This window comes from Mobula hypostoma, chromosome 12, assembly GCF_963921235.1.
Source record: "Mobula hypostoma chromosome 12, sMobHyp1.1, whole genome shotgun sequence".
NCBI classification, from domain to species: Eukaryota; Metazoa; Chordata; class Chondrichthyes; order Myliobatiformes; family Myliobatidae; genus Mobula; species Mobula hypostoma.
The window spans coordinates 52,995,611-53,067,699 of record NC_086108.1 but is presented as its reverse complement, the minus strand read 5'-3'; positions in this window follow the sequence as shown (position 1 = coordinate 53,067,699).

Below are 72,089 nucleotides of genomic sequence, written 5' to 3'. Positions count from 1 at the left end.
TGTTGCCAACTCATATCAAGAGCCATCCAGAGCATTCGTGTATAGCAACCATTTAGAGACTTTCGCATAGTCTTGGTGAGTGTCCACGTCTTGCAACCATACATGAGAATGGACTCTGTGACTGCTATGAAGATCCTCCTTTTAAGCCCTCTGGTCAGGTTCAACTTCCAAATTTCCTTCATGTTGTTCATAGCCCTCCACACCAGTGCCTTCCGTATCTTTATGTCCTCCGAACTCATCATTCTTGATCCAAGGTACTTAAAGTCAAAGACTTTCTTAATGGTATCATTCTTTACGGTCTTGAGTGTCATGGTCCGGATCGGGGTCCCTTTAAATTTACCTTGTTTATGTTACGATCCGGACCGTTAATTCCCTGTTTTCCCATGTCCCTCGACTTTGGTGATTAGAGGCAATTAACACTCGGCTGAACCGGTAGTTTATAGTCTCCGGCTTTCAGCCATTCGGGCGGGAACATCTGCAAAGGTACGGCATGCCAACGTCATCTGGCCGGAGCAAGCCTTGTCTCCGCCCAAAGCGAGTGTCGGTAATTCGCTTTTCCTCACCAGAGCAACCTTGTCCAGTTACCTCGCCGAAGCGAGCCTGCAAAGTTTCCTCATCAAGGTGGGTCCATCAGTTAACCCGCCGGAGAGAACCAAGAGCCGCTGTCTACTGTTCCCAGGCCGGGTCAAGAGCTCGGCACTACCCGGAAGTTCCAAGCACCACGTCCTGGCTCCGGTGGCGTCCAAGTACCACGTCCACGTCCTGGCTCTGGCGGCATCCAAGTACCACGTCCATGTCCTGGCTCCAGCGTCATCCAAGTACCATGTCACGTCCTGGTCCTGGCGGCGTTCAAGTACCATGTCAAGTCCTGGCCCTGGCGGCGTTCAAGTACCATGTCAAGTCCTGTCCCTGGTGGCGTTCAAGTACCATGTCAAGTCCTGGCCCTGGCGGTCTGTGATTCCTGTCCTACCCCCTTGTCTGAATCCCTTCTCTGCCCCTCTCGCCTCTCGCCCTCGTCTGCAGCCCCTGCCTGAACTTTGGTCTAGTTCCATCACCAGATCTAGATAGGTACTGTCTGGTGTTCATTCGTGTTGGTCTTGTCTTGTCCTGTCCTCGCCTCTGTGGGGTAAGTCTGGCCATCTTGCCGTTGCCCCGCGGGGAGTCATGTCTTGTCTTGTCCTTGCCTCCATGGGGTAAGTCAGGCCGTCTTACCATTGCCCCGCGGGGAGTCATGTCTTGTCTTGTCCTGTCCTCGCCTCTGTGAGGTAAGTCAGGCTGTCTTGCCGTTGCCCTGCGGAGAGTCATGTCTTGTCTCGTCTTGTCCTCGCCTCTGTGGGGTAAGTCAGGCCGTCTTGCTGTTGCCCCGCGGAGGGTCATGAGTCATGAGTCCTGGCCCTATGTCCTGTACCCAAGGAGGGGTCCCAGCTCTCTGTTCTGTGTGCGGGTCCCGGCCCTATGTCCTGTGCCCTAGGAGGGGGAGTCCCGACTCTGTGTTCTGTGTATGTGTCCATGGTTCCATGTACCTGCTCCCTGAGACCAACGCTCTGTGTTTCCATGTTCCTCCTCTCTCCCTAGCCCATGTCAAGTCCTTGCCTGGTTCTGGGGTCCGAGGCCGAGGCTAGACCCAGGTACTGGGTCCTTGCCCAGTCTCTGGCTCATAGTCCATACCTTAGCCTCTTCATGTCTCCTCTAGTTCTGGGAGCCGATTCCAAGTCCTAGCCCAGACCCTTGGTCCCAGCCTAGTCGTAGTCCTCAGTCCTTGTCCAGTTCGCTACTCCTGCTCCTGCCTATCTCTCCTGGTATCAAACACTAAACTAAATTTAATTAACCTCACAAGATGTGTCTTGCATTTGGGTCCACCCTTGCTCCCAATGCCCCCACCATCGTGACATTGAGAGTACCTTCGTCACAGTTAAACGCCATGTACTCTGTCTTTTTAGCGTTTAGATGAAGTCCAACTTTATTGCACACAATTTCCACTTTTCTCAGTAGCTGCTGTGCTTCCTCCATCTGATCAGAGAGCAGGACTATGTCATCTGCAAAATCGAGATCTGTGAGCATAACTGTTTTGACCCTTTTGGTTCGTCCTGGTTTTATGGTAAAACCAAGCTTGTCATGATCTTTGGTAGCTTGACGTAGAGCATAATCAAGGCTGATTATAAAGATATAGGGTGCCAGAGTGTCTCCTTACAGCACACCAGCTAGGAACTCGAACACTGCTGTTTCTCCATCTGGTGATACAACTTTCACCATGGTTTTGGTATAGGTGGACTCTATTGCTCTCAGTAGATGGTCTGGCACTCCGTAAGCTTTCAGGATCTTCAGCATTTTCCCTCGGTGAATGGTCAAAAGCTTTGTGAAAATCGATGAAAGTAAGCACGGCTGGTAAGTCATTCTTCTTGACTTCCTGGATGACTCTATGGAGAGCAAGAATTTGCATTACTGTTGTGTGTTTCTGCCGAAAACCATTCAATTGAATCTTAGTTTAGGGTCAATGGCGGTGTGGATCCTGTTCAAGATCATCCGATTGTATAGCTTTGCTAAGATGCAGGTCAAGCTGATACCATGGTAGTTATCTGTCTTCATGAGGGATCCAGACTTGGGGACTGGGATAGTGTTTGAGAGTGACCACTGTTCTGGTTTGTCGCCTTTCATCAGTGCCGATTTACATATGTCCAGCAAGATGTCATCCAGGTCACAGTTCTTCAGGACATCTGGTGGTATCCCATCTGGTCCAGTGCTCCTACCCTGTTTGAGTGCATATTTAGCCCTCTTCAGTTCCTCAATGGTGAATGGGCCATCATCGATGTCGACTTGTGTTAGTAACGTGGGTATGTCCTCTTTTTCTTCCGTGATCATTGGAGGGCTTCCCAGCAGGTTCTTAAATTGGGTAAACCATGTCTGGACATGGTCCTCTTCTGCTTTACCACTTATTTGACCTGATGGGGACTTCTTCTGTCTGTTGATCTCGTTGATTAGGCGCCATGTTTCTCCATGCTGCTTGTCTTCATTAGTGGCCTCTACCTCTCTAATCCTCTCAGCTAGTTCCTCTTCCTTCAGTCGGTTGTAGGTGGCAAAGAGATTCTTCTTTGCTGTCTTGAACTTGTCTCTTAGCTCTTCTGTTTTTCGCCTTCTGCATGACAAGCATTGTCATAGTCATAGTCATACTTTATTGATCCCAGGGGAAATTGGTTTTCGTTACAGTTGCACCATAAATTATAAATAGTAATAGAACCATAAATAGTTAAATAGTAATATGCAAATTATGCCAGTAAATTATGAAATAAGTCCAGGACCAGCCTATTGGCTCAGGGTGTCTGACCCTCCAAGGGAGGAGTTGTAAAGTTTGATGGCTACAGGCAGGAATGACTTCCTATGACGCTCAGTGTTGCATCTCGGTGGAATGAGTCTCTGGCTGAATGTACTCCTGTGCCCACCCAGTACATTATGTAGTGGATGGGAGACATTGTCCAAGATGGCATGCAACTTGGACAGAGGTAGACCACACTTCTTGCTGCGACAATGTCAGGTTGTTTCAAAATCCAGCTCTTCTTGATTCGTTTCACAGTAGGCAAACTCTTTGTTGCATCTGTGTGTGCGCCTATGAGCCCTTGATAGCAGTCAGTGGCAGTCTCTTCCTCTTCCCTTTCCAGTGGGCCAAAGCGATTTCTCTCCTCCAATGTGTCTTGGGCTTGAAGAATAGTTTGTGAGGAGAATTCCTTCCAGTCTACCTTCTCCTTGAGACCTGTGGCTTTAGGCTGCCGCAGGCTCAGTCTCACTTGCATTGACAATACTCTGTGGTCAGAACTGACTGAATTGAAGGTGCTGTAGGCTTCTGTGTTGATCATGCAATTACGCCATTTTGTTCTTACGAGGATGTAGTCGAGCTGTTTCCTGTAGATGGAGGCTCTGTTTTCGTATGTACACAGTTTACCAGCTCACTTCTTGAATTGTGTGTTGGCGGCAATGAGACTGTGTTCCTGGATGAAATCAACTAGATATTGTCCATTTCTGTTGGTGAAGTCTTGGTATGAGTATGGAATATCGTCCAGTCCGACCTGGGCATTAAAATTGCCGAGCACAGCGAGGAAGTTATGTGCTGGTATTGAAGTGACAGCTTTGTCAAGTTTACTGTAGAAGGCCTCCACCTCCTTCTCCTCGCTGCAGTTGTGCGGGGAGTAACAGAGGATGACAGGGGTCACCGGGTTTCCGTCGAATTCCGCAGTAAGGATTCTGTCACTGACTGAGACTATGCCCCTCAGTGCCTTCTTCACCTTGCGGTTTAACATCAGCCCTACTCCACCTTGTGCTGACATCGTCGTCGGCTCTCTCCATGCAGACCAGGTGATGAGGTGCATCCCCTCTACCTCTGTGAACCTTATCTCTTCGTCAGGGTGTACATGAGTGTTCTTGGATCCCCAGGATGGAAATCTCGTAGCTGCTTGCCTGTGATACCAACTCTGTGCAAAACTGTGTAACTCTGGCCAAAACTGTTTTCAGTACTCCAAGTGCAGCCTGACTAGTGTCTTATAGAGGCTCAGAATTATCTCCTTGCTTTTGTGTTCTATTCCCCTTGAAATAAATGCCAACATTGCATTTGCCTTCTTTACCACAGACTCAACCTGTAAATTAACCTTCTGGGAGTCTTGCACGAGGATTCCTAGGTCCCTCTGTACCTCTGATGTTTGAATTTTCTCTCCATTTAGAAAATAATCTGTTCTTTGTCCCCCATTACTACCTCACCAGCATTATTTTCCAGTGGTCCAATCTTAATTCTCATCTCCCTTTTATTCTTTATATAACTGAAAAAACTTTTAATACCCTGCTTTATATTATTGACTGGTTTGCCCTCATATTTCATCTTTTCCCTTCATATAGCTTTTTTAGTTGCCTTTTGTTGGATTTTAAAAACTTCTCAATCATTCACATTCTCACTCACTTTTGCTACCTTATATGCCCTTTCCTTGGCTTTTATGTAGTCCTTAACTTCTCTTGTCAGCCACAGTTGCCTACCCCTGTCAGTTTGTCTTTATTTTAGTCATAGTTTCTTCAGAGGTCTTTGCATGGCAGAGAGAGGTGACTAGATATTGAGTGTCAATGGAGGTTTCCCTGAATTAAATTGTCCTTGAGGCTTGTGTTGAATTATAACAGTAGTTCTTAAACTATGGGTCAGATTTAACCAGCAGACGCTGCTCACCTGCCATTGCCTGCCACAATATCAGATGTGCAGCCTGAGCCTGTGGAAAACATTGGGCGTTCCATGGTCTCGGTGACTTGCTGCTGGCATCATGCAGTAGAACAGGGACAACTAATGGCTGCAGAGATGTCTCATCTCACAAGGCAGCAAGTAGATAGCTGAAGACTGCGTAAGCATGGGGTCATGGCGAGGAGGGGAAAAAGAGCAGATAACTTGGAATAGTAGAGTGGGAGAGATGAGATAGTGATAGAGGGGTTGGATGTTGGTAACAGGAGAACATTCAGTGAAGGAAGGATTAGGAGTGAAAGGCAATATCAGTGCAGATTATTAATTGAACAGTGTGGTGTTCTCTTGGAAGTTATAGAGAAGTACAGCTCAAAAACAGGCCTTTTGGCCCATCTAGTCCATGCCAAGACCATTTAAGCTGCCTACTCCCATTGATCTGCACTGGGATCATTGCCCTCCATATCTCAACTATTTATATACTTATCCAAACTTCTTTTAAATGTTGAAATCAAATCTGCAGGTACCACTTGTGCTGCAGCTCATTCCACACTCTCACGACCCTCTGAGTGAAGAAGTTTCCCCTTCATGTTCTCGCCTTTCACCCTTAACACATGACGACTGGTTATAGTCCCACCCAACCTCAGTGGAAAAAGCCTGCTTGCATTTATTCTATCTATACCCCTCATAATCTTGTATCCCTCTATCAAATTTCCTCTCAATCTTCCATGTTCAAAAAAATACAGTCTGAACCTACCTACCTGAGACACCATTTTCATTGAATTATGGATCTGTATTCACAGATCCCCTCATTCTACCACAATCTTTAGTGCCCTATCATTCACTGTGTAAGACCTGCCCTGGGTGGTCCTACCAAAGTGCAAAATCTCGCTCTTATCAGCATTAAATTCCATCTGCCATTTTTCAGCATATTTTTCCAGCCCCTGCAAGCCATGATGTCTTCCTCACTGTCCACTACACCCCTATCTAGATGCCATCTGCAAATTTACTGATCCAGTTAACCACATTATCATCCAGATCATTGATATAGATGATAACCAGCAAACGACCCAGCACTGATCCCTGCAGCAGTTCACCAGCCACAGGCCTCCAGTCAGAGAGTATTTAATGGACTATAGACCAAGGTCTCTCTTTGGGGGCTTTGCTGTTGCTTTATGGTAGAATAATTTGGAGGGGGGGGAGGGTTGATGCTACTTGCTGCTGCTTGTGTGTGGGAGGGGGCAGGGGACTTTGAGGTTCTTGCATCTTTTTTTCTGTTATTCTTTTTTTTTTCTGTTTTGAGGATGTCTGCGGTGAATAGGAATTTCAGGTTGTACATTGTATACGTTCTCTGACATTAAATAGAACTGTTTACTACCACTCTCTGGCATCTCCCACAAAGCCAAAGTCTTATCCAATTTACTACCCCATCCCGAATGCCGAGCGACTGAACCTTCTTGACCAGCCTCTCATGCGGGACCTTGTCAAACTGAAGGCCATGCAGACAACACCCACTGCCTTGCCTTTATCCACTTTCCTGGTAACTTCCTTGAAAACCCGATGACTTATAGCTTGTTAAGCAGCCTATGTGTGGCACCTTGTTATAAGGCCTCCTGAAAATCCAAGTACATGACATTAACTGATTCTCCTTTGTCTATCCTGCTTGATATTTCTTCAATGAATTTCAACAGATTTGGCAGGCAAGATTTTCCCTTGAGGAAACCATGCTGACTACGACCTTTTTTTATCAGGTACCTCCAAGTACCCTGAGATCTCATCCTTAATAATAGACTGCAACATTTTCACAGCCACTGAAGTTAGACTAACTGGCCTATAATTTCCTTTCTACAACCTCTCTCCCTTCTTGTCTTCCTGAACTATTGCAGAATCTAGTGATTCTTGAAAGATTATTACTTATGCCTCCACGATCTCTTCAACCACTTCTTTTTGAATCCTGGACTGTATACCCTCTGGTCCAAGTGACTTATCTACTTTCATACATTTCAGTTTCCCAAGAACCTTCTCTCTAGTTTTGGTAACTTCAGCTGCCAGTCCTATCCCTCCTGCAAACAAGTCTCACTAATGGCTACAACATCATAATTCCAGGTGTTGATCCATACCTTGGGCTCATCCGCCTTTCCTATGATACTTCTTGCATTGAAATATATGCAGCTCCAGACATTAGTTACACCATGCTCAACCTTTTGATTCCTGACTTTGTCTGAGGTCTTACCAACATCTGTCTCCACAATCTCTCTGGCACTCTGGTTCCACAATCACTCCAATATTCTGGCACTCTGGTTCCCAATCTATGACTGGACCTTATAATGGGCAAAGTTGCTAAAAGTGAATGGTTTTGTTGGTGTCAATATGAACCAAGTGAAGTGTAAAGATATTCCAAACTCTTGGAAAGTATTGTAGGCTGTGCATGGTCCTTTTATGATACTTTCACAAACACAAGTACTGTGGTACAGTTAGTCCTGACGAAGGGTCTTGGCCTGAAACGTCGACTGCGCCTCTTCCTATAGATGCTGCTTGGCCTGCTGCGTTCACCAGCAACTTTGATATATGTTACTGTGGTACAGGATTAGTTACAAAACAACCCCCCACTATCTCCTTCTTTCTCCTATCACCAAGCCAATTTTAGATCCAAGTTGCCTTGGATCTCATGGGCTCACATTTTTGGACCACTCTCCCTTACATGAGCTTATCCATTTGGACTGCATCAACTGCACCGCCCCGTTAACACATTTGGTTACCTCCTCAAAAAATATGCTCAGGTTGGTCATTCAAAAACATAGCTATGCTGACTATTTCTGATTAATTCCTGCCTTTCCAAACTTATATTAATCCTATTCTCGAGGAATTTTTCCAGTGATTTCCCTTCCTCCGATGCCAGGCTCACAGCTTTGCAGTTACCAGACTTGAATGCTTGAATGCTTATTCAAACATTATCCTGCGGCCTGCTTGAATAATGGTGACACATTTGCTGTTTTCCAGTCATCTGACCCCTGTAGCCAGTGAACACTTAAGGTTCTCTCTCAGGGCTGCAGCAGTCTCCTCTAGTTCCTGTATAGCAGCTGAAATACTTGTCAACTCCTGGGAATGTATCCACATTTAAGCCTTCTAAGTTACTTAGTATGAGGTCATCTCTCACTCTCCTACATTCCAAGGAATGGAGACCTAGCCTGTCTAATCCTTCCCTCTAATCCTGGCAACATCCTCATAAATCTTCTCTACCCGCTTTTCAGTTTATTCACATTTTTCTTGTAACACGATGAGCAAAGCTGTACCTAGTACTCCAAATGTGGCTTCAGCAGCGACTGGTGTTGGTTTACTATTGTCACATGTACCAAGACTCAGTGAAAAGCTTGTCTTGCATAGTATTCATACAGATCAAATAATTACACAGTGCATTGAGGAAGAACAAGATAAAAATAATAACAATGCAGAATGAAGTGTAAAAGCTACTGAGAAAGTGCAGTAGGTGAACAACGAAGTGAAGATCATAATGAGGTAGATTGTAAGGTCAAGAGTCTATCTTATCATACAAGAAGTCCATTCAAGAGTCCGGTAATAGAAGTACAGAAACTGTCCCTGAGCCTGGTGGTATGTGCTTTCAGATTTCTGTATCTTCTGGCTGATGGGGTAGGGGAGAAGAGGGAATGTCTGAGCTGGGTGGGGTCTTTGACGATGATCGCTGCATTACCAAGGCAGTGAGAATTATAGACAGAGTCCACAGAGGAGAGACTTGTTCCCATGATGTACTGAGCTGTGTCCACAACTCTCTACAGTTTCTTGCACTCACATGCAGAGCAGTTGCTACACCAAGCCATTATGTATCCAGTTAGAAGGCTTTCCATGGTGCATTGATAAAAATTGGTTGGGGTAGATGGGGATATGTCAAATTTCTTTAGTCTCTTGAGGAAGTAGAAGCATTTGTAATTTTTCTTAGCCATGACATCAATGTTGTTGGACCAAGACGGGGTTTTGGAGATGTTCACAACTAGGAACATGAAGATGACAACCCGCTCAACCTCAACATTGTTGATGTAAACAGGAGCATGTGCACCACCCACTTTCTGAACTCAATGACCAGCTCTTTTGTTTTGGACTCTCTCCATAGCTATCCTTATACTCTTAATACATGTAGCTATAGAATCTCTTAGGATCGTCCTTAACTTTACCTACCTGATCTGTCTCATACTTTTGCTTTACCCTCCTGAATTCTCTCAGGAGTATTTTTAATGTTTTTATAGTCATCAATGTCTTTGCTCAATCCTGACTGCCTAAACCCAATGTTTGTTTCCTTCTTGTTTTAGACAAGAGCCTCAATATTTCTTCTTAGCCAACGTTCCTTAAACCTCACCGTAACAGGAACATGATGCTTCTGGACAGTTGATATCACCCTGTTAAAAGCCATTCGTTCTTTTCCTTCAAATAGGCTCTCCCAATTAGCCTCTGCTAGGTCTTGTCTAATTCCAACTAGAATTAGCTTTTCTCCGGTTTAGGACCCTAATTTGTGCATCTGCCCTATCCTTTTCCATCTCTATTTTAAAGCTAATACAACTATAGTCACAAGAGCCAAAGTGCTCCAATGAGCAACACTTTGGATACCTGCCCTGCTCATTTCCTAAGTGAAGGTCCAATACTGCACCCTCCTGAGTAAGATCCCCTATATATTGACTCAGGAAACTTTAGTGGGCACATTTCCAGGCCCTCAACACTCTGGGTAGTCCAGACAACACATGGGAAATTAAAATCTCCCACTAATTTAACCTATTATTCTTACAATTAGGAGCAACTTCTGTGCACACCTGCTCTTCAAGTTCCCATTAAGTATTTGGAGGCCCCATTAGAGTGCTCTATCCTTTCCTGTTTCTAAGTTCCACCTCCATGACCTGACTGGATAATAGGCCAAGAATGTCATCTCTAAGTAGATCAAAAAGGCTACACTTGGTCTTTGTTGACCTGTACCTCTGACACACCAGTAGCATTAGGATCCTGGAAGACTGAGCCGCCAGTCCTGTCCTTCTCTCAGCCATGTTTTCGTTATGTCTATAAGATCCCAGTCTTCAGAGCCAATGCAAACTCTGAGGTCATTTGCCTTACCTGCCAAACTTAGAGCTTTGTTTAACTGAGTATTTCCTTTCCCTGCCTTTACTGTCTATCCTGATTACTAGACTTGTTCTCACTGACTACTGCTTGGTCCCGTTATTTTCTCCCACTCAGAGTTCCACTCCCTCTGCCAGTCTAGTTTAAAACCTCCTATGCACCTCAGGCAAATGTCCCTACAAGGAAATTGATCCCTCTCTGGTTCAAGTGCAACCCCTCCCCCCGCTTGTACAGCTCACCTCTACTCCGAAAAAGATCCCAACTGTCAAAGAGCTTGCATCTCTACCCCCTGCACTGGTTTCTCAGCCATTACTTCATCTAGGCCAACCTCTATTTCCGGCCTTGTTCGCACATGGCACCTGGAGTAATCCAGACATCACTACTCTTGAGGTCCTGCTTCTTAACTTCTTACCCAGCTCCCTATATTCAATCTGCAAGACCTCATCTTTTATTCTACCTACATCATTTGTACTAACATGTAGAATGACCTCTATCTGTTGACATGTGTGCCTATTCCAGCTACTGGTTATTTTAGGAAAAGTTTTGTTGATATGCACGAATTAGATGAGAATAGGGCATGTAAAAGTTATCCAGATATAACAGGTTGAGAATCTGTTGTGTTCAGAATTTTACAGCTTTAGCGTCAGCATTCAAAATACTTCTGTTGAAGTATGATGGCTTCTTTAAACTGTGACTCCCCCTAGTTCTAGATTCTTATGTAAGATAACTCCTCTCCATATTCATTTTGTCAAGACCCAGAAGGATCCGTCAATCAAGTCCCATCTCTCTCTTCTAAAATCTCCTCATAAGGCAATCTGCCTGCTTTATGTATTAGAATAGCAAAGCTTTGAAATGCTTCCAATGCATTTGCATCATTCCGCAAACAAGGAGACCAATACTGTACACAGTTCTCCAGACTTGCTTTACCAATGCCCGTATAGCTGATTACAATCTCTCTCTACATGCATTCAGTTTCTTTGCAATAAGCAACAATATTCTGTTATCTTTCATTTTCTTTGATAAACACACTTTCCAACAGGAGAACAATGACAATCAATAACAGGAGTCCAGCCTGTGTTCTCAAACACCAATGAGCAGTGCTGCCAATTTACAGCATTCCACAAGCTGCCAACTCGTCATTGTCAGGATCGGAATCGGGAACCTGGCTGGCTTACATGGCTCTATTGTACACTGGAAGGCATATTTTACCCAATAAGCATTTTCAAATAAATCACTGCAAATGTAAATATTGATATTCAAACATAACTAGTGCATTAGCAATTGCTGAACGAAGCAGGGTTGGCAGTACAGATGTAATAATGCATAATGGAGAATTTCAAGCTAGTTGATTTTGAACCAAAGGCTATGCATAATTGTACACCCCCTCAAACATTGTTTATACAGAGCTCTTTTGTTTGGTTAACTGGTCACTTTGAACAAACATAGTTTATGCAAAGAACAGTTTGCAGTATTATTTTGAAAAACAAATTTCCACAGATATTTTAAGTAGTACATAAATTCTCTGTTCGACTGTCCATGAACAAAATGCAAATCAAAAACTACAACATAACCGTATTGTGTCTACATTGCGAAATCATGCATTAATACAAAGACGATTCTAACCATTACTTAACCATTACATTTTGCAGTAAATGTCAAAAAATTATGTTAAGGCTTTATATAGATCTCCTTTTTGGCATCTAGAAAATATATGAAAGTAGTTATGTTGCCCACTTCTGAAATAGCTGACATTAGCTAATTCAACAGAAATTTGATTTTATTCTAGAACATTCTTTATTAATGCACAATATAATATATATTTACCAACTGATCGGGAGATTTGATAGCTTTTCTTTCCACAAATATATTAACTGGACATTTTCACAAAAAATTGTAAGCATTACAGACCATAGAAACAAAGAGATTCAGAACTGCTTAATGATTGTTATTGTTTGTTTTGGAACCAACAGTAAATATCATAAAGATTATTTTTAAAACATTACAAGAATACGGATGCACTCTTATGGGAATTTTATCCAGACCCCCAGACAGTAGTAAGAATGTGGCCTACAAATTACAATGGAAGATAGAAAATGCATGCCAAAAGGCAATGTTACAACAAAAATGTGGGACTTCAATATGCAGGGAAATCAGGTTAGTGCTGGATTCCAACGGGGCTGGGGGGGTGATTTCTAGAGTGCCTATGAGATGGCTTTTTAGAACAGCTCATGGTTGAGCCCACTACAGCCCACCAGAACTGATTAGAGAGTTTAAGGTAAAAGAACCCTTCGGGGAAAGTGATCAAATTCACCCTGAAATTTGAGAAGTAAAAACTAAGATCAGATGTATCAGTATTAAAGTGGAGAAGAGAATTACAGAGGCATGATAGAGGAGTTGGCCAGAAGTGCTTGGAAAAGAACACTGGCAGGGATGACGGCAGAGCAGCAATAGCAGAAACTTCTGGAAGCAGTTCAGAAGGCACAGGATATACAGACATCCCAAAGAGGAAGAAGTATTCTAAAGGAAAGATGACACAACCATGGCTAACAACAGAAGTCAAAACCAACGTAAAAGCCAAAGAGAGGGCATAGGAATATAACAGAACAAAAATTAGTGGGAAGTAAGGGGATCGGGAAGCATTTAAAAACCAACAGAAGGCAACTGAAAAAGTCATTATGAAGGTGACAATGGAATATGAAAGTAAGTTAGTCAATGATATTAAAGAGGGTATCCAAAGTTTCTTCAGATACATAAAGTGTAAAAGAGAGGTGAGAGTGGATATCGGACCGCTAGAGAACGATGCTGGAGAGGTAGTAATGGGGGACAAGTAAATAGCGGATGTACCGAATAAGTATTTTGCGTCAGTCTTCACTGTAGAAGACATTAGCAGTAAGGTGGAAGTTCCAGGTGTTGGGAGTCATAAAGTGTGTGAAGTTACCATAACTAGGGAGAGGGTTCTTGGGAAACTGAAAGGTCTAAAATTAGATAATTCACCTGGACCAGATGGTGTACACCCCAGGGTTCTGAAAGAGGTGGCTGAAGAGATCATGGAGGCATTAGTAATGATCTTTCAAGAATCACTAGGATCTGGATTAGTTTCAGAAGACTGGAAAATTACAAATGCCACTCCATTCTTCAAGAAGGGAGAGAGGCAGAAGAAAGAAAACTATAGGCCAGTTAGTGTGACCTCAGTGATTGGGAAGGTGTTGGAGTCAATAAGGGTCTCAGGGTACTTGGAGGCATGTGATAAAATAGACCGTATTCAGCATGGTTTCCTCAAGGAAAATCTTGCCTGACAAGTCTGTTACCATTATTTGAAAAAATAACAAGCAGGATAGACAAAGGAGAGTCGGTTGATGTTGTGTACTTGGATTTTCAGAAAGCCTTTGACAAGCTGTCACACATGTGCCAAACAATCTATGAGCCCATGGTATTACAGGAAGGATTGTAGCATAGATAAAGCAGAGGCTGATTGACAGGAGGCAAAGAGAGGGAATAAATGGAGCTGTTTCTGGCTGGCTGCCAGTGACTAGTGATGTTCCATAGGGGTCTGTGTTGGGACTGATTCTTTTTACGTTATATGTCAATGATTTGGACAATGGAATTGATGGCTTTTTTGTGAAGTTTGCAGATGATATGAAGATAGGTGGAGGGCCAGTTGCTTTGAGGAGGTAGAGAGGCTACAGAAGGACTTGGACAGATTAGGAGAAGGGGCAAAGAAATGGTAGATGGAATACAGTGCTGGGAAGTGTCTAGTTATGTACTTTGGTAGAAGAAATGAAAGGCTTGTCTATTTTCTAACTGGAGAGAAAATACAAAAAAAAAAGGAAAGGCAAAGAGACTTGGGAGTCCTTGTGCAGGATTCCCTAAAGGTTAATTTCTAGGTTGAGTCTGTGGTGAGGAAGGTAAATGCAATGTTAGCATTCACTTCAAGAGAACTAGAATATAAAAGTAATGTTGTAATGTTGAGATTTTATAAAGCACTAGTGAGGCCTCACTTGAAGTATTGTGAGCAGTTTGGGTCCCTTATCTTAGAAAGGGTGGGCTGAAACTGGAGGGGGTTCTAAAGAGGTTCATGAAAATGATTCCCTAATTGCATGGCTTGTCATATGAAGGATATTTGATAGTTCTGGGCCAGTATTCATTAGAATTCAGAAGAATGAGGGGTGACCTCATTGAAACCTATCAAATGGTGAAAGGCCTTGATAGAGTGAATGTGGAGAGGATGTTTCCTATGGTGGGAGAGTCGAAGATCAGAGGACACTGCTTTAAAATAAAGGGGCATCCTTTCAGAATGGAGATGAGGAGGAATTTCTTTAGCCAGAGAGTGGTGAATCTGTGGAATTCTGCGCCACAGGCAACAGTGGAGGCCAAGTCTTTGTGTATATTCAATGCAGAGGTTGATAGATTCTTGTTTGGTCAGCGCATGAAGGACGCGGGGAGAAGGCAGGAGATTGAGGCTGAAAGAAAAATTTGATCAGCCATAACGAAATGGCGGAGCAGACCTGATGGGCCAAATAGCCTAATTCTGCTCCAATGCTTAAGGTCTTATGGTCTTATGTATTGCAGGTGCCAGCATGGAATCTTGGACACAATGATGTTAGTCAACATGTCATAGAAATTATGCCTTTAGTCATTGTGTCATCAAGAAAAATATCTTTGACCATGCAAACATACATGTTTAGATATTTACTCACTGCAATCATATTACAGCTACTTTTTAAATTTCTTTAAGAAAAGCCTATCTCTGAAAATGGGTTCAGTAAACTATTTAAAATGTTTTATTTAACCAGGATAACATGTTGCTAAGCAACATTAAAAGAACTATGTGCATGTCTGGTCAGCACATTACAGGAAGAACGAGGACGTTTTGGAGAGTGTACAGAAGGAGCTCACCAGCATGGTACCTGGATTAGAGAGTATTAGCCATAATAAACTTGTTCTGTTTTCTCTAGCGTGTTCAACATTATAGAATTAAACATATGGCCACACAAAACAAAATACAACATTGCCCAAGTTCCTGAATCTATGAATGTTGTCGGCAAGAGGAAGCCTGTAACAATCTGCAGATGAATGCAATCCAGCTTGTCTTCCACCAAGCAAGCACTGGAGAGGAGCAGTGATGCCAGTGTGGGCGCTGTGCCACGCTGCAGCTGCAAACAGGCAACACTGTGGCTTGAGGTCTAGTCCGCGGTACAACCGAGTCCACCCAGCTACTCTGCCGTTGGTCCCGTTAATAAACCACGAAACATATTCCATACTACAATTGGCCAACTGAGTCTTCCAATCACAAGAAAAGTGACTAAGACAATCACTCACTGTTAGGCCGCACACCGCCTCTGCATACCAACTCCGAAGTTTTTCTATAGCAGGCAACACCATGTCTAGCTCCTCCGGTTCCTAAACCAATGAGCAATTCGGTGATGGGGTAAACCTGCAGTATTTGAAGTTCTTAATGTCCAAAAGTGTCTTAAAAATGACATTAGCAACTTTGGTCAGCCCCTTAGAGATCGCTGTGTCCGAGCATGCTGCCATCTTACCAGAAGAGGCAAAGATGTGGCTGTAGAAGTAAATTTTGGCCATGGCTGTATACAAATGTCATAAAACATCATTCATCTTGTACTGAAATTCTCTTGCAGTTAGGGACAACATATTACTGTACTTTGTTTCCCTAATTGCCTTCTGTTTCTGCCTGTTAGTTTACAGTAACCTTTGTCACCGGACAACTATGTCCCAGTTCCTCACCAGTTGAAAGAAATCATCAATACTATCTTTCTATACCAAAGTGAAAACCCACACATCGTACAATATTACAGTCCATCTGTCACGCTGTTGCTCAGTTTGCCAATGTCCCCTTTGCACCTTCATCTCTATTCACACTTGCATTTAGTTTCATTTCATCAGCAAACAAGAAAATACTACATTTTCTCATCTTGGTCAGTTCAAAATAGGTTATAAATAATTGTGGCCCAAGCACTGATTTCTAAGCTACCCACATCATAGCATTCCTGCATGAAAAAGATCTGTTTATTCCTACTGTTTTCTATCTGTTAACCTACTCTCAACCACAGTGATATATTTCCTCCAAATCCAGGTGCTCTAAATTTGGAGCTGATTGATGAAGGCGGCTGTAGGGTGAGTTTAAACTAGATTGGCAGGGGAATGTGATCCTAAGCATCAGGGAGGCAAATGAGAGGCAGGGAAGTGATGCAGACATCTATGACAGCAAGTTGAATGGATCTTAGAGGCAGGGAGTGAGGAAAGTCTACTGGATTACATTGCATTTATTTCAATGCAAGACATCTGAAAGGTAAAGCAGATAAACTTGGATAGCTACACAGGACTGGGATAGTATGGCCATGACAGAAACATGGCTAAGGGAGGGACAGGACAGGAAGCTTAACGCCCTGGGGTACAGATGCTTGAGGCAGATAGAGACGGAAGAGAGAGAGGAGGGGGAGCTGCATTTTTCTTTTAGGTAAATGGTACAGAGGTCTGTTCTGCCTTTCAATGATATCAAGCCAGATGCTTTATCTAAGTTCCAATTCTTTTGTCCTAAGCCCCCCATGCCTCTTGCTTCTATTAATATCTAAAAATCTGGCGATCAATCTCTTGAATATACTGAGCCACCAGGTCTCCATAGTCTTCTTGGACTCCAAAGATTCATCATGCTCTGGGTGAAGAAATTTCTTCTCATCTCAGTCCTGCATTACTGAGCCCTTATTTTGAGACTGTGATCTCTGGCTTCCTGGGACCTAAGCCAGGGAAGTGTCCATTCAACATATAACCCACCAAGCCCCTTAAGAATTTTGTATGCTTCAATGTGATCACTTTTTATTCAAGTAAAATCAAGTGACTATAGACTCAATGGGATCAATATTTCTTTATTCAATAAACCTGACATCCTAGTAATCAATCTGATGAATCTTCATTTCACCTTCTATTGCAATGCCATCCTTCCTTAGGTAGGGAGACCAGGCCTGTTCATTATTTTTCATATGCAGTGTTACCATCAGTCCATATAATTGGTGCAAGACATACTCAAGTCCTTCTTTAAAAAATGGCTAATATACCATTTGACTTCCTACTGCCACACCTGCACGTAAATATTCAATGCTTCATATACATTGGTACCTAGATTCCCCTGAACACCAGCACCCTTTAATTACACATAATTTGAAGAACACTACTGTTTTCTATCTTTTTGAATAAAAAGGATGACCTCACTTTTTCACATTGTATTTTCTCTGTCATGATTGCACTATTTATATCCCCCTGAAACCACTCTGAATGCTCCTCACAGCCTACGCTGCCACCTAGCTTAGTATCGTCAGCTTGCTTGCATATATTGTACTCAATCCTTTCATCTCCATCATTGACATAGATTGCAAACAGCTGGAAATCTAGTGCCAATCTCTGTGGTGCCTCACTAGTCACAGCCTCCCAACCTGAGAAATGATCCATTTACCCTTTTACTCTATTTTCTGCCTATCAACATATCCTCATATCACCCCAGTATATCACTCTTAATATTGTTGTCTCACATTTTGTTTATGGTTTTCTGAAAGTCCAATACAACACATAAACTGTTTCAAAGTTATCTATTCTGATAACTACAACTTCAAAAAATTCTAAAAGATTTGTCAAACATTATCTGTTCAATCTTATTATCATTTTTCTAGAACCCTGTACCATTTCCTTAATTCAGATGAGTTTAGATTCAAGTTAGTTTATTGTCATTAACTCAAGTGTGCAAAGAAATTTCTTGCTTACCCAAAGTGTAAAAGTGTACATGATAATAATTAATAGAACAATAAATAGTGACCTGCGTAAAGGCATAGAATGGTGCAAAGTATAGACATCCAAACTGAGGTGGTGTAACCGGTAATGCTAAAGTGACATAACACAAGTAGAATTAAGGGTTTGAGAGCGTATGTGGCAACACCACCAGGATGGGGACATGAAAGGTGATTGGTTCAAAAGTCTGATAGCTGTGGGGGAAGAACCTGTACTTGAGTCTGAGTGTCTGAGATTTCAAGCTCCTGTATCTTCTCTTATCTGGTCAGAATGACTGACATCCTTGACGATACATTAGTCTTCCTGACTGTGAAGATGGACTAGATCGAAGGATGTGATGAGCTTCTGACTGGGCAGTGCTTACCCCTCTCTGAAGCTTCCAACAGCCCAGAGCAGGGTAATTTCCGTGCAGGGGTGAAATGCAACCTGTCAGGGTATGCATAAACTCTTCGCGAGCTTCCAGCCAGGTCAGAGTGTCGATTTAAAATGACAAACTCCACCATCTTTATCAGGGATGATGCCTAGGCATGTATAGTCCAGTGGTACATATACCCAACTCCTGTGTCCATCCTTCCTAATTGATTAGTCCTCAACCAATCTGGTTTCCACTGTCCCAGTGGAAATAAAATTGTATTCAAGTTCTTACTTAGAGCAAGAACTTTGTCTTTGTTGAAATTCTTATCCCCTAGTGTATTTCAATGGCTTCCTTCACCAGGTGGTCCCAAAAGCCATTGGCATAGCACAGTAGTTCTGTGTCATCAAAGTCAATCCCGTGGTCATGGTGTAAGCAATGTTCTGTTGCCACCAATTTCTCCAAGTAACCCAAATGGATACACTTCCTATGCTCCTTGATGCGTGTTTCCACCATGTGCCCTGTCCGGCCAATATATGTTGTTCTGCATTCCCAGGGAATTCTGTAAATGACAGCCATCCTGAATCCCAGGTCATCTTTCACCTGCATAAACTAGATTTTGAGCTTTCCGAAGGGTTTGTGGATGGCTCTAATCCAGTATTTCTTCAAGATCCTGGCAATCCTTTTAGAAACTGTGGCATGGTGTCTATCGGAAACCCTCCCACACGGATTTATACCTCGACAATAACAGCCACCATCGCACCTCCCAGTGTGGTGCAGTTCTTTCTACTTCGATAAACTGCGTGAAAACCATTTCAGACCTGGAGAGTCTCCACAAGGAAATAAGATGATTACGTGTGACGTTCCTACAGAATGGCTACAGGGTGCAGGAAATCAATTGGGTTCTTAAAAGGGCCAATGGAAAAATCAGGAAACCTAACAACGAGGAGGAACCCGTCTCTACCACCTGTGTTTCCTATACTTCCACGATTTCTGGAAGGATCGCCAGAATCCTGAAGAAATACTGGATAAATACCAACCACAGACCCATAAGGAAGTTCAAGTCACAGCTTATGCAGGTCAAAGATGACCTGGGACTCAGGACGACTGGTGTTTACAGGACTCCCTGAGAATACAGAGCAGCGTATATCGGCCAGATGGGACACACGTTGGAAACCATCATCAAGGAGTGTAGGAGGTTAATCTGTTTGGGTTATCCAGAGAAATCAGTGACAGCAGACCATTGCATACGCAATGACCACAGGATTAACTTTGAAGGCTCAGAACTACTGTGTTACACCAATGGCTTTTGGGACCACCTGGTGAAAGAAGCCATTGAAATAAGACTAGAATAAAAGAATTTTTGCAAAGATGAAGGTCTTGCTCCAAGTAAGAATTAGAATACGATTTTAAACAAGGTGGGACAGTGGAAACCTGATTGGTTGAGGACTAATCAATCAGGAGGAATGGAGAATGGAAGTTGAGTATACCACCAGACTAGACATGCCTATGCATCATTCCTGTTGAAGGTGGCTGAGTTTGTCATCAAAATGTCAGTTAAAATCGACCCTTGGACCCAGCCGAATACAGTATATCACATCAGCAGACTCACAGGTGAACTGTCACCTCACCTGGAAGGACTGTCTGGGGCCCTGAATGGTACTGAGGGAGGAGGTGTAGGGGCAGGTATCCAGTGCTCCCAGTGTGGCCTTCTATATATTGGTGAGACCCGATGCAGTTTGGGAGACCGCTTTGCTGAACACCTATGCTCTGCCTGCCAGAGGAAGCAGGATCTCCCAGTAGCCACACATTTTAATTCCACATCCCATTCCCACTCCGATATGTCTATCCACAGCCTCCTCTACTGTCAAGATGAAGCCACACTCAGGTTGGAGGAACAACACCTTATATTTCATCTGGGTAGCCTCCAACCTGATGGCATGAACATTGATTTCTCTAACTTCCGTTAACGCCCCTCATCCCCTTCTTACCCCATCCCTAATTTATTACTTATTATTATTATAATTTTTTTTCTCTCTTTCCCTCTCACATTAACTCCTTGCCTGTTCTCCATCTTCCTCTGATGCTCCCCTCCCCCTTTCTTTCTTCCAAGGCCTTCTGTCCCATGATACTCCCCCTTCTCCAGCCTTGTATCCCTTTTGCCAATCAACTTCCCAGCTCTTGGTTTCATCCCTTCCCCTCCTGTCTTCTCCTATCCTTTTGGGTCTCCCTCTCTCCCTCCCACTTTCAAATCTCTTACTACCTCTTTTTTCCATTAGTCCTGACGAAGGGTCTCGACCCGAAACATTGACTGTACTTCTTACTATAGATGCTGCCTGGCCTGCTGCATTCCACCAGCATTTTCTGTGTGTTGAAAGAATTCAAGAATAAGAAAGCTAGAAAAGAACTTAAGAAGGAAATCAGGAGAGCCAGGAAGGGCCGTGAAAAGTCTTTGGCAAATAGGATTAAAGAGAATTCCAAGGCATTCTATACATACAGTTGAAGTCAGAAGTTTACATACACTTTAGCCAAATACATTTAAACTCAGTTTTTCACAATTCCTGACATTTAAAATACATTCCCTGTCTTGGGTCAGTTAGGATCACTACTTTATTTTAAAAATGTGAAATGTCAGAATAATAGTAGAGAGAATAACTTATTTCAGCTTTTATTTCTTTCATCACTTTCCCAGTGGGTCAGAAGTTTACATACACTTTGTTAGTATTTGGTAGCATTGCCTTTACAAGTCAAGTCAAGACAAGTCACTTTTTATTGTCATTTCAACCATAACTGCTGGTACAGTACACAGTAAAAATGAGACAACGTTTTTCAGGACCATGGTGCTACATGAAACAATACAAAAACTACACTGAACTACGTAAAAACAACACATAAACTACACTAGACTACAGACCTACCCAGGACTGCATAAAGTGCACAAAACAGTGCAGGTATTACAATAAATAATAAACAAGACAATAGGCACAGTAGAGGGCAGTAGGTTGGTATCAGTCCAGGCTCTGGGTATTGAGGAGTCTGATGGCTTGGGGGAAGAAACTGTTAGATAAATTGTTTAACTTGGGTCAAATGTTTTGGGTAGCCTTCCACAAGCTTCTCACAGTAAGTTGCTGGAATTTTGTTCCATTCCTCCTGACAGAACTGGTGTAACTGAGTCAGGTTTGTAGGCCTCCTTGCTCGCACATGCTTTTTCAGTTCTGCCCACAAACTTTCTATCAGATTGAGATCAGAAAATGATGTCAAGACTGGTTCATCCTTGGGAGCAATTTCCAAACGCCTGAAGGTACCACATTCATCTGTACAAGCAATAGTATGCAAGTATAAACACCATGGGACCATGCAGCCATCATACCGCTCAGGAAGGAGACACATTCTGTCTCCTAGAAATGAACATACTTTGGCGCGAAAAGTGCAAATCAATCCTGGAACAACAGCAAAGGACTTCGTGAAGATGCTGGAGGAAACAGGTAGACAAGTATCTATATCCACAGTAAAACAAGTCCTGTATTGACATAACCTGAAAGGCTGCTCAGCAAGGAAGAAGCCACTGTTCTAAAACCGCCATAAAAAGGTCAGACTACAGTTTGCAAGTGAACATGGAGACAAATATCTTACTTTTTGGAGAAATGTCCTCTGGTCTGATGAAACAAAAATTGGACTATTTGGCCATAATGACCATTGTTATGTTTGGAGGAAAAAGGGTGAGGCTTGCAAGCCGAAGAACACCATCCCAACCGTGAAGCATGGGGGTGGCAGCATCGTGTTGTGGGGGTGCTTTGCTGCGGGAGGGACTGGTGCACTTCACAATATAGATGGCATCATGATGAAGGAAAATTATGTGGATATATTGAAGCAACATCTCAAGACATCAGCCAGGAAGTTAAAGCTCGGTCACAAATGGGTCTTTCAAATGAACAATGACCCCAAGCATACCTCCAAAGTTGTGGCAAAATTGCTTAAGGACAACAAAGTCAAGATATTGGAATGGCCATCACAAAGCCCTGACCTCAACCAGATAGAAAATTCATGGGCAGAACTGAAAAAGCGTGTGCGAGCAAGGAGGTCTACAAACCTGACTCAGTTACACCAGTTCTGTCTGGAGGAATGGAACAAAATTCCAGCAACCTACTGTGAGAAGTTTGTGTAAGGCTACCCAAAACGTTTGACCCAAGTTGAACAATTTAAAGGCAATGCTACCAAATACTAACAAAGTGTATGTAAACTTCTGACCCACTGGGAAAGTGATGAAAGAAATAAAAGCTGAAATAAATCATTCTCTCTAATATTATTCTGAAATTTCACATTCTTAAAATAAAGTAGTGATCCTAACTGACCTAAAACAGGGAATGTTTTTTAAATGTCAGGAATTGTGAAAAACTGAGTTTAAGTGTATTTGGCTGAGATGTATGTAAACTTCTGACTTCAACTGTACATCAGGCAAGAGGATTACCAGGAAAGGGTTGGACAACAAAGAGATAAAGGGGGGAAAATGTGCTTGGAGACAGAGGATGTCGGTGAGCCCCAGAATGAGTACTTTGCATTGGTATTTATCAAGGAGAAGGACATGGAGAATAATGAGATCAGTGTGAAGTGTGCTAATACACTAGGACATGTCGAGATAAAGAACAAAGTAGTATTGCAACCCTTTAAGAATGTTGAGGTAAATGTGTCCCCCAGGGTCTGACAGGATGTCCCCCAGATTATTGAGAGAGGCAGGAAATGAGATTGCTGGGGCCTTGAGCAAGATCTTTGTGTCTGCTCTAGCTTCAGGTGGACCTGGAGGTCTGGCGAGTAGCTATTGTTATTCTATTATTCAAGAAAGGACCTGAGGATAATCCTGGAAACTACAGACTGGTTAGTCTCACATCAGTGGTAGGGAAGCTATTGAGAAGATCCTTAAGGATAGGACCTAAGAGCATTTGGAAAACCATTCCCTAATTAGGAACAGTTATCATGGCTTCGTGGAGGGCACCTGATGCCTTAATAACCTGATTGAATTTTGAGGACGTAACAAAGGTAACTATGGTACGTTGACTGTACCTCTTCCTAGAGATGCTGCCTGGCCTGCTGCGTTCACCAGCAACTTTTATGTGTAGAGCTATGGATGTTGTCCACATGGATCTTAGTAAGGTCCTTCATGAGAAACTCATCCAGAAGATTAAGATACATGGGATCGATGGTGACTCAGCAATTTGGATTCAGAGTTCGCTTGCCCATAGAAGACAAAGGGTAGCTGTATTGTTTTGTAACTTCAAAATATTAACTTAATTCAAAGGAAGATATGGGAGTCCGGGAATACAAGTTTAACTTTGCGTTTACTTTAACCGCAGTGCGTACATGTCCCGTGGTAGCGTGATGATATACTGTATGCAGTTCATGTATTCATGCATATAGCCTGTAATTAATTATTTAAATGAATAAGAATGCTTAATCAACCAATCTACAGTTTATAAATACAAGATTACTCAAGTATTACTGAAATATGAAATGCACAACACTCCTCCCTTCTTAGCTATAAACTCCAACTCAAGAGAATGCATCTTAACTATATACACAGTGTGTTATATAATACAACCGTTATATACAGACATCCACAGCACAGTAAACTTTAATTTGACACATTGATTTAATTGCTGAAGAGGATTTCTTACTCTTGTGGGATAATGCCTTTCCTGACAAGAGGAATCATTCTGCTTGGCAGGTGAGACTTATGGCTGTGAAACAATCTCCATTTCTGGGGCCTCCTCCATGGTGATTACAGGAGTTGACTCTGATACTGCAGGAAGTGGTTCTGACAGCGATAGCCACCTTTCTTCTTCTGGTTTGTGCATCCTGATCTTGGAAAGGTACATTTAGTTCATTGGAGTATTCTCTTAATAATCATTCTATTGCTCCCGTATGATCTGATCTCTCCTCTTGGTTTCCTCATCCACAGCATTGTCAGATGAATCCTTTGTTTTCTTAGCTTCATTGACTCCTTTCATTTTGGCCTTCCATTCATTCAGCTGGGCTTTGGTCTTTGCATCTACTTTTACAAGCAGTTTTTTTGTCTTCCAGTTGAAGTTCATGCAATAACCTTAATGCAAGCAGAGTAGATTCTGGTTCTTTATACACTCACAAAAGCCAAATGCTTGCAAACTTCCTGAGTCTCTTTGAACTCTCTGCCAGCTTAAAACCACCCCACATTTTGCAAGTAACTGCCTGATTAACATATCAGTAGCTTTCTCAGATATATTGCCTACAAAACTGTTGTAGTCAGACCACTGATTTCGACACTTTCATGATCCTCTGAGCAGCATGGTCCTTCTTTAGCCCAATATGCATTCTAACCAGAGACACAGAGGTTGGCACCAATACCTGCTTGTCCTCTATTGGGCAATGGTTCATGGTGTCTGTTATAAAGACAGTTGTGGCATCATCTAGTATCTTCCTTACTTCACTTTCAAATGGCTTCATTGCAGGGGATGTGGCATGAAATTGTTGGATGGATCTCCAATCTAGTTTTAGTTCTCTCAACCGATCACGTCCCCACAATGTTGGCCCTCCTATTTTTACCACATACAAGCTCAATGTGGCTTGTTGACTATTGTATTTCAATGTTACAAATGTCATTCCCACTGAATTTATCTTTTCTCCACCATAAGTTCTGAGCTGAGTATCTGCAGGTTTCAGTTCAGTATCCTTGAAATGCCATTCAAATTCATTTTGTGGAGTGACTGACACAGCTGAACCGGTGTCCAATTCCATTTTAATTAATTTGCCGTTCACTTCTGGCATAAGCCATATTGCTTGTCTATTGTTATATTTTCTCGCTATAAATATCAAGGTTATACCATCTTGTGTCACGCTCATCATTATTAGATTTTTCATCAACAACATGCAGATTAATGATATTTTTGAAACTGCAACTTGACTTTTTAGCTTTCTCTCTTCCTTGAGCAGTCCAGTTATATTTCTCTGCCCAATATGCTGTTTGTATGTTTCCTACCTGTTGTATTTTTTGCAAATTTCGCCTTTAAACCTGCCTTGGTCTGGTGTATGTGAGCCCGTCACAACAGTGACACGATTTGTTCAGCCAGGCTGGTTTCTGTTTAGATGATGCAGTTTTGTTCATGCTCACTTTCATTCCTGACTTCAACTCAATTGTATCTCTTTCTGCGGTTTCCATTGAAACAGCGATTTTGACTGCTCTTTTAAATATAAGCTGTGTTTCAGTTAGGAGCCATTCTTGAATGCTTTCGTTTAAGATTCCACAAACTAAACAATCTCTTGGTCTATCATTAAGCAATTACCAAACTGACAATGGTCAGACAATCTCTTGAATTCAGCCACCTACGCTGAAATGAACTCCCTTTCTTTTTGATTCCACTTATGAAACCTAAAGTGTTCTGAAATCAACAATGATTTCAGTTCTAAATGATTGTGTATTACATTCATGATGTCAGCAATATCTAGGTCCTGATTCCCCAACCCTGAAAAAAAAACTATGTGCACTGACCCCCATCTATGTCCCTTATAATTATGTGAACCTCTACTGTAAATAATCATCCCTTATTTTCCTACATGACACTGAATAAAGTCCCAACTTGCTCAATCTCTCTACATAATGTAGTCCTTCAAGTTCTGTGAAACATGCTCATAAATCTCCTCTGCAATTCTTCCATCTAAATGGTGTGTTTCTTATAGCAGGACAACCAAACTCAACACAATATTCCAAATGAGGTCTTTTCAATGTCTTGTCCAAATGGATCACGTGGAACTGTTTTCTGTGGAGCAAGAGAGGCCGAAAGGTGATATTGCAGAAGTTTATCAAATCATGAGGGGCTTAGATAAGATGGATTGCCACAGTCAGTAGTAAGGAAGGGCAAACGTAATGTTAGCATTCATTTCAGGAGGACTCAAATATAAGAGCAAGGATGTAATGCTGAGGCTTTATAAGGCATTGGTCAGACCGCACGGAGAATTGTAGACAAGGGAATATCTGCAGATGCTGGAAATCAAAGCAACACACACAAAATACTGGAGGAACTCGTCATTTTCAGGCTGAGTCCCTTCATCAGGATTGTCGAATTATTGTGAGGAACTTTGGGCCCCTTATTCAAGGGGAGATGTGCTGGTATTGGAGAGGCTCCAGAGGAGGTTCACAAGAATTATTCTGGGAACGAAAGGGTTAATGTATGAGGACTATTTAATGGCTCTGGTCTTGTATTCATTGGAGTTCACAATAATGAGGGGTGATCTCATTGAAATCTGTTGAATGTTGAAAAACTTGGATAGATATAGAGAGGATATACCCTACAGAGGGAGTATACGATCAGAGTTCGGAGCCTCAGAATAGCGGGATGTTCGTTTAGAACAGAGGTGAGGAGGAATTTCTTTACCGGGAGTAGAAAACTTGTGGAATTCCTTGCCCCAGACGGCCGTGGAGGCAAAGTCATTGAGGATATTTTGTTACAAGGGGGCGCTGGGAGTGGACCCACGTGCAAGACACAGACACTGAAGTACTAGGAACAGGACTAGGTTTATTGAGATAGCAAGGTGAGTCAGGAAGAAACAACAGTGACACAGGCCCTGGATGAGACTAGGATTCCGGGGCCTGGGCTAGGACTTGGACTAGAGACACGGGACCCAGATGGGGAACTAGGAACGAGGAGCCTGGACTAGGAACAGGGAACTCCGGAACAGAGCCTGGACAAGGACGTAGAACCTGGGTCTTGACTCGGAACCGGAACCCGGGTCTAGGCTGGGACTGGGGATTGAGATCTTGGCAAGGACAGGACGTGGCTACAGGACAGGATGAGGTACCCCAGCACAGGACGAGGTTCCCCAGCACCGGGCTGGGCGAGGCACCAGAACTAGATGAGGACACAAAGCTCAGATTTGGACAGGGCTGGAACACGGCGCTTAGACTTGGTCTTGGAACACGGGAACACAGAGCCTTGGACATGGACTGGATGCTCAGAGCCTTGGATGAGGTACTCCAGAGCAGGACGAGGCTCTTGGACTAGGTTTGCCTCGGCTCTTGGACTCAGCTTGGTTAGGCTGTTGGGTACAGAGCCAGGACTCCTCCTTGGAGCGTAGGGCTGGGACCCTTTCTAGGACGTAGGGCCGGGATGACTGCCGAGGACACTTGCCGAAGTAAACTGCCAAGGGACTCCTGGACTGGACAAGAACATGAAGCCTTGACTTGGACAGGACTGGAACACGGCACCTGGGACTTGGAACAGAGGAACACAGAACACAGAGCCAGGTCCCCTCCTTTGGAACAGGACTTAGGGCTGGGGCTTTACACAAAGTCAGGACCCCTCCTTGGGAACAGGACCTAGGACCAGGACAGTTCTTTGACATGGACACTAAACACAGGGACACAAAGAGATAGTTCCAAACTCAACAATAGATAGTTCCTTATCTTGGCGTGCAAGGCTCCGATCTCACTCTGGCGGAAGAACTTCACAGGGATGCAGGCAAGGCTTCAGAAGGAAGGGGACGGAAAAAGTCCAGCATAGGATCTTTGGTTTGAGTGGTATTTATGTGCCAGCCTGAAATGAGAATCAGGTGCCTCAATTAAGGCACCCAACAGAACAAGGGAGAAAACAGGAAAACCCGGAACAAGGATTGATGGACCGGACCGTGAACCAGAATGCGGACTTCACGGACCAGACCATGATATATTTAATGGAGGTTAATACATTTTTGATTTGTCAGGGTGTCAAAAGTTATGAGGAGAACATAGGAGAATGGGTTTGAGAGGGATAATAAATCAGCCAAGATGGAATGGTGGAGTAGACTTGATGGAACGAATGGCCTAATTCTGCTTCTGTGCCTTATGGTCTTAAACCCTGGAAAGTGGAATCTAAAACTACAGGGCATAGCTTTAAAGTGAAAGGAAACAAGATTTCAAGGGGACATGAGAAGCAAGTTCTTCCTGCAGCTTACAGAGGGTACATGGAACGGGCTGCCAGAGGAAATGGTAGAAGCAGATCCACTTATAGCAGTTAAAAGGCATTTGGACAAGTCTATGGATAGGAAGGTTTCAAGGCAAATGGGACTAGAGCAGATCCAATTACAGCAGTTAAAAGACATTTGGACAAGTATATGGATAGGAAGGTTTTGAGGAAAATGGGACTAGAGCAGATCCACTTACAGCAGCTAAACGTCATTTGGACAAGTCTATGGATAGGAAGTTTTCGAGGCAAATGGGACTAGCTCTGGAAGACAGCTTGACCAACATGGACTAGTTGCACCAAAGGACCTGATTTTGTGCAGTATAATTCTATGACACTATGATACTTCTAAAGAAGCACTTACAATCTATTTTCTTCTTTTCCACCAGCCCATTTCTCTGTTCTTGCCTTCATCATCCATTTCTGAATTCTGAAATCATCACAGTTCTCGGTTTTTCTGCTTTTCTTTCCTTCAATGGCTGATTCTGGGGTAAAAGGTCACTTCCCAAGTTCCATTTAACACATTTCACTTTATATCATCTGAGCTAAATAAAGGTGCGAATTGGCCTTAAAATACAAATCATAATTAGGAAGTAGTTACTAAACAAAATCAAATGAAAAATTCGGGACAAATTTCCTAACTAAGAGGATGGCTAGAGTGTCGAATGTGCTACAACCTAATACAGATAAGGGAAATACATTGATGTATTTACTGGGAAGCCAGGGAGGTTAAAAAAGAACTATGTAATTATTTTGATAATTGTACATTAAACAGCGTACAGTGGTTTGTGTGGTGTTTCTATGTATCTAATTTCTGTAGACGTACGGCGGAGAGCGTTCTTGCTGGTTGCATCACTTCCTGGTATGGAGGCTCCAATGCACAAGATCAGACGAGATTGCAAAGGGCTGTAGACTCCGCCAGTTCCTTCATGGGTACAAGCCTCCCATCACTGAGGACCTCTTCAAAAGGAGATGCCTTAAGAAAGCAGATTGCATCACTAAAGACCCCCTTCAGGAAGGGTAAGTCGAAGGAACATATACCAATCCTCATAGAGGGATCAGAAGTGGAGAGAGTGAGCAGCTTTCTGTTCCTCAGTGTCAGGAGCTAAGAGGATCTAACCTGGTCCCAACATATCAATGTAGTTATAAAGAACGCAAGACAGCGGCTATACTTTATTAGGAGTTTGAAGAGATTTGGCATGTCAACAAATACACTCAAAAACTTCTATAGTTGTACTGTGGAGAGTATTCTGACAGGCTGCATCACTGTCTGGTATGGAGGGGCTACTATACAGGACCGAAAGAAGCTGCAGAGGGTTGTAAATCTAGTCAGCTCCATCTTGGATATTAGCCTACAAAATACCCAGGACATCTTTAGGGAGTGGTGTCTCAGAAGGGCAGCGTCCATTATTTAGGACCTCCAGCATCCAGGGCATGCCCTATTCTCACTGTTACCATCGGGTAGGAGATACAGAAGCCTGAAGGCACCCACTCAGCGATTCAGGAACAGCTTCTTCCCCTCTGCCATCCAATTCCTAAATGGACATTGAACCTATGAACACTACCTCACTTTTTTTTAATATACAGTACTTCTGGTTTTGCACATTTAAAAAAATCTATTCAATATACGTATTTGATTTACTTGTTTATTTATTATTGTTTTATTTTATTTATTATTTTTTCTCTCTCTCTGCTAGTTTATATATTGCATTGAACTGCTGCTGCTAAGCTAACAAATTTCACATCACATGCTGGTGATAATAAACCTGATTCTGATTCTTGTTACTATTATCAGGAAGAGGTACATGACACTCAATGATTCAGAAACAGTTCTTCCCTCTGCGCTCAGATTTCTGAATGGTAGATGAGCCCATGAACACGACCTTGCACTCTTTAATTTGTAATTTATAGTTCTGTAATTTAATGTTTTTCCACTGGACCTCTACTGAAAAGCAACAAATTTCATGTCATACAAGATAGTGATAATAAACTGATTTGCTACAAAACAACCATGATCTGTTCCGCTGAATGATCATTCCTAAATAAAATGCTCCAGTATAGTTTTGAAAAAAAAATGTAGTTTATATTGTAGATTTTTCAATAACGTAAGTGAAAACTTGTGAAGTTGAGAAATTTTAAAATAAATTGATTCTAAAGGAAAATGTACAATATCTCAGGGTTGTACACTACATACATACTTTGATAGTAAATGTATTCTGAACTTTGAACTTTGAAGAGACGAAGTGTGTGCACTTATGTTTTTGTTTATCATTGCCGCGTTCTTGACGAGAAAGAAGTTACGTCAGCAAGACACTCCCAAGCATCTCACTACTATCAAAGACTTTGTTAACAAAGGATCCTGTGACTTCCTACCTCCCCTTAAACATAGTGCCAGAAGCAAAGGCGTCTGTTGAGAGGTAACTTACAGAAGAATATACTGTAGAGTTTCTTTGGATAGCTATGTTTCATTTCTTTTCCTCGAAGTAGCATAGAGGAGACTAAAGTATTTTCAATTAATGTAGTGGAGTAATTGGAAAAAGTATTGTAAAGACAATGCGGAGTTAATTATACTTCTGTTCTTTCTTTGTTCTGCTATAGCTGCCAAGTAAATATTTGTCATTTGATTTTGAGCTTTTTGAAACAATGAGGAACGGAGCAGTGCTGTTCTCTGTTCTGGTACTAACTGGCTACTAAGTGGGTGGGACATGGATGCCATGACCCTATTGCCCTTCCCAGCAGTCTTTCTAACAGCTTTGGCCTATAGGTCATCTCAATTTCCCCTCTGGTGAGTGGTCATTACTATGCTGTGCTTTGATAAATGCTCAATGCAAAAGGTCTGCATTGTCGACAGCAAGCACCAGGGAAGCGAGGCACCATGGGCCATGACAGCCTGAGGTATAAGACGTATGGACCTGAATGTCTTCACACTGAATGCCTGTCGCCTGGCAACAGTAACTGCATCACAAAATCCCTCACGGTGCCTGAAAAAGAGGGAATGTGAAGCGTGGAGATTAAGCAAAAAGGGAATGAAAGGTAGAACAGGAGAAAATAAGCGATGTGAAATAATTTTGGAGAAGCTGAGATTTTAAATACTAATATAACAACAGGGAACTAGACATGTAAGCACAAGTAATTATTTTAGCATTTGAAATGTCTGAGGAAAAAAGTACCTTTGGGATCATCACTGTAGTAATCTTCCAAAGTAAATATTTTTGAGGGAATAATCTTTCTAATAATACACATCATTATCTCCATCTTTCACAAGTCCTTTGGGTCAGTAGTATTTTTTTTCAAACACACTTTAAAGATTCCTGCATCTCAAGGAGCAATTGTTCCTCCAATACTTGCTAATATTTGAGTCAATTGATCTGATCTAGGATTGACCTTAAATCACAGGCTAGCAATATGTAATGGTTAAATTTATCATTTCCATATGCTGGGGTATCAAGACTAATTGCAAAGCCCAAAATCAATGTTTTCTGCAATCACTTAATCTGACATAGTGTACTTGTATGTTGCCTTCAACATCCAAGTTCCTCTACAAAAATCTGACAAAAAATTAGTCCAGACCAGGTCTGAAGTGCCTCAGACAAGATTTCCCATGCCAGGGAAAGTGGTGAATCAAGAGGAGTACCTGAACTCTTCGTACATTAGCAGTTATAATAGGGGTTAGAAGTAAATTGTTTAAGGAGTCTGGCATCACTTTTACTCCCCAGAATAAGCAATGGGCCATTTTGGTAGAGCTTTACATGGTCAACCCTTATCTGATGACGGACAGTTAGGCAACCAGTTCACCAGGTATGCTCAATGTTATATCCCTTGGATGTCAAGAAAAAAAGTGGAGGCCATTCTGGGAAATGATTAGGAAACATGATTATAATGATTGGTAAGAAAATAGTTGAAAAATATGAAGAACAGCAGAGATACTGTGGTGAATGGAGTTTCAGCATTCAATATGAACCAATGACTGAATATTGAATCATTGTGATCAATATAAGGCACCTTATTAGAAAAAGTAAAAGCTTTTGTATCTCTTTACTCTGGAATAGCTGTTTCAAGAGAATCTTTGGAAAGATTTTCACCTTTGCACCCCAAAAATAATATATAGAACTCTACTTTGTTACCTCTACATGTTACCCAGTGCAAAATGGAGCCACGCTCACCAGCAAAATGACGTTGTAGGGCAAGTTAATTGATGTCAGGCAAGGCTGCAGTAAGAGTGATACAATTCATTTCCATATCCATAAAGTAAAAGAGGAGAAAAAAAGCTACAGTTTGCATTTTTTTATCCAGTCATTTCTGTAAGACAGGTTGCATTTGTGCACAACAGCTTAGGCAGTAATAGGCTCAGCTATAATGTGGTCAGATAATAGACAGACATTCCCTGTCTGGACTTACACATGATGAATCGTCACTGCAGTAAGTAACTAGGGGATAACAGGAGCAACTTCTGAGGAAAAGGTATTGTGCATAATATGTTCAAGTATCTTTTTTTGCATAAAGAATCTAACTTATAAAGCACCTTTCACACCCTCAAGGCATTAATTATTTATGAAGTACAGTTGTTGTGCAGGTAAAGGCAGCCAATTTGTGCATGGCAATATCTCACAAGTGGCAAAGAAATGAATGATCTGTCTTTGGTATTTTGAAGCATTAATGTTTACCAGGACTTTGGCAGTTTTCCTTGCTCTGCTTCGATAAATGTTTATCTCACTCTTCCTCCTTCAATTAAGTCTTTCGTTACATCTACATGAATAGAAGAAGAAGAAGAAAGCCCTTAACTCCAAGTGGAGTCATCTGGACGCCGTCATGACGGCGTTTTTTTTAGCAGACTTTCTTATTTTTACAAGGCCGAGTTGCTAGCTCGATGCTCAACCCAGCACAGATGAAAAGCGTGCAAGAGAGCCAACTGGATTCGAACTCGGCGCTGATGTCACTACGCCACCAGCCGGCTGACATCTACATGAATGGTCAGATAAAATCTCAATTCTCATCAAAGATCCAATGCTGTTAATAACGCAATACCCATGCAGCGTCTTAATGAAATGGAAGAATTTTTGTTCAAAGCACAATAAGCCTCCTTGTCTGCTCTTTGGTATAATAAGATGCTGGAGAGTTTCCAGACCCATAGAAGCTTGAACTCAGATCATACTAATTTAGAGATGAGTACACTAATAGATATTCTTTATTACAGAACTATATACTTCATTTCATAAAAATAATATACATACACACAGTTCATGCAAGATTAGAAATACACGCAAAACAGTTCCAAAGATCAATGGAGAATGCAGATTATTAAATTAGTCAAGCTGTAGTGAGCTATTGACTGAAGGCAGCTACTCACTGTCGGCACTCTAAGCAGAACAGCATCGTGGTCATTGCAGGATGCATCTCATTGCAGTAAATGTAATCCACAGTACATTATTTGCTACTTTGCTCACTCTCTCTGCTTACCTGAAGCCATGGTTCTATATCCCTTGAAACTCTTCAGAATCTTAATATCTCAAAGAGCTAAGGGGATGTTAATTGTGTGCTTCTACATTGGACAAAATTATAAGTCATGCGAGACTAGTTGGAAGCAGGTTAGTGAGGGTGGGGTTAAAAGCAACTTAGTCCTTCTGTAGGCTCAACCTTGAATGCTGTAGAACATTGTATACAATTCAGCATACAACTACTCTGGAGACCCTGAATGTTCTAATTTGAAGGCACCTTTAAATCTGTCAAGACACCTTAAGCGCTTCTTCAGGATGGAAAATCTAATTCCATGTTTGGTTTCAAATGGAATAAGACTTCCCCTATTAGAGCATTAATTCTTGTTTAAGAAAAGTTCAGTGCAGAATTTCTAACAATTGTCTTAACAATCAGTTTCAGGTAGAAGAAATTACCACTGCTTGTTAATTCCTCAGGGCCAGTTTGGGTCTTGCAATTCATAAGGTAAAAAAGCCAGGCACTAACCAAGAATGTGCATGATGAAGGAATAGCCGAGAAAAAAAAAATTGTGAGTGTCAGTATCATGAGAGAAACAGTACATTATTCTTGTGGGATAGTCAGTGTTACCACAGAGGTGGTGCTGGATATCTTAAAATATACAAGGCAGACAAATGTCCAGGATCTGACCAGGCATATCCAAGAATGCTGTGGGAAGCTAGAGAAGAATTTTCGGGAGCCTTGGCTGAGATATTTGCATCACTGACAGTCCAAGGGGAGGAGTCGATAGACTGTAGGGTAGTGAGTGCTCTCTGTTTATTTAAGAAACGCTATAAAGAAAAGCCTGCAATCGATGGTCCAGTAAGTCTAATACCTGTGGAGGGTAAGTGACTGGAGAGGACTCTAAGGGATGAGATACAAATACTGTGCATCTGGAAAGACAGGGCTTACTTAGGAGTAGTCAGCATGGTATTGTTCATCAGACATCATATCTTACAAACTTTATTGAGTCTCTGGATGAAGTAATAAAGAAAGTTAATGAGGGCAGGCCCATAGACTTGGTTAATAATAGACTTGAGTAAAGCCTTTCATAGGCTACACTAGGAGGTTTGATTGCACAGAATCCAGGGAGAGCTGCCTCATTGAATACCCAATTGACTTGATGGTAGAGAGCAACTAGTGATGGTGGAAAATTGTTTCGTACATAAAAACGTAGGGTTTATGGGACAAGGGGGAAAACGAAGAAGGGAAGGATGTCGTGGTCTGCTCCGTGAAGTCCGCATTCCGGTCCACGGTCTGGTCTGTGGACTCTGGACTCCAGGTCTTCCGGTTGTTCCTTGTTTCAGTTGGGCTTAATCATAGGCACCTGATGCTTGTCTTGGGGCTGGGAATATAAGTGGCCCTGGGATCGAGTGTGGGTGCTGGTTTGTCTCGTCAGTATCCTGTCCTGCCTCTGTAGGGTAAGCCAGGCTGCCTTTGCTGTTACCCTGAGGCTGGACTGTTCCCTTCCCTTCCCCTTCCTTCTGAAGCCTTGCCTGCAACCTGTGTCTGGAGCCTTTGACTGCAACATTGTCAAGTTCTACCACTGGAGTGAGACCGGAGCCTTGTTGTGTCAAGATAAGGAACTGTCTATCGTTGAGTTGGAACTGTCGCTGTGTCCACGCCTTCGCTAGGTAGGTCTGGCCGTTTACCGCTACTTAGAGTTGGGAACCGTCTCTGTGTCCACGCCTTTGCTAGGTAGGTCTGGCCGTTTGCCGCTACCTAGTGTTGGGAACTGTCTCGTTATGTTCAGCATTCTGTGTAGAGCCCCAGCCCTAAGTCCTGTTCCCAAGGAGGGGTCCTAGCTCTGTGTTCCGTGTACGAGTCCCGGCCCTAAATCCTGTTCCCAAGGAGGGGTCCTGGCTCTGCGTTCCATGTCCCTGTGTTCCTGTCTCTCAAGTCCAAGGCTCCATGTTCTCGTGCTCTAGACCAAGGCTCTGTGTTCCTGTCCTCCCCAAGACCAGGGCTCTGTGTTCTGCATTCCTGTCGTCCCAAGTCCAGGGTTCCGAGGTTCCTGTCGTCCCAAGTCCAAGGCTCGGTGGTTCCTGAGTACCAAGTCAAGGCTTCGTGTTCTCATCCTGTGCTGGAGTTCCCTCGTCCTGTGCTGGAGTTCCCTCATCTTGCCCAGGAGTCTCTCGTTCTGTCCTGTAGCCTCGCCTAGTCCTGTCTCCCAAGACCACGTCATGGCTTCGCCTAGTTCTGGAGTCCGAGCCCAAGTCAAGACCCAGGTTCTGGATCCTTGTCCAGTCTCTGGCTTGGAGTCAGAACCCAAGCCTCGTCATGTCCTCACCTCAAAGAACCCAAGCCTCGTCATGTCCTCACCTCGAAGTACCCGAGCCATGAAGAACCAAAGCCATGTCCAGTCCTGTAGCCATGTCATGTCCTCACCTAGGTCCGATCTCCTTGTCCGGTCTCCGGCTCGGAGTCCAAGCCCAGGTTCCTAGTTCCCAGTTCCTTGTCCTGGTCCCACTTGCCTAGCCAATGTTCTAGCCCAAGTCTGTGTTCTTGCCCCAGCTCCTAGTCTGCATCCAGTCACGTCCCTAAAGTCCTGTCCTGTTCCTAGTACTTCAGTGTCTGTGTCTTGCACTTGGGTCTGCTCCCAGCGCCCCACTTTATGACAAAGGAATTATATTGACTCAACAGAATTGGGAATACTATGCTTAATTATTCTTCATATCTTGTTGGAAAACATTACTCTAGGTTGTGTAGATTTGTCATTATTATGAAACAGTTGAACACATACTATTGCAGGGTGAAGCATTTAAGGTTGAAAGAAATCAAACACAGATTTGATTACAATCTTTGGGGGTAGATAGTTTCATTTAAAACTTTATTAAGTTATGGGAATGACTTTGATTTAATTCACATTATTGTCTTTCACTTACAACCCATAGGGCTTTTTGGGGTAATATAGAAGTAGTTAATGTTTTATTTTCCAGTTCTCTGCACCACACTTCAGTCCAGTTGGTGGTGGTAACACACCTTTAAGTCGGATTGCCAACCACCATTAAAAGTCAAAAGAAGAAGAAGATTGTTTCTTGAACTGGAAGCCAATGATTAGTGCTGTGCCTCAGAGGTTGCTGCTGGACTCGTTGTTGTTTGTCAACTGTATTAAATGATTTGGATGAGAATGTACAAGGCATGGTTAGTAAGTTTGCAGATCATAATAAGATAGGTGGTATAGTGGAAGGTGAAAAAATTATCAAGAATTACAGAGGAATCTTGATCAGCTGAGTAAATAGAATGACATATAGAGTTTAATTCATAGTCATAGTCATAGTCATACTTTATTGATCCCGAGGGAAATTGGTTTCCAATAAGCTGAATTGGCATTTTAGAAAGTCATATCAAGGCAAGGCTTTCACAGCGAATGGCAGGGCTCTAGTGAGTGTTGTAGAACAGAAGGGACCTTGGAATTGATGTACATGGTTCCCTCAATATGAAATCACAGGTAGAAGGCTTTTGGCACACTAGCCTCCATCAGTGAGTATAACAGCTGGGAGTCATGGTGTGGTTGACACCAGTGAGGCTGAACTTGGAGTATGATGCTCAGTTTTGGTCATACTGCAGTTGAAAAAAATGTTATTAAACTGGAAAGAGTGTAGAAAATATTAACAGTTCTGTGCAAAAGTCTTAGACACGCTAGATTTTTAAAATATGGTTTCAGATGATTTGGCCTCCACACAGCCCTGATCTCAACATCATCAAGGCTGTTTGGGATTACTTGGAGAGACAGAAGCAAGCAAGACAGCCAAAGTCTGCAGAAGAACTGTGGCAAGTTCTCCAAGATGCCTGGAACAACTTACCAGCCTATTTTCTCATAAAACTGCATCAGTGTACCTAAGGGAATTGATGCAGTTTTAAAGGGAAAGTGTGGTCACACCAAGTACTGCTCTGATTTAGTTTATTGTGTACTGCTCTTTATAGTAATTCTTTTAATATTTAGAAACTTTTAAATTCATTATTTTTGAAAGCATCTTCGCTTTTTTTTACATATGCCCAAGTCTCTTACACAGTACTCTACGTGAATGTTGCCAGGGCTCCAGGCACTGAGTCATAGGAAGAGGTCGTTCAGGTTAGGACTGTTTTCCTTGGAGCCTAGGGGATCATACAGAGGTGTATAAAATTCTGAGGGGCACAGATGGGGTGAGTGCACACAGGATTTTCCCCAGGGTTTGGCAATCAAGATGAATCATTGACCAAAATTAAATGGGGAATAAGTATAGTGAGAGGGGTAAGATTTAATAGGAAATTTGAGAGGGTTCACTCACCTTGGTGGCGTGTGGCTGTGAACTTACTTTTGGGGACTCTGCAGTTTGATATTTCATGTTGTGTGTGGGTTTTTTCTTTAAACAGGTTCTGTGGTGTTTCTTTGTTTTGTGGCTGCCTGCAAGAAGACAAATCTCTGTAAACGTACTTTGATAATAAATGTACTTTGAACTTTTACAAAGGCAATGGTATATATGTGGAAGGAGCTGCCAGAGGAGGTGGTTGAGGCATACAATGACAACTTTTAAAAGAAAATTGGACAGGTAGGTGTATTGAAAAAATTTAGAAGATTATGAACCCAAGACTTGCAAATGAGGCTAGATTATATGGGGCATCTTGGTTGACATGGACTAGTTGGGCCACAGAGCCCATTCCCAAGCAGTATGACTATAATTTTAACCACAAGCCTTTCCTCTTGCTTTTCTCATCCTTGCTTTTATGCCCCACTGTATATGGAGGCTTGGCTTAGGCCTACTCTAGCTGCTCTGGGACTCTGTCTGGTTCTTGATGCTGTTGGCTTTCTTCTGTTGTTTGCACGATGTGTTTCATTCCCTCTCTCTCTCGTTCTCTGCTCAGTGGTTTTTGGTCTTTTTAAAATTGGGTTATTTGAGTTTCTTGCTTTGTAGCTGCCTAAGCAGACAGATTTCATGGTGTATAACTTGTACATTCTTTGATAATAAATGTGCTTTGAATCTTTGAATCTCTTCTGCATAAGAACATAAGACACAGGAGCAGAATTAGACCATTTGGCCCATCGAGTCTGCTCCATCGTTCCATCATGGCTGATTTATCATCCCTCTCAAACGCATTCTTCATAACCTTTGACGACCTGACTAATCAAGAGCACATCAACCTCTGATTTAAATAGACCCAATGACTAGGCCTCCATAGCCATCTGTGACAATGCGTTCCACAGATTTACTGTCCTCTACCTAAAGAAATTCCTCCTCATCACTGTTCTAAATGGACGTCCTCTGGTATATGCCCTCTGGTCCTAGATTCATCCACTACAGGAAACATCCTCTCCACATCTACTCTATCTAGGCCTTTCAATACTCAATAGGTTTCAATCAGATCTCCCCCTGTTCTTCTAAGCTCTAATGAGCCATCGAAACTACTTATATGTTAACCCTTTCATTCCCAGAATCATTTTCATGAGCCTCTTCTGGACCCTCTCCAACACCAACACATCTTTTCTTGGATAAGAAGCCCAAAACTCCAAGTGTGGTTTGACTAATGCCTTATAAAGCCTCAACATTACATTCTTACACTTGTATTCCAGTGCTCTCAAAATCAATGCAAACATTGCATTTGTCTTCCTTACCACCAACTCATGGCACTACATGGTGCAATGTTTCAGCAGAGGTACAGGTAGTCTATTCATATTCCTGCTCTATACAGCTGAGGTGCTTTTAGTTTATACACCCAAGTCTCAGAGACTATTGGGTGTCACCACGTAGGCTTCTCCATGTACCCAAGCAGCGTTAGTCAGCTATCAGGATGTTACTCAACAAGTACCTTATTGACCAATAGTGGTGGATGGAGATTGAGAATTGGTAAGCGTAAGCACAAACAGTCATCTCCACTTCCAACAATTTTTCACTGTTATCATTCTTGTGCATTCCCACCCACAGCAGTCTCACCACCCGCTGTTGGCAAGCCGCAAAGGCCAGGGTTTCATGCACCCTGTTCAAGATGGCTTTTAAAGTATGCAATCCCCAGTGAAGAATTGAAGAAATCCATGTCTTCAATATCCAAATTTGAAATTTTGTAGCTGGCCATTCTTTTCATTGGGAACAAGTCTATAGTGCACTGTGTTCCTTTCTCCATCTTTCTTTTATTTATTAGTTATTAATGCATTCATAATAATTTTCCGTGCTGCTGAATTCAAGACAACATGAGATTGTGCTGTGTTGTGGATTGGTGTCATTGACTTCAGGCATCAAATAGACATAGGGTCCTATTCCTCCCCACCAGAGACACAGAAAACCTCCTGGAAATAGTGGAGAACTATGCAGAAGAAAATGAGGAGCTCAGTAAAGAATATGGCTTGTTATTACTAATGCATGTTTGTATGTAGGCAGGTAGCAAGATTTTGGGATGGGTACCTGTTTTTCAACATCTCTCCTTATGCTTACTCCACTTTTGTCCTATGGAAGAGTAGATGAGAAAGCATAATGACAGGTGTTGAATGCATGAAGGAAGTGAATTTGCTAATGATAGATGTGGATGTTTATCATGCAATTTTGCCTGAAAATGAGTTTGAATCAGAAATGAATTTCTTAAATCTGAATAAAGGCAACTACAAAGGCATGTGAGAATGGCAATAGGTAAACTCCATTAAAAAGATATGACACTAAAAAAATTCAATGCCTAACATTTAGAGATCTAGTGGATACTTTACAATTATTATATATACCTTTAAGATAATACAGTCACAGTCACAGCTGTCAGGAGGAATTATGCACAGAATTACACAAAGGTTTGTTATTTTACCTAAAAAGCATTAAACCTGGCGATTGGTAAACATTTCAGAATTCAGCTTTGGAGGATCAAGGCATTGACAAGGAAAGGAAATGCAGAATGCAAGAAAATACTGTCAACAAAGATAAAAACAGATTGTTACAATATCTGTGAGTAAGAGATAGAATAACCAATGCTAATATGGATTCCTCACAGACTGAAACAACGGTAAGTAAATTAGCGATATTAGATGGATAAGATAAAAACACAGTCCAAAACAAGAAAAACATGTGCATTTCTAAGGCCAGATTACATATGAGGTTGTTGCTGTTAACCTGCACCACAGGAGAGCTTACGAGGCGAGTTGCCATCAGAGTAACCTGGTAATTACTACAAGTGACACCAGTAATTCATATACACTGCATAGTAGGCAGCCATTGATCCAAGGGGATCACGGGTTTGTGCCTCTGGTGGACTGTGTCCTCTCCCGGGCACAAGCCTGGGCAGGAAGATTTGAAGAACCGGCTGTTGCCTGTGCAGCGGTCTCCCCCTCTCCACATCACTGATGTAGTCAAAGGGAAGGGCAAGCGCCAATACAGCTTGGCACCAGTGTCGTCGTAGAGATTGCCAGAGTGAAATTGCAAACAACATCAAACTGCCTTAGAGACCCCGGCTCCGGATTTCATCCTCAAGGTTTACTCCCATGGGTGGGCATGGCCGCGAGGCTGTGCAGGTTTAAAATCAGAGTTTTCCTTTTCCTAGGCTGGCTGCCATCCAAGGCCAACAAGCCCCACCTGCACTAAGCAACTGGTTTTGAGAAGCCAGTGGTCCACCTTCTCCTCTTCTCTTGTCAGTAGAAACAGTTCTGCTGGGCCAAGTAGCTAAGCCACATGTAAAGGCCAAGAGATGGACCTGGTTTTCAGAGGCTGTTAGAGTCGCACACCATTTGGAGCACTTTAAAGGTAGTGGGAGCTTATCCCCACTACCACCCCCGGCTATGACAACCTTAGGAGCCACTGCAGCCACAATGCATTACAGTTGGAACTGGTAGATACAGTACACGACAACTGTATACAGATCTGCAAAAGTAATTTGCTCACATGAAGATTAGCAGCTGTAGCATCTAAACTTGTATTAAGCTTCATCATGCCTTTATGTGGAGTCCGGTTGATAGAAAATACAACATAGAACATAGAAATCTACAGCACGTTACAGGCCCTTTAGCCCACAATGTTGTGTTGACTACTCTAGAAACTGCCTAGAAATACCCTACTGCATAGTCCTCTGTTTTTCTAGGCTCCATGTACCCATCTGAGAGTCTCTTAAAAGACCCTATTGTATCCGCTTCCACAACCGCTGCTGGCAGTGCATTCCATGCACCCACCACTCTCTGTGTGGAAAAACTTACCCCTAACATCCCCTTGGTACCTATTTTCCAGCATGTTAAAACTATGCCCCCTTGTGTTAGCCATTTCAGCACTGGGGAAAAGCCTCTGGCTATCCACACAATCGCTGCCTCTCATCATTCTTATACACCTCTATCAGGTCACCTCTCATCCTCTGTTGCTCCAAGGAGAAAAGGCCAAGTTCACTCAACCTATTCTGATAAGGCATGTTCTCCAATCTAGGCAACATCCTTGTAAATCTCCTCTGCACTCTTTCTATAGTATCCCATAGTGAGGTGACTAGAACTGATCACAGTACTCCAAGTGGGGTCTGACCAATATCTTATATAGCTGTCACATTACCTCACATCTCTTGAACTCAATCCCATGGTTGATGAATGCCAGCACACCATACGCCTTCTTAACAACACTGTCAACCTGCGTAGCAGCTTTGAGTGTCCTATGGACTTGGACCTCAAGTCCTCTCTGATCCTCCATGCTGCCGAGTCTTACCATTAATACTATATTGTGTCTTCAAATTTGACTTGCCAAAATGAACCAGTTCACACTTATCTGGGTTGATGTCCATCTACCACTTCTCATTCCAGTTCTGTATCCTATCGATGTCCCTCTGTAACCTCTGACAACCGTCCAGACTATCCACAACACCCCCAACCTTTGTGTCATCAGCAAACTTACTAACCCACCCTTCTACTTCTTCAACCAGGTCATTTATAAAAATCACAAAGAGGAGAGGTTCTTGAACAGATTCCCGTGGAACACCACTGATCACCGACTCCATGCAGAATACGAACCATCTACAACCACCCTTTGCCTTCTGTGGGCAAGCCAGTTCTGGATCCACAAAGCAAGGTTTCCATGCCTCCTTATTTTCTGAATGAGCCTTGCATGGGGAACCTTATCAAGTGCCTTACTGAAATCTATATGCACTACATCCACTGCTCTACCTTCATCAATGTGTTTTGTTACATACTCAAAGAATTCAATCAGGCTCGTAAGGCACGACCTGCCCTTGACAAAGCCATGCTGACTATCCCTAATCAGATTATGTCTCTCCAAATGCTCATAAATCCTGCCTCTCAGGATCTTCTCCAACAGCTTGCCCACCATTGAAGTAAAATGATGAAGAACTATTGCGGGATCCAGAAGTAGGCCTCTCATGCAATCTCTACCTTTCATCCTGTTTGTATGGCTTAGACATTCTGCTTCTGGTTAATGGTGTTCTTGAAGGCACTGAGTGAGGACAAAGGTAATGGAGGCTTTGCTCTTAAAAGGTTTCAGAGATCATCTTGCCTTCACTTGTTTCAGTTGGTCATTATTCGATGATAGTATGGTAGAAATGATACCTCCCGCTGTGCAGCCTAAATCTTGATATTTGTGCTATAACTTGACCTAGACTGCATTATTGTAAAAGGAGATATACCTGGAACTGGAACTGAACACTGGGAAATTATCACTCTTGACTATTCTGTGAAGGAAAATCTTTGGTAAAGTGTCTGAGGATGTTTATAGCCAGGATATTTCCAGAAGGAACGTCTGCTGATACCCTAGTGCTGCTATGATTAGCTTTCAGCTATCATAAAATCATATTGCTTTATGTCAGGCATAACGGTAACTGTCATTGAGCCCACCTGAGCAGGGCCACCTTGATGCTAAACTCAGCCACTGCTGAAACCAGCCACTCCGACAATCAGCTTTCATGGCCACATCCAAATCAATGTCTGGTATTCAATGTTTCTGACAGAACTTGAACTAAGTGTTGATTACTGGGTTATTGGTGAGCAGATGTTAATAAATGTTAATTGGAAATGCTGTTGAATATCTCTTGCACAATTTTGTTTTCAAGAAAACCTATAATAACTACTTTGTTAGGATAGGATTCTGCACTATTTTATGAAAAGGAAAAAAATAATGAATTTTCATCACTGTCAGGTAAATATCAAAATTATTGTAACATTTGGGCATTAAAAGAAACATTAGAGGCAAGTTTTTTAGAGAATGGTTGGTACCTGGTGTGGTGGTAGAGGTGGATATATTCGGGCCTTTTAGAGACGTTTAGATAGGCACATGGATGTGAGGAAAATAGAGGGATTTGGAGATTGTGGAGGAATAAGGATTAGTTGATTATTTGATCATTGATTTATTTGGTTTGGCACAACATTGTGGGTCAAAAAGTTCTGTTCCTGTGATGTACTGTTAAATTTGACCATGTCACCCAAGAAACAAAACCTGAAAGTGGGACCAAAGATGCAATGATTCTATACATGAAATTTGAAAATTCCTCAGGATATTAAAGACTATTATTAAATGTAAACTTATAATGCTTGTTTTTTTAGATTATGAGAACACTCGGTCCTCATTTATTGTCATTTAGAAATGCATGCATGCGTTAAGAAATGATACAATGTTCCTCCAGAGTGATATCACAGAAAAACAGGACAAACCAAAGACTAACACTGACAGAACCACATAATTATAACATATAGTTACAGCAGTGCCAAGCAATACCATAATTTGATAAAGAACAGACCATGGGCACGGTAAAAAAAAAGTCTCAAAGTCCCGAGTCGATCGACTCCCAAGTCCCCGATAGCAGGCGGCAAAGGGAGAAACTCCCTGCCATAAACCTCCAGGCACCGACAACTGTCGATGCATTGGAAGCACCTGACAACAGCTGACACTGCGTCTGTCCATCCGAAAACTTGGAGCGTCTGACCAGCCCCTCCGATACAGCCTCCCGAGCACCATCCTCTGCCCAGCGCCTTCGACCTCATCCCGGCTACCAAGACAAGCAAAGCCGAGGATTCGGGACCTTCTCCAGAGATTCCGGACCACACAGTAACAGTCGCAGCAAAGCGGGCTTTTCAGAAGTTTCTCCAGATGTTCCTCCGCACGCTCACGTCTTTCACCATCAAATCAGAATTGTGCACGGTCCCCTACTTGACAAATAACTGATATCACCACCGAAGTGGCCGCACGCGCTGCGTCGCGCCGCCATCTTCTCCTCCTCCTCCTTGTTGAGGAATCGGGTGAGTTGAGTAATGGGCTGGAGCAAAAGTATCTTAAAGTTCTTCCTGATACAGAAATATGCAATTCCACCCTTCTGGCCATATTATTGTATCCTACCTGACCTAAATTGCTGAGCACTTTTACACTTTACACCATACCATCTTTACCAAAGACAGCTTTCAGCTCTTGTGGTGGAAGACAAATAACTTGGCCCCCCTTTCATGTCAAGGATGTGTGTAGTGTTTTTATTCCTTATGTATGCATAAAAATTGGCTGACCTTGTTCAAACACGATTCCTTTTCAGGCGTTTGATAAGTATGGCTCATGAACCATCAACTGTGTCAGGCAGAAGGTGGAATTTATGTGTCAAAGTTAGCTCACAACAGCTGGTTTTCTGTAGGGTATTAAAGTTTCAAGTTTACAACTTGATGGGACAAGCAGATGGCTGTGCCTCAGAGGCAGAGGTAGTAATGGTAGTAAGTGGTGGGAGCAGGGATGCCAAAAGTTGACAAGGTATAAAAACCAATATGAAAATGATTGAGCGAACTCGAATCATGGAGGGAAGCTGCTACAATATAGTGAATGTTGTTTCCATTAGTCAAGTATAAGTTCAATAATGTACTGTGCTTATATGCTAAAACTGGAACAGGAAGAGGCCATGCACCATTCAAATACATGAAAGGGGCTAGCACCCATTTAATGAGCAAGAGTAGGACTTTCTTAAATGAGACCTGGTGAAGGGTCCCGGCCTGAAACATCTACAGTTTATTCCTCTGCTTGATTGGCTTCTCCAGTTCCTCCAACACTTTGTTTGTGTTCCTTAAGATTTTCAGCATCTGCAAAATCTCATGTGTTCTTGAATTAAATGCCATACATCAGAAACTACAGGGACGTTGATACAGCATGAATTGAGGGGATTCTGTGGATCTTCTGACTCATTTGGGCTGATTGTTGGGACATCCTTGGTGCTAAGGATCACAGTGTAGAGAGGAACACTTGATCTCTCCATAAAAATCATTTCCCATGTTTCCCATTTCTCATGGGAGTCCCATATCTTGTGTGGCCAATACTTGAGACCTAAAGCTATGGGTGCTGAATAGGAATGACCACATGATAACTACCTCTTCAACATGTTCTTATTCCTCCTGCTGCTCTTCAACCTTGTGGATCTCCAGCCAGGGTCTCCTTGCTGCTCTTTCCTAGGACTATTTGCTGTCTATTGCTTGCTAGATTGTGCACCATGCAGCACAGGATGATGAAGACTGTGCACTTACCGGGAGTGTACTGCAGAGCATCCTTGGACAGATGCAGGTAATGAAGCATCTTCCACCGAATCCTGGTACCACTGTGATTCTCAAGTCTTGTTGGCATGGATGGAGATCATGCTGGTGCCACAGCAATAGTATAGGGTCTCTTTTAGGCAACATCAGGCACTGAAAATGTCCAAAAATGTCTGAGGAAATGGAGTTCCTGAAAACATGGCACTCACTATGAAGAAATCACTCTTGCAATCCACTACCACCTGAAACGGAGGAAAATGAAAATTTTGATGCTCAAGAAAGACCTGGATTCTTCAAGGGAGCTCTTTTCACCATGGCTCTCTGCACTTGCGGGAAGCCAATGATGTTGGCAGATTCCAGTACCAGTGTGCCACCTGTCCTTCACTGATGTTAAAATATTTGAAATAATTTCTTTACAATAAAATCCTGGACAATTTCTCGGATGCAACTTTGAGCAGCAAATTGGGAGACATGGAGGAGACCAGTTTTAAAAATATTATGGCAAAGACATTGAGAGTGAACATTACCTTGAGCTCCATGGAGAGAGCAGACCAGGCTTAAGGGCATGGCTGAAGATCATGTGCTTCAGAGATAACAGCCTTGGAAAACCGGGGCTGCTTATCCATTGTTCATCAGAGTGACGTAGCTAGGATGTGGTATCCCTGAAGAATCTGTGGGACTACACTAGTTACAGTTAGGCAAGTCTTACTTCCTACCTTGAAGTTCCCAACCTACTCCAAGTGGGCATGACTGGTCATAGCAGCACTTCCAGTAATGAAGTGAGTCAAGGGAGTTACATTCCAGGCATTCGTCAAATGAATAGCTCAGCAAATACATGCTAGGGAAATTTACCCACTTTTAACTATTACCCTCTTCATAGACTTTGGAAGGAGTTTTGAACTATATTCAGGTACTTTTGAACTCGCCCTATCAGATTTCTTGATGTCAGCAAAGTGCCTTTTGAAATAGTGAAGAAAAGCAGAAGGATTACACAAAGTGTTCTTTGTCCTAATAGGTTGTTCCACAATGGTCTTGTGTTGCAGCTTCCTGCTCTGATTTATATTGCTGAGGGCAAACATGGGAATATTGTGAATAATGATGTAATATGGCGTGCACATTTTAGGCATGTTAACATGAATAGAGTCCAATTTTTGTATCTGGCACAATATCACTCCGATCACTTCCAGTGCTACAAATCCGAGCAAAGTCAAAATTGAACTGCAAATCATCAAGCAAACAAGTGCCATGCAATTCAATTTCTAGGCCTCATTTTCTCATCTTTGGACTAATCCTTCAGGCTAGTTAGTTTTGTGCTCTTTTCCTCTAACTCCATTGTTTGCATCCATATCTACAGTGCTTTTCAGTACGCAAGGAACTTCTCAAAATGCTTTGCATCAATGAGAACAGTTTCAGTTGTTAATGTTTCTTTTCATAATCTGAGGATCTAAATTTTGTCTTAATCTTTGACAACATTCCATACATTTTCTCCAACCATAACAAGCAAAATTTCCACAGCCACATAGAATATCTAAATATCCATACCAGGTTAGAATAATTTGCTCTAACATAATTAAATGCCTTTGGGATGCATTTCTGTGCTCAATTAGGTTTGCTGATAACAGCTTCATTCAGCTAATGGTCAATAGTGAGGCCAAAAATGTATATTATGGACCCTGAAGATTCATAGATCTATCAGTTTTTTTAAGGAAAATGCTAAAGATTCTTCATCGTGCCAAATCATTTTAACAATCTGAACTGTGAACCCTGAAATGAAACTTAGGCAAGCTGGGTCTAGACCCAAACTTCCCTAAAAGTTAGTGATTTCCTTGTATTTTATTTACATGTGCTTTGCATCTGATCCCGTGATGTGTGGTTACAGTCTGATCAATTAATTACAGAAACTTGTTATTGCTCTGCACTGAGGCAGTTAAGCAAGATTAAGTTTATTAATCCATACAGTCCTGAGCACAAGCCTAGCATTTAAAACTCTTTCCTGTGAACTCCATTAATGGAAAGGGATCCAATATCTCCTTTCTAATTTTCCAGTGATCTTCTTGCCACTTATGAAATAGAACATATATACAGTGTGTGTGTATGTGTATATTATATTTCACACTCACACACACACATCCTTTAAGTGCAAATAATTGCGGTGACAATATATTCACTTAACTGTTACTGGACTCCACAAACCTGAAAGGTCCCAAAATCTGTCCAGGTAAATCCTAATTTCCTGTTTTCTTAGTGGGTTTACTTGAAAAAACTGCGAGAAATGAGGAGGATGAAATGGAAACTTTTCTTTGTCCACAAGGCAGTGAGAGCCCGTATTAACCCAGACCTTTTATCAACAACTGAACAGGACATTCTGCCAAGAATTATTTTTACCACTCCCTTTCTCCTGTATAATGGTACATTCAACTGACATTAGGAAAACTGCAGAGATAGAAAACAAGATAAGGAATGTAGAGTTGAATGGTGTTAGATAAAGGATACCAAAACAAGGAAAAGAGAGAATAATAGAATGCAGAATAAATTAAGAGAGAAGTGCTAATCATTTTTTAATTGTATTGAAAATTGGGTGCTTCAGCAATTGTATAGAATTATCATTGGAGACCTTTTGTCAATTAGAGATCTCTTAATGAGTTAACATTGGAAATTTACACCACAGCTTTCTATTCCATGTACAAGCTTTGAAGAGCCAGATCAGTGTGACATAATGTCATTCACAGTTTGTCTTTGCCATAGTTCACACCTTGGCAGAAAATGGTGACATGTTAGTTACAGTTGTTAATTAAAATTTTAACTACTGTACTGCAAGAGAAAAAACACAGATGGAAGAACCATTGAAAATGCTGTCTGTTAAATGTCCCTCTCAACCAGAGGGGGAACCTAAGTGTTAAAGTCTAAGTGAACTTTTCACAGTCAAATGATTCATTCCTAGAGAAATCAAACCCAACAACATTATCCCCCCTTGTTCAATCCCTTCCGACCTATGTTCGTGACACTCCTCACGCTCTTAAACTTTTCAATGATTTTAAGTTCCCTGGCCCCCACCGCTTTATTTTCACCATGGATGTCCAGTCCCTATATACTTCCATCCCCCATCAGGAAGGTCTCAAAGCTCTACGCTTCTTTTTGGATTCCAGACCTAATCAGTTCCCCTCTACCACCACTCTGCTCTATCTAGCGGAATTAGTCCGTACTCTTAATAATTTCTCCTTTGGCTCCTCCCACTTCCTCCAAACTAAAGGTGTAGCTATGGGCACCCGTATGGGTCCTAGCTATGCCTGCCTTTTTGTTGGCTTTGTGGAACAATCTATGATCCGTGCCTATTCTGGTATCTGTCCCCCACTTTTCCTTGGCTACATCGACGACTGCATTGGTGCTGCTTCCTGCACACGTGCTGAGCTCGTTGACTTTATTAACTTTGCCTCCAACTTTCACCCTGCCCTCAAGTTTACCTGGTCCATTTCCAACACCTCCCTCCCCTTTCTAGATCTTTCTATCTCTGTCTCTGGAAACAGCTTATCCACTGATGTCTACTATAAGCCTACTGACTCTCACAGCTATCTGGACTATTCCTCTTCTCACCCTGTCTCTTGCAAAAATGCCATCCCCTTCTCGCAATTCCTCCGTCTCTGCCGCATCTGCTCTAGGATGAGGCTTTTCATTCTAGGACGAGGGCGATGTCTTCCTTTTTTAAAGAAAGGGGCTTCCCTTCCTCCACTATCAACTCTGCTCTTAAACGCATCTCCCCCATTTCACGTACATCTGCTCTCACTCCATCCTCCCGCCACCCCACTAGGAATAGGGTTCCCCTGGTCCTCACCTACCACCCCACCAGCCTCTAGGTCCAACATATTATTCTCCGTAACTTCCGCCACCTCCAATGGGATCCCACCACTAAACACATCTTTCCCTCCCCCCCCGCCTGCATTCCGCAGGGATCGCTCCCTACGCGACTCCCTTGTCCATTTGTCCCCCCCATCCCTCCCCACTGATCTCCCTCCTGGCACTTATCCGTGTAAGCGGAACAAGTGCTACACATGCCCTTACACTTCCTCCTTTACCACCATTCAGGGCCCCAAACAGTCCTTCCAGGTGAGGCAACACTTCACCTGTGAGTCGGCTGGGGTGATACACTGCGTCCGGTGCTCCTGATGTGGCCTTTTATATATTGGTGAGACCCGACGCAGACTGGGAGACCGCTTTGCTGAACACCTATGCTCTGTCCGCCAGAGAAAGCAGGATCTCCCAGTTGCCACACTTTTTAATTCCACATCCCATTCCCATTCTGACATGTCTATCCACGGCCTCCTCTACTGTAAAGGTGAAGCCACACTCAGGTTGGAGGAACAACACCTTATATTCTGTCTGGGTAGCCTCCAACCTGATGGCATGAACATCGACTTCTCTAACTTCTGCTAATGCCCCACCTCCCCCTCGTACCCCATCTGTTACTTATTTTTATACACACATTCTTTCTCTCACTCTCCTTTTTCTCCCTCTGTCCCTCTGAATATACCCCTTTCCCATCCTCTGGGTCCCCCCCCCCCTTGTCTTTCATCCCGGACCTCCTGTCCCATGATCCTCTCGTATCCCTTTTGCCAATCACCTGTCCAGCTCTTGGCTCCATCCCTCCCCCTCCTGTCTTCTCCTATCATTTTGGATCTCCCCCTCCCCCTCCAACTTTCAAATCCCTTACTCACTCTTCCTTCAGTTAGTCCTGACGAAGGGTCTCAGCCTGAAACGTCGACTGTACCGCTTCCTAGAGATGCTGCCTGGCCTGCTGTGTTCACCAGCAACTTTTATGTGTGTTGCTCCAACAACATTAAATTGCTTGGGAGATAGATAACACTTTGGCTTAAATAGTCAAATCCTCAGTCTGCATTAGACCTTTACAGACAACTAGGCTTCTGTAGTATCTTTTATAAACCTTTATTGCTGTATGAGTGTATTATCTCTGGGCCTGATAAAGGGGTTTGGAGAGGATACGTAGCTCCGCAGAAAAGACAAAGAAAAATGTTTTCTAATAAATTATTCACAATCACACAATCCCTTCTGAGGTACAATATTGCACACTTTGCTTCAGTGCGTTTGGTTCTCGCCTTTTCAAGTTGTGTCATTCACATACAACCTACCTCCAGAGAGCAGCAGAGATCTCAAACCATGCTGCTTCAGATAATGACACTAATTAATAACTTGTCATAATTCTGAGTCTGAAGCCTTAAAATGCTCACCATTCGCAGTCAGGGCAGAGAATGACACACAGCAAATGACGTCCAGGTGTTGTGCAGGTTTAGGAGTCCAACAGCAGGCTATTAATGCAAGAAAACTACCAAGCCTATCACCCCATTGGGGGGCTTATTTTAATGAAACATTTATGCAAAAAGTACATCCCTTATTGACAGTGGTGTTTTTCAGTAATTCACTGGCTTTCCATTGTCTTTTCTTTACCTACATAAATCATATACTTTTTTCTCTGACAATCTTTTTATATATTGTATTCACAGATTTAGTGGCATTTCAAATAGCTAAACACAAGCAACATCTATCAAGACTACAAAAAATAGACAGGATTGGTGGTAGTAATGGAGAGGAAGTGGGGGGAGGGGGCTTAATCACAACTACAGAATCCAAATCCTCAGCATCTCCATTTACCTTGAGATAAATATATTCCTGTGACCACCAGAGCACAGGGTGACAAATCACCCCAGTCAGCTGGGTTGTGCAAGTGCTTATTGGCCTTTCTTTAAGTGGTCTTACCCTTCAATGAAAAGAATGGAGCTTGTCAAGCAGAACCAGATTAAAGTTAAAAAAGAAATGATCTGTTATTAGAAAATACCTACAGAGAAAACCTCGAAAGGAAATTAATATGAATTCAATTTCTCCTTCCAGGAATAAATGAACACTAGATTTTTTTATTTAAAAAAAAGTTATTTTTAAAATGGCTTTTAAAAAGTTGTTCTGGTTCTTTTGGTGAGCTGATGTAAAAACACCATTTAATTGAACGGGTCTGCAATTAAATGTGTGAATGTAACGCATTGATTAAAACAGCTCTATTTCCTAACAACCATTATGTTTTCAATGCTCATTTCTTACAAAAGCAAAATTTATAAATTTTCGATTTTCACAATCTGGATTTTTGACTTTGACCTTGCCACTAATAAAATTATAGAATATTCATTGAAGATGTGCTTGGACAACTTAAACGCTGACATTTTTTTTTGCTCCGATGTAAAAGTATGTTACACAGGAATAATCTTTTGATCTTAAATTTAAGATTTGTTTAAAGACAATACATTAGAATGACCTATCTTTGAAGCATTACGAAACACTAAACTATTTTCATTTTTTTTCTAGTCTTCAAGAAAATCAGGTTTAGGTTTCCTTATAAGTGAAACAATTTGAGCAAAGATTTACCCCACAAAAATCCCAGACCAAATACCTGGACAAACATTACTCCATCACATTAATCTGCGTACTGAAAAAAAATTTGCATTGGAGATCTAGTTGGATGTGGTAGTTTAAGGAAGGGAACTATCATATTTGTAAGTTGTTGGACTACTCAGAGGGTCTAAAGTTAGAAATGACTTTTATCAATGTCTTTGGCTGGGAATGGTCCACACATTGAAATTAGTGGTGATACAGTTGCTGTTCACAAAGTATAAAAATGATAAAGGAATTTAAATAAAACAGAATTGTAAAAAGAATCAAGAAAGCATCTGACACAGAAATCCAGCAATCAGAAACTATAAAGTACCAAAACTAGGCAATGGACAATATTTTAAATCAATCTTCTTTAGAGGACTAACAATGATAACAAGTTAAAATCTTTCTGTATTTGCTTATTTGTGTGAGATTATTTTGAGGGTTTCTGTAACCAAATGTTAAAACTTGCAAGAAAAAAGAAACTGGCAAGCATTGGAGGTAAAGGGAAGGAAAGCAAAGGAAACCGTTTCTCAGCCAGTTTCACAGGAATTGCCACTGCTCTGAGGGCACATACCTTTCTTGTTTCCTTGCGTGGATGTGAAGGTACGAAATCTCCAACATCAACAAGAGAGACAGATGTGCACACAATCCAGTTTTCATCTGCTGGCCTGATTTCCATTCCAGCAACTCTTTCTCTGTCTCTCAGATGAATGTGTGGATTATATACTTAGTTTGTCTGAACTTCTTCCAGGTTGAGAGAGCAGCTGCGACTACATTGTACTAATATTACCGTACTCTAAGCACCCTGGGTGCCAAAGGTCACATTCATGTGACATTCTTCATCATTGGCTACTAGTTGTCAAAACCTTTTTCTGCTCTGTACTTTAACTTAAAAAGACTTTGCCTATTAAGCAGTAAACTGAAGAGAATTATTGCAAGCTATTACACTCTAGTATGAAAATTGCTCAGCACGGATGTTAATAACACCGGCTATTTTAAAGTTAAAATAATAATTCCTAGGCCATTTTCTTCTGAGTTTGTGACTATTACTGAAGATGCCCATCTTTGCTAACACACTATCTCATTGATACTGGAATCATTTCAGTACACAACCAAAATGTCTATTCCTCCATTTTTAGTCATTGCTTTAGTAATGGACAACAAATGAAAGAAAGCCCTTCTACCACAGCATCATCTCAGTAAGATGATTCTATCACTGGGACATATCTTCATCTGATATCCAAGTAAGTTTGTAACAACGTTTAAAACAGAAAAAGGAGTAGGCCATATGGTCTATTCTAGAGGTTCTTCTCCACCCAGTGAGATCATGGTTTTCCGATCTCTGGGCTGAGCTCCACTCTTCTGCCCCATTCCCATGATTCCTGATTCTGCTACAATCTAAAATTCTTGAATATACTTTAAATATAGTTTGACTCTACATCTATGGCTCCCTTGGACAGAGAATTCCAAACATTCATGTCCAACTGCAAGAAGGAATACATCGTTATCTAAGTTTTAATTAGTTAATCCTTTACCTGAAACTGTAGTCTTGGTTCTAGAATGTCCCAATAGGCAAATATTTTTGTAGCATCTGTCCTGCCAAGTCCACTCAGACAAAAAATGATTCAATGGGGCTTCCTCTCAATCTTCTAAATATTCTCATAGTATTGGGGCAGTCAGCTTAACGTTAACAGGACAACCCAGTTACTTCAGGAAAGAATCAAGGGAAACTTTATTTCTAGAAGGTGTTGAAAATATGGTTTGTAGGAGGAGGGGATGCAACAGGAAATGGAGGGAGCTCACAGCCAAGGTGAAGCAGAAAATGGATTCCATCTCCACTGTGGGAGAGAACCTTGCCAACAGTTTTGAGATGTTTCCCAATATTGTTCAATGTGCCACAGTTGCGTTGTGGAAGTCATCTGAGATGTGTTCCCATTTCATTGGCACCTTCAAGTAATCAGATTTGACAGTAAGGGAACAAAGGACCAAGCTAACCAGTTATTAAGTAAGACTCAAGAGAGACTGCAGGTCATGACCTGATGAAAGGTCTCAGCCCAAAGTGACGACATTCATGCTGTTTGACCTACTGAGCACCTCAAATAATTTTTGTGTGTTGAACCAGTTGTTAAGTAACATGGCCTTGCTTTTGCTGGAATTCACTCTAGCATTCAAGACCACTTCAAATTGATCACAGATGTTTATGAATCTGAGTGGTAGACAAATGGTCCATGGATAGGAATCTTCAACCATAGCACTTTCCTGGGATCTTCCACCATCTTTTCCCATAGATTGATCAAAAGGCTCTATGTAACACATGAACAAGATAGAGGAGACAGTGTCAGATTGATTTAGACTGTACTACTGGATTGCCTGAAATTTGACAACAATTATTCTTTCCCCACTGCTTGTTTTCTCATTCAAACACTTCTTTCCTGAATTTGCACAAAAGCTATTATGTGGTACATGCAGAATACCTTTTGGAAATGCATTGTATTTGTTGGTTCCCCTTTGTCCCATCCTCAAAACATTGAATAAGCCTGATTTCTATGACATAAAAGGGAATATTTTTTGTAATTAAATTCATTTTGGCAAATTCCATTTCCACTCACCAGCCTGTCAAACCTCTACAGCACAAGTAGCTAGAGACATCTCAATTTGGAAATCTGCCTCAGAAGATCAAAGCTTATGGTAGTCTTTAGGGTGGTCAGTGACTGTATGGAGTAGATCTAGATTTGAAGCTAATGGCCAATCAACTATATGATAATTGAATTATTGTCACGCATATTGAGACAGAGCTAAGAATTTTGTTTTGCATGTCAGCCATACAGATCAGCCTAAATATACAGTATGTATATCAAGGTAGCACAAAAGGAAAAGCAATAATAGAATATTAGATTATGAGGACACTCAGTCCTCATTTATTGTCATTTAGAAATGTATGCATTAAGAAATGATACAATGTTTCTCCAGAGTGATATCACAAAAAAAACCCAGGACAAACCAAAGACTAACACTGACAAGACCACATAATTATAACATATAGTTACAGCAGTGCAAAGCAATACCATAATTTGATAACGAGCAGACCATGGGCACTGTAAAAAAAAAGTCTTAAAGTTCCGATCGACTCCCGATAGTCCCTGATAGCAGGCGGCAGAAGGGAAAAACTCTCCCTGCCATAAACCTCCAGGCGCCGACAACTGCCAAAGCGTTGGAAGCACCCGACCACAGCCGACTCTGAGTCCGTCCGAAAACTTCGAGCGTCTGACCAGCCCTCCGACACCGAGCACCATCTCTGCCAAGTGCTTTGACCCACCCCGGCTGCCGAGCAACAAGCAAAGCCAAGGACTTGGGGCCTTCTCCTCCGGAGATTCTGGATCACATAGTAGCAGCGGCAGCAAAAAGGCATTTCAGAAGTTTCTCCAGATATTCCTCAATTCCCTCACACCTGTCTCCATCAAATCAGTATTGTGCACGGCACCCTACTTGACAGATTACAGATATCATTCACCGGAGTGGCCGCTGCGCGCTGTGTCACACCACCATCTTCTCCTCCTCGAATATAGAACATTATGTTAGACTTACATTTACAGAGAACATGCAGTGCAGGTAAACAAATAAGGTGCAGGGCAACAACGAGGAAGATAAGAGATCAAAAGTTCATCTTTATCATACAAGAGGTTTAAAAGAGTCCTATAAGAGTGGGATAGAAGCTGTCCTTGAGCCTGCTGGTGTAAACTTTCAAGTTTTTGTATCTTCTGCCCGATGAGAGTTGGGGGAAGAGAATAACTGGTGTAGGAGCAGTTTTTGATTGTGTTGGCTGCTTTTCCAAGGTAATGGGAAGTACGTACAATGAAGGGGAGGATTTTTGTGATAGACTGGGTTGTGTCCACAACTCTCAGCAATCTCTTGCAGTAACAAGCAGAGCAGTTGCCATACTAATCTGTGAAGCCTCCGGATAGGATGCTTTCTATAACAACTAGTGAGGCTCAACAGAGACATGATGAACTTCTTAGCCTTCTGTGAAGTATAAATGCTGATGTGGTTTCTTGGCTATAGTTGTCTATGTTCTTGGACCAGGACAATCTCTTGGTGATATTTATTCCCAGCGGCTGGAAGTTCCCAGCTATCTCCAGCTCAACACCACTGATACCTACAAGCCAGTATATTCTGCACTGCTGTATGCAGTCAATGACCAGCTCTTTTGGTTTGTTGACATTGATCTTCTGTACTGGCACCATGCCGCTAGACTCTCTATCCCTTTCTTGTACTCTGTCTCGTCATTGTTTATGATCCAACCCACTACTGTGGTGTTATCTGCAAACTTGTAAATGGGATTGGAGCTGAATCCTGTCACACAGTCATTCACGAAAAGGGAGATAAGAAAGGGCTAAGGATGCATCCTCGCGGGATATCAGTGCAGAAGATAATCACGGTGAAGGTCTTGTTGCCTATCCTTACAGATTGTAATCTGTTGGTCAGGAAATCAAGGATAGAGCTACGGAAGCTAATGCTGAGTCCTCAGTTTGAGAATTTGGAGATGAGTCTGTTTCAAATTATGGCATTGAAGGTGGAGCTATATTCAATACATTGGAGAATGATGCAGGTGCTTTTGTTAACCAGTTTTGCCAGGGATGAGAGTAGGCCCAGGGAGATAGTGTTGTGTCATAGACCTGTTTTAGCAGTAGGTGAATTGTAGTGGATTGAGGTTGTCTGGAAGGGCGAAGTTAATGCATGCCATTACCAACGTCTCAAAGTACTTCATGATGGTATATGTCAGAACACCAGGAGGGAGTCACTAATGACACCAAGATGACAACAGTCTTCTTAAAGTAGATGGAAACCTCCTTCTGGAATCAGGAGAGGTTAAAATATCTGCAAATACTTCTGCCACCAATCCATGTGGGAACTGAACACATGACTGGGCATGTGCACAGCACAACTGGCAGGTGTGTTTACAGACATTTTTAATCTCTTCCCTCTCCCAGTGAAGTGTGCCTTCCTGCTTCAAAACATCCACCATTGTCCCTGTACCTAAAAAGACCAAGGTAACATGTCTGAACGACTGGCTTCCTGTTGCACTCACCTCAATAATAAGCAAATGCTTTTAGAGGCTGGTCAAGGACTACATCTGCGGCATGCTGCCACCCACACTACAATTTGCCTACCAACACAACCGATCGACAGATGACACAATAACCACAGCTCTACACAACGTCCTTACACATCTGGAGAAGAGGGATGCTTATGTGAGAATGCTGTTCTTGGACTACAGTTCAACACCATAATACCCTCCAGGCTTGACAAGAAGCTCAGAGACAACTGCCTTCACCCTGCCTTGTGTAGCTGGATCCCGGACTTACTGTCAGGTCGCCAGCAGGTGGTAAGAGTGGGCTCCCTCACCTCTGCCCCTCTGACCCTCAACACAGGTGCCCCTCAGGGCTGTGTCCTAAGCCCCCTCCTTTACTCTCTGTATATCCATGACTGTGTCACCACCCACAGCTCCAATCTGCTAATTTAATTTGCTACATCACTACATTGATTGGCCTAATCTCAAATAATAATGAGGCAACCTACAGAGAGGAAGTCATCACCCTGACACAATAGTGTCAAGAAAACAACCTCTCCCTCAATGTCACATAAACAATGGAGCTGGTTGTGAACTACTGGAGGAGTGGAGACAGTCTAACCCCTATAGACATCAATGGATCTGGGGTTGAGAGGGTGAACAGCTTTAAGTTCCTCGGCAGAAACATCACCGAGGATCTCATATGGTCTGTACATACCGACTGTGTGGTGAAAAAGGCACAACAGCACCTCTTTCACCTCAGACGGTTGAAGTAGTTTGGTATGGCCACCCCCACCCCCACCCCCAAATTCTAAGAACTTTCTATAGGGGCATGATTGAGAACATCCTGACTGGCTGCATCACTGCCTGGTATGGGAACTGTACCTCTCTCAATAGCAGGATTCTGCAGAGAGTGGTGCGGACAGCCCAGCACATCTGTAGATGTGAATTTCCCACTATTGAGGTCATGTACAAAGACAGATATGTAAAAAGGGTCCAAAGGATCATTTGGAGACCTGAGTCACCCCAACCACAAACTGTTCCAGCTGCTACCATCCGGGAAACAGTACCACAGCATAATAGCCGGGACCAACAGGCTCCAGGACAGCTTCTTCCACCAGGCCATCAGACTAATTGATTCATGCTGATGCAAACATATTTCTATGCTATATTGACTATCCAGTTGTACATTATATTTATAAATTACTGTAATTGCACATTTGAATGGAGATGTAATGTAAAGATTGTTATTCATGTATATGAAGGAAGTAAGTAATAAAGTCAATACAGTTAATTTGATTAAAGTGTTTTCCACAGGTTCACTGTCATGAAGGCTGATTTGATGTCTGCAACAGCCATGGATCAGAATCTGCCATACTGGGTGGTGACGTTTCTTTGCCCTTCCCTTCAAAGTATGCTTAGTATGTACTGAACTCATTAAGGAGGGATGTATTGTTGACAGCAGGCAAGCCTTGCCATAGTCCTGTCATTGCTGAGAGCTGGTCTGCTATTGTGTTTTGACATCCCCAATTACTTTATAGGAACTTGTGTGTGACAATAGTGGCCCAACAAATGGTTCAGATTGCACTACATGCCATTTCCGTATGTGAAGTTTTACCTGTGCTAAATACCGCACAGAACCTGGAGCAACAGTAACAACTTCGGCCTAGGCTCTTTGCCCCACAATATCTGAGCTGGTCAAGATGCAATTTAGATTACATGTCTGTTGCATTCAGTTCATTTTTATTGTTTTGAACATTTATCATAGCACAGATAATTTTTTTAAAATCTGAAATACCTGGATCCGGGCTGGATATGATTTGCAATTTTTAAGGTTTTTAGATAAAGAACATTAAGATGGCATTGTCAAGATCCTGCTCTGTATACCCAGATACACAAATTCAGATCTGGGGTGGGTGTGATGCAGGTGAATCTAATATCCTCCACTTGGTTTACTTACATGTGTAAATCAAGACATCATTGGCTGTTTCAGACAAACATTTGGAAATTATTTTTAAAATCATGATTTCCCTATGCAGATGTGTTTGGCTTCAATGCCATAAAAAGAATCTGAGGACCAAAGCTCTCCCAGGTAGGGTGTGTACTCCATGTTTCAAGCCCAAATAGAAATTCCTGACTTCAAGCAAACTCCTAAGGGAGGAAAGCAGAAATAAAAACCGTTAGTTTTGATGAGGTGTTTGAAACAAACAGCATAATACTGAATAATCAGTCTTGTTCAGTTCTTGGCTAGTGGGTGACTATTATTGCTTCTCCTGGTTACCTGAGTAGGTAGTATTAGTGCTTCTACTTAAAACTGTGCACTCTTTGGTGTGCTTTCATAATAGTATGAGATAGGGAGTTTAGGGAGTTCCAGGATTTTGATACACTCAGAGAGAATCAGAAATAATGGATGCTTAAGTCAATATGGTGTGTAACATAACAGTACTTTGGAAGATTAATGCTTTTAAAACATCTGCTCTTATCCTCTTTAGTGGCAGGAGTTGAAGTGAAGTGCTCTTTAAGTAACCTAGTGAATTGTTGCAGTAAATTCTGCAGATCATATCTTCTTCAACAACTGTGCATCAGTCATGGATACTGAGTTCACTGTATGTGTGTGGGGGGGGGGAGAGGGACTAATTAAATGAACAACTCAGCACTGAATAATTTCAAGCTAACTGAGTGTTACTGTCCCTGCATCAATTTCAGCACCCTCCTCATATGAAGCTTGAAGATGAAGAGGCTGTGAGACAGAAGTCACCCAACACAAAGAGCACAACCTTTACCCCGCTTTCTGCACCTTTAGTGTTGATATAATTAGTCCAGTTAAATATCTGGTGGCTGGTGACCCTCGTATGTTAATGCTAGGGATTCAGCTATCAATATTGTCTATGATCGGGGAAGTGATTTAGTTTTGGATGCCCACTTACATTATAATCATGTTATCTGCTGCTTGCAACCCAGGTCCTGATGTGATGTGATGCTTCCTTGAAGTTGTTCATGGAAATGAATATTGTGGAAGCACCAGCTGAATTTAGGATGGAGTTAAAGTTAATTCTCCTTGGAATCATTTTCAGTTGCTCTGTTAATGCAGCCATTTTCATTGAAAACGGTTGCAAGGAGGATGGTTCCTTTATGAACTTGTGCAGCGTGGCTTTGGGCTGAGATACGACTCACTCTATTAGAGTGTTTTCATTTTGGTTTCCATTCATCTCAGATTTGCCAACCCCCAAATGAGGATGTCTTGATCTTGAAAGCTGGTACTTTCACCTGCGTGTTGGCGTTCACTTACAGATCAGGACATGTGATTAGACATGAAACACCCCAGAACCCAAAATGAAGACACAAAGACTGCAGTTGCTGGAATCCGAAGCAACAGGGAAAAGTGCTGGAGAACAACAGGTCAGAAGCATCTATGGAGAGAAATGGACAGCCTCTTCTTTTGCAAGTTTTATGTCTGTAGTGTGATAGAATTGACACAACTACAATTACATTTAAGCTTCAGTTCTAAAAAAATTCTCACTACCAGATTTCAAACCCCTTAAATGCACAGGTTATAAATAAATTAGCAGGCCCCCTCAATGATTTAATGATGCTTCTTTCAGAACCAATTTTAAAATCCAAATAATAAATCTATTCCTTTGCTACATATGTCTGTTTCTTTGAAAAAGAAATCAAGAAATTCCAGTTTATACTCATTTTGTCTTCAAAGTTATTTTTTTTTAAAGTTCATGTGTTTTGTTTGTTTTCAGGCACCAAGAGCACATTCTATATGCTGATGATACTCATTTAGATTAACTAAAAAATACACCAGATGGAAATTCTAACTTGAACAGGTAAAGAAGGACATTCTTTTTTTAGCTATAACATTTTACATGATAAACACCTGATATTGCCAGACTACAATCAGACCAGCAGTTAAAGAACAATGATGTGCCAATTTGCTGAAGAATTTGAATACAGAAAGTACAGGAGGATACATGGGAATGCTGATGCAGCCACGTACCCAAATGTGTGGTGCATTACCTAACCTACCTGATAGAATGCAAGAGATATCAAGGGTATCAGGAAGCTTTGAAAAGTCCATGTTCACTCTTGTGTAGGAGCACATTGTTTCCATTGAGGAAAGGAAGCATAATTTTGTACCAGTCAGATGATAGCTGCACATTTCAAAACTGTCTGTTAATTCCATAGAAATACAGGTTGACACCATCCTCTGGCTACATGGCTCTGGAGTTTCAGGGCATTAGAGTCAGCTTTGCTTGCTGTTACCCAAGGGAAGGCTGCTGGAGAGGTGGCAATACTGACAACCAGCAATCGTTTGCTCTCCATCAGGACCAGAGAGATAACATAGAGAATGATGCTGCCACTCAAGAGCAAACTTCGTCACGCAGCAATGGGAAGCTCATGACCTGGAACATTCTGTTAGCCAGGCCAGTTAATGCAACAAGTTTCAAGAAGTGGACTGCTGTCTTGAAGAAATAGGTCAGTGTTGACATGGTCTGGAGATCTTGGAAGCTGTTGTCCGCAAGCTGCTCATGGTCACCAAGGGTGCCATAAGGATTTTAGAATGCAAAGCTGCTCCCCTGTCTCAGGATCTCAATGGTTCTTCTCCTTCCATCGAGCTTGTAGGCAATGTTTACCCTATGCATTACAGCCTTTTACGCAAAGACACAAACATCAGCTGTCCCTTTCTGAACAGTTCATCATAGTCATTCATCACATACCTGCACTTTACCCAACTAAATAAAAGGAATCTTCCACCTGCAGCCAGTAGTCACATGTAGGCCATGGCAGCTTACCTAGCAGGGCTATCTGGAAGGCACACACAGAGAACATTACAGTATTCAATAATTACAAATGTAAGTTTCCTTTAGAATTATTGTTTATTTCAATTATGCAAGCATCTGGGATTTCATGAAAGTAAAGTAGAATGAAAAAGGAGATTTTAGAGTGTCCCATAGTAGTACATGCATTTTCTTAATTCTAATCTGAAGTACATTCCAAATGTTTGAGACTTGTCAATCAAGATTTAATAGAAAATCTGATGTGGGTAATCATTGCACAGACTTTGTTATGAAGGTATTGTTATGGCTGTGTATTTATCACTCCAGAGCTCAATATAAGCAAACACAGTTAGGAAACACTTCACTCCTAAAGCATTATACTCCATTATTGAAGATCCCTGCCTACAGGGGTTCAATTCATATTGCACTTCATGAGAAATAACTGTTAATGATACCTCCATACAAAAATGGTTCACTGAAATTGGATATTTTTTGGTCTTCCCTTCATATCTTGATCATAGCAAGATTAGTCTCAATTTTAATCAGCATTTTCAAAAGTCTTCTGCTAAAATTAAGGCATGTGAGTCAGATTATGCTGTTAGCATTCCTGTTGCATAACATTGTTGAAACCACCTCTAAATAGAGGTGCAAGTTAATTAAACAAGACTGAAGCACACTGACTTCCTGAGGCTTTCGTTCAGTGCAATCTTCTTCCGTTCATTGGTACCTCAACCAAGAGATTAGCTTCCGGATTAATTTCTGTTCAAGAGCTGGTCTAACAGCATGGCTGAGCAGCTGTACAGTGAGTTGTGAAATACATGTCAATAAAGCAAACACATTATTCTCCTCATCAGTAGGTTGAGTGACAAACACATGAATGAATAACAATTTGTCAGATGTTTATACATCAATCACCCTACTTGTTCTGAAGAATCAGAATCAGGTTTACTATCACTGACTTGCAAACCTGTGAAATTTTTTCTGTGGTAGCAGTAAAGTGCCAAGACACAAATGACTATAAATTAGAAAATAAATAATGCAAAAATAATGAGGAATTGTCCATAGACCATTCAGAAAGCTGAAGGCAGTGCAGAAGTTATTCCTAAATTGTTGAATGGAGCTTTTATGGTCTTCCAGCATCTCCTACCCAGTGGTAGTAATGAAAAGAGAACACATCCTGAATGGTGAAGATTCTTAATGAGGACAACCTTCTGCAGCCTCTTGCGGTCCAGGAGCTTCCATACCAGGCTGTGATGCAAGTAGTCAGAATGTTCTCCACTGTACAACTATAGAAATTTGCATGGTTTTAGTGGAATAACAAACTCCTATTGAAATCCCAGAGTCAAAGCAATACAACAATCCATGTCAACCATGATACCCACCCAGCTATTCTCCTTTCCTGCATCCACCCTTATTCCTTCTAACACAGTGGTCCCCAACCACCGGGCCGCAAAGCATGTGCTACCGGGCAGCAAGGAAACGACATGAGTCAACTGCACCTTTCCTCATTCCCTGTCACGCCCATTGTTGAACTTGAACGCACGCGAGATCATTACCCACGCGAGGACATCAGTCGGTCATTAACCTACAACTACTCGATGAGTAAAAAACAAGCGTCGCTTGAGAGTTTCTTTAGAAGAGATGGTAGGGGACATAAAAGGCCTAACGATGATGATAACGCAGAGACAGCTGAGGCCGAGTCTGCAAAAAAATCGAAAGCTTCCTTCAACAGAAAATATGACGAGTCGTACATAAAATATGGCTTTATTGTGACCGGTGACTCGCACGCTCCAAGCCCCCTGTGTGTGATATGTGGAGACAAGCTGTCTAATGAGGCAATGAGGCCCTCAAAACTGCTTCGGCACCTTGAGTTCAAGCACCCTGAACTTAAAGACAAACCCGTTGGGTTTTTTGAGCAGAAAAAAAACGTGAGCAAGCGGACAGAAGCAAGTTCTGAGAGCCACCACCTCCACAAATGCTGCTGCTCTGAGAGCGTCGTACTTAGTGGCTAGTCGTATTGCTAAGGCTAAGAAGCCTTTCACTGTTGGTGAAGAATTGATTCTGCCTGCTGCCAAGGACATGTGCCGTGAACTGTTGGGAGAAGCTGCAGCTAACAAGATGGCACAGGTTTCTCTTTCAGCTACCACAGTGTCAAGGAGAATTGATGACATTGTGGAGGACATCGAAGCACAGCTGTTGGAACGGCTTAACGAGTCTGGTTTCACTACCCAAGTCAAAGAGGTTGTTCCTGAATGCCAGTCTACACACTGTGTCATACACAGGGAAATGCTGGCTAGCCGAAAAATGGCACCTGATCTTAACAGCGTATTGAGTGACATTATTGAAGTTATCAATCACATCAAAGCAAAAGCCCTTAACTCACATCTGTTTGAGCAGCTTTGCGAGGAAATGGATGCAGAGCACAAACGCCTTCTCTTACACACTGAAGTCAGGTGGCTATCAAGGGGCAGAGCCCTGGCCAGGGTTTTTGAGTTGAAAGTGCAACTACAGAGACTTCTTTCAGGAAAAAAGTCACCACTGGCAGCACACTTCAGTGACGAGGAGTGGATAGCAAAACTCGCTTATCTGTGTGACATCTTCAACCTGCTCAATGAACTCAATTTGTCACTTCAGGGGAGAATGACAACTGTCTTCAAGTTGGCAGATAAAGCGTCTGCTTTCAAAGCCAAACTGGAACTGCAGAGATGGCGAGAGGACAGGGGCATATTTGACATGTTCCCAACATTAGCTGGGATTTTGGGAGAGACTGAGGCTGCACTGTCCTTCTCACAGCTGATGCGCGATCACCTATCTTCGCTGTCGACAGAATTCGAGCGTTACTTCCCAACCGCAAATAACCCAAGACATGCAAAGGAATAGGTCCGTGACCCATTTGTGAATGTCCCCGGTGAATCATCAATGTCAGTGCGGGAAGAAGATCAACTCCTCGAGCTTGCAAATGATGGTGGGCTGAAAAGTATGTTTGACATACCATCTCTGCTAGCATTCTGGATCAAAGTCAAGGCTGAATATCCAGAGATAGCCACGAAAGCACTGAAAACGTTCCTTCCAATTCCAACATCATATCTCTGTGAAGCGGAGTTTTCTGCAATGAATGCAACGAAAACTAAATTGCGGAATAGACTGGACTTAAGGAACTTCCCTATGACTTATAATTGACTTATCACTATATTCATGCGAGGAAAATATGCGCTGTGTTTAATATTAAATTCGTTAGATAAACCTTTTTAGAAACAAAATTGCGTGTATTAGCCACTGATAAGTGACTTATAGTTGACTTAACACCTACATTCCGGTCGTGATTACCATCACCCCCCACCCCCACCGGTCGGCCGGTCTGCAGTGCAAAAAAGGTTGGGGACCCCTGTTTTAACACTCTCCTCCATGTACCAATTTAATGCTTTTAAATGATATTATTGTACATGTCTCAACCACTTTCTCTGGCAACTCACTCCAAATAATGGCCAGTCTCTGCATGAAGTTGCCCCTTAAGTCCCTTATCAATCTTTCCCCTCCCACCCTAAATTTAGACCCCACTCCAAGGGTGGGACTCCTACTCTGCAGAAAAGACTTACCACCTCATCCATGCCTCCCATAATTTTAAACATTTCCACAAGGTCACCCCTCACTCTCTTATATCAAAAGGAATAAGTACATAACCTGGCCAGTATCTTTCTACAACTCAGGCCCTCTACATTTTGTAAATGTTTTTTTTTCTGCACCCTTTCCAGTTTAACCACATCTTTCCTATACTGTAATAGGTAAGCATAACTGAACACATTATTCCAAGTTTAGCTTCACCAATCACTTGTACAACTGCAACATGTCCTAACACCTATACTTAGTGCCCTGACAGCTGCAGGCCGGTGTGCTAAATGTCTTTTCACTACCATGTCTACCTGTGATACTTTTATACTTTGCCGTCCCTCTATTCCATTACACTCTATTCATAGTACAAATACTACCCTCATTTGACTTTCCTAAAAATGCATCACTTGATACTAACAGTACTTGCATTGAAATTCACTTGCTACACATCAGCCCACTGCCCTGACTGTTCACAATCCACCTGCAATCTACAATAACCTTACCGTCACCTCTTAAATTCTGCCACTGCAAACTTACAAATCTTGTTACTTTGCATCCAGATCAATTACATTAGCAACAAATAACAATGGTTCCAACATTATACCCAACGGCCATCATTCTGAGACACAACCTTCAACCTCTGCTTCCAACCTCAGCCAATTTTGCCTCTGGATTCCATGGGACCAGCCTACCGTGCAGGACCTGGAAGTTCTAAAGACCAAATAGATAACATTCACTGCCCTGATCTATCTTTTTGGATACCTCTTCAAAAATCTCTATAAAAGGTTCATCAAGCAAGACTTCCTCTTAATCAGACTGACTATCCAAATGCTGGTAGATGCTGTCCTGTAATTCCCACCACTAACTTCCCCACTACTGATGTCAGGCTGACCAGCCAGAAGGTCCCTGGATTATTCTAGTTACTTTTCTTTACAATGGAAGAATATTAGCCACTTTCCAGTCTTTGGAAACTTCACTGGTGGCTAAAAATGAAGCAACTATCTCTGCAAAGGCCTTTATAATTCCTTCTCTGGCTTCCTATAAAGTTTGAGGATGCAAAATATCACTCGTTTCCCTCATCTCTTGAGCAACCACAATTACGTTCCCCCTCAGTAAACAGTGAGGAAAAGATTGTTAAAAATCCCACCCATCTCCTGAAGTTCAAAACATAGGTGGCTTTACTGATATAAAGAGACCCACTGTTTCTCGAGCTGCTTTTTTTACTCTTAATATAGAACCTCTTGGTATTTTTCTTAACCTACCTTCTAGATCCATCTCATAGGCTCTTTGTCCTCCAGATAGCCCTCTTGTGTAATATTTTAAAAATACAGTCAAGGGATTCACTCCCCAACCTTCTAAACTCTGTGGTTCTTTTTTTTTTTGTGACCAGAGTCTCAATCTTTCTCATCAGTCAAGGTTTCCCAGATTTACCACATTTATTCTTCACCCTTAAAGGAACATGCTGCTCCTGGACTCTGATATCACACTTTAAAAACTTGCACATTTCAATTTGTTTCTTTCCCTTCAAGCAGACTCACCCAGACTCTGCTAGATCCTGTCCAATTCCCTCAATCCCTGCTCTGGTTTAGAACACTAATCTGTGGACTTCACTCATCCTTTTCCATTACTATCTTAAAACTAATGGAATCATGATCACTAGAGCCAAAATTCTCCCTAACTGCGACTTCAGTTACTTGCCTGTCTCATTCCCCTAGAGATGGTCCAGTATTGCACCCTCCTGGGTAGGGCCCCTACATGTTAACTCTAGAAACGTTCCTGGACACATTTCACCAATTCCACCCACTCTGAAGTAACCCACACAAAATGCTGAAGGAACTCAGCAAGTCAGGCACTATCTATAGAGAGGAATAAGCAGTCAGAAACTGAAATCTTTCATCAGAGTTACTCAGGCCCAGTCAATACTAGGGAAGTTACAACGTAATACTAATACAACCATGAGCAATTTATCTCCATACCTGGACAAATTCCTGTTGATATGGGAAGAGGGTCTACAATACAGTCACTTGGTAAACTTGCCCTTCTTTTTTCCAAGTTCTACTCACAGCATAAGGCCTTACTGGACGAAAATCCACGAATGTTGCCTCCAAGTACTGCCATTACATCCTCCATTATTAAACAAGCAACCGTTCCCTTCTTACTTACCTGTACACCTGTCTGAAACAACTGCATTCTGGAATATTGGGCTGCCAGCCCTGCCCTCTCTCAGATGCTTCTGTAATGGCTATAACAACCTAGTCCAAGAGCCAATCAATGCTCAGAGTTCATCTGCCTTACCAGTTACGCCTCATGCATTGGAATAAATGCTGTGTAACTGAGTATTCCTTTCCCTGCTTTTACTGTATCCCTGGTTATCCCAATTACTACTGCTGGTTGTTACTTTATCCCATGACTTGCTCCTACTCACAGTCCTATCCACTGCCACTCTAGTTTAACCACTCTTGTATAGCACTAGCAAGGATATTGATCCCCCTCTGGTTCAAGAATAACCAGTCACTCTTGCACAGGTTGCCTCTACCTTAGACGGGATCCTAAGGCCCAAGAACCTGAAACCCTAGCCCGTCCCTCAATCACAAGTTCAACTGGCCTATCTTTCCATTGCTGATCTTGTTAGTGCAAGGCACGAGGAGTAATCCAAATGATCAGAATCAGGTTTAATATCACCGGCATATGTCACAAAATTTGTCTTCGTGGCAGCAGTACAATGCAATATATAATAGAGAAAAAAACATTCACGTACACACATATCTTTGAGTCAGCACTCCTTGAAGATATCCCAAGTACTATGGAGGCTAGTTCCCATTATAGAGCTGACTAAGTTTACAACTCTCTGCAGCTTATTTCAATCCTGCACTGTAGCTCTCCCTCCCAGATAGTCGTGCAGCCAGTTACAATGCACTCCATGGTACATCTGTAGAAATTTGCAAGGGTCTTCAGTGACATACCTGATCTCTTCAAACTCCTAATGAAATATAGCCACTGTCATGTCTTTGTCGTGTCATCAATATGTTGGGCGCGGGATCAGTCCTCAGATGTTGACAGCCAGGAACTTGAAATTGCTCACTCCTTCCACTTCTGATCCCTCTATGAGGACTGGTGTGTGTTCCCTCATCTTCCTTTCTGAAGTCCTCAGTCAGCTCTTTGGTCTTACCAATGTTGAGTGTAAGGTTGGTGCTGTGACACTACTCAACTAGCTGATATATCACACTCCTGTACATCCCCTCTTCACCGTTTGAAGCTCTGCTAACAATAGTTGCACCATCAGCAAACTTATAGATGGCATTTGAGCTGTGCATAGCTACACAGTCAAGGGTGTAGAGAGAGTAGAGCAATGGGCGAAGCACACATCACTGAGGTGTACCATGAGAAAAGATACTGTCTCTGGAAGCAGTGGATAGGAGGTTCAATAGATTGATCCTTGTGATAAGAGCATTTGCCAGTGAGATGATCTTGAGCCACCTAGGACTCCATTCGCTGGAATTCAGAAGAGTGAGAAGGGATCTTAAAGAAGCATAAAATTATGAAAGGGCTAGATAAAATAGAGGCAGGAAAGTTGTTTCCACTAGTAAGTGAGATTAGAACTAGGGAACACAGCTTCAAGATTCGGAGTTGTAGACTTAGAATGAAGAAGAGAAGGAAATGATTTTCCCAGAGAGTAGTAAAGAAGGTAGAATTCTCTGCCAAATAGATATGTAGATGCTGCCTTATTAAATATATTTAAGAAACAATTAGGTAGAATTTTGCATAGTGGGGGAATTAAGGGTTATGGACAAAAGGCAGGTAGGTGGAGTCCACGACCAGATCAGCCACGATTTCATTGAATGGCAAAGGAAGTTAAATGGGCCGATGGCCTACTCCAGCTCCTGTCTCTTAATAAAGAACCTAAAACCTAGGGCATGAATTTTCCTGTGGCAGTCTTTGCATCCAATTTATAGGCACTAGCAGAAGAGAGGTAAATATGATGACAATGAGGAGGAAAGCAATTGATCTAATTTATGAATGAACAAAAGAAAATCAAAATTCTTGAGGAACTTGGGTCAGGCAGAATTAATGGCAGGAAATGGACAGTTGACACCCTTCATTCTTTCGTTGTGTGCCGTGGTGTCAACACCTTTCACCTGCACTAAAAGAGTAGACGGGAGGCAGTCAGTATAAAGAGAAAAAAGGAAAGGATGTAGCAAGAGCTGGCAAGCAATAGGAGGATCCATGGAACAAGGGCTAATAGGAAGGAATAGCGAGAGGTTGGAAGGTGAAGCCAGCAAAAGTGTGAAGGTGTGGAGACAACAAAGGGCAGCCAGAATGGAATCTGATCAGAAAGGAAGGTGGAGCATGGAGCCACAAAAGGGAAGTTAGCTGGGATGGAAGGAGACACTGGGGGGCGTGTCCCAGTTAGGCAGGTGCATGGGTGATAGGCAGATCGAGTAGGTGGAGGAGAGGAAAGAAACAAGGTGATCAGGAGATAGGGGAGGTGGTACAGGAAGAACTGTGTAGGTTAGGAGGAGAGAGAAAAAACAGCATAAGTGGTGCAGTTTCCCTGAAAGTGAGAATTCAATGTCCATGACATCATATTGTAGTCTACCCAGGTTGAATATAAGGTAACGTTCCATTAGCTTGAGTTTGATCACACCCTGGCAGTGAAGGAGGTCAAGAATAGATACAATAGGTTGGTGTGGAAATAGGGAGGAGAACTCAAATGGCTTGCAACCAGGAGGTTCTGATGGCTTTCATTCCTCTATTTTATGAATGATATTTATCTTTTGTATTACAATTTGCAATGATTGTCATGTATCCAGCTTAAGGAGTATTCAGTCAGATACTGAGTTCCCTATGAAATAGGAAGAACAAAGCAAAAATACAATGGCAAATTTTAAATTTTAATGTATTGTTAGCACAAGAATCTGTCTACATTTTAACGGTGGAAATGTGATGTCAACTACAAGATGTACTCCTGGAAAAATGCCAACAAGACAGTTTTTCAATTAAGCAGAAAATAAAGACTAAATTTTAAGTTGAGGAATATTTACACCTTTGTCAAAAATGTAATTTTCAGCCTGGATTATATGCAGATTAGAGATCTTCACCACATTTTTCAATGTAACTGAATGCCTTCATCAACACAGCTTTCTACTGTAATGACAGAATTTTGTTTCCATTAGGATTATATTTCTAGTAAAACTGGCTAATCAGCCAAAATAAATACAAAACTTTAGGCAGTTTTGTACTCTGGAGTTATTTCCACTAGAAATTGGATTTAAATTGTCTAAACTAATTTCCCTGGTGTCTACCAGAGCCATCACAAACAATGAGAGAGAGAAGACATTTTATTCCATCTGTTTGGGCTAGATTAAATCCCAATTTAGTTTTCTGTGAAAGGACATTATTCTAACCAAGTGTACCATCAACTCCACATTTTTCCTATTTATACATAAAATGCTTGTTTTTGAAGGAGTTATGTTTACTTTTCTTGTGCGCTAGGCTAAAACAACAATGCTATAAGGAAAAGGCAATTAAGCATGCTAATTATTTGTTTCAGAACCTAAATTATGAAAGAAGACTGAGGAGGTTGGGTTTACTTTCTTGAAAAAAAAGGTCAAAATATGAACTTTTTACAGGGAGCAAGATTATGAAGGGAATTGACAGAGATAGCCTAGTTCCTGTACATTGTCAATTTTGTTTAAATATTCATGTACTTTGAGGCAAAAAGACAAGGCCAGCAAATCTAGTCTAAAATTATACAGTGCCTTGAAAAAGTATTTTGCCTCCAATACATTGTGCACATACATGAGTATTACAAATAGGGATTCTGATCAATTTAACTGAGAGTTTTTATTTGTTTATCACAGACTTTTTTTTCAT